The 56,807-nt window shown below is 25.6% G+C and overlaps 2 protein-coding genes across 3 annotated transcripts; one reads left to right on the plus strand and one right to left on the minus strand.

The window, feature by feature from the left end:
• The first annotated feature begins 1,546 nt into the window (after positions 1-1,546).
• On the plus strand, positions 1,547-53,859 carry LOC132927113 (CD151 antigen). Of its 2 annotated transcripts, XM_060991572.1 has the most exons (8): positions 1,547-1,676; positions 8,685-8,842; positions 45,231-45,317; positions 46,136-46,327; positions 49,188-49,358; positions 49,447-49,542; positions 51,436-51,570; positions 51,996-53,859. In XM_060991572.1, exons 2-8 carry the CDS (start codon positions 8,729-8,731, stop codon positions 52,041-52,043), a joined length of 843 nt encoding a protein of 280 aa, XP_060847555.1. In that variant the 5' UTR covers positions 1,547-1,676; positions 8,685-8,728; the 3' UTR covers positions 52,044-53,859. The 2 variants fall into 2 exon arrangements, with proteins under 2 accessions (XP_060847555.1, XP_060847556.1); XM_060991573.1 differs by lacking the exons at positions 1,547-1,676; positions 8,685-8,842 and adding an exon at positions 11,703-11,919.
• A 262-nt stretch (positions 53,860-54,121) lies between these two features.
• LOC132927469 (uncharacterized) lies at positions 54,122-54,765 on the minus strand. Its single transcript, XM_060992011.1, has 2 exons — positions 54,346-54,765; positions 54,122-54,264 (listed from the first exon to the last, which is right to left on the minus strand). Exons 1-2 carry the CDS (start codon positions 54,552-54,554, stop codon positions 54,144-54,146), a joined length of 330 nt encoding a protein of 109 aa, XP_060847994.1. The 5' UTR covers positions 54,555-54,765; the 3' UTR covers positions 54,122-54,143.
• Positions 54,766-56,807: the final 2,042 nt, after the last annotated feature.

Consider the following 56,807-nt stretch of genomic DNA (forward strand, 5'->3'; position numbering starts at 1 on the left):
TTCATTCCGAATAAAGTATAAAATTAACCAAACGATCTTAATTGCATAAGTCATAGTTAGGTAATAAAATATAAATAAATCACATGTGTCGTGTGTTACGCGATCCTCACAATAATTACAAAATAAATAAATTTTAATTCATAGATAAAAGATAAAAATCTGTGGTAACTTATAAGATTAAATGTTTGCACAGAAAATACGATAAAATATTTTGTTAGATACTTTGGAATATGATATTTGGTCAAATTTATTATTTCGGTATAGCTAAGAACTATTAGTGCCTATAGTGGTTATAAACTTATATAATACCTATATTATCTATGATTTTTAACGATTTCCTTTCATAAAATAAATTATCATAACCTTTTTAAAAAAAAAAAATAGACATTAGTTCTTAAATCTAAAAATCTGAAATACGAAAATAATTAATAATTTTTTAGAGTACTTATCCCTCCCCATTTCCGCCTATGATCTTAAGATAATGAATATTTTGCCAAATCAAAACATTGGTCAACGAGCTTCAATTATATTGAATTAGTGTTATTCAATGTTATTATATTCTACTATTCTAGTATAATATATTGTATAGCATTTTTAAGTTATAGCCTTATTGCCCCTATTATAATGTGACAAATTTTAGAGAGTTATGTGTTAGAATAACGTGTTTTGAAATGTCAACTTTTATAAAAATTGATTTTTTAACTATAATATACATTTATATAGTGTATACTTTTATATGCTATTATAATTAATTTAAAAAATCATAAATAAAATAAAAATTATAATATTAAAAAAACAGGTCTATTGTCCATTATAATTTTCAATACTTTTGTATTACTTTATTGTTAGCAATAGCTCTAATAAATTTGTCTAAATCATAATAAAAATTATCAATTATTATTTTTTTAGTACTCTATTTAAAATTAACAATTTGATGGAGGTAGGTAAATCTCTCTGAAAATAATAAAATTCTAATGTAAAAAAACTTATAAACAAAATAAAAATAAGTACATTTACCTGTATCTACAAAACTATAAAATTGATATTTTCTTCGCTTGATTCAAAAGAAAAAAAAAATACCGAAATTGGTTTAAGAAAATTATAAACCAAATGTAAAATTAAATATTATTCATTAATAAATAATTATGTTAAAATAAATATTGGTGTTCCAATAATGATTAGTATAAATTATAATATTAAATATATTATTATAGGTACGTCTTAATTATTTATTTAATCTCATATGCATGAATTTAATGCAAAAGAATGAAAATTAATTTTATTAAAGTGTTTCTTTTTTAGCAATCTATGTTTAATATTCATTCAAGCATATTCATCATAAAAAATTAACAGATAGTTGAGTGAAAATTAAAAAAATTAAACTAACACTTATGCGTGTGTTAAAAATAGCCGACTGTTTGGTGGAAAATAATAATTTATTTACTTTTAGCTTTTAACGAGGGCAAAGAACTTTTAACGAGTATGAATAGAGGTGGTCACGCTGTGGTTGGATTGATCGTCCGAGTCTAAGCGGACCGTTGTTGGGCTACCAAAAAACGTAAACACTAGATATTTAACTGCTAAAAACGTTATAAAGCCATTTACTTGTCAATGAATGTCAACATAGGACGTACTTTGAAGAGCTGCTGTATTTGTAAATAGTCATAATATTTTCGGTAAGTACCTACATGATGTAACTTTGGTGTAAAATAAACAAATCACATCGATATAGGTACCTTCATAATAGACTAATATACATTAATTCGATAAGCTTTATTGTAGGATACGCTCATATTTATTTTGTTTACTTATTGGATTTAAAATATTTTTAACTAATTTGAATCACTAAAATTGTTATTAATATTAGATTTTTTTAAACATTAAATTGTTTAATATAATATAATATATTATATTTATTAAACATTGTAGTTATAAATATTGTATTGTATACATACCTAAATATAAAATATATTTAATAATATAATATTTTTATTTAATTTATTTTTGTATAGGTTACTTAAAATCGTTCGAATTCTAAAATCTGTTCGTTAAGTTTTTATTGTAATCTATTATGTGTTAAAAAATTTACAAAAATAAATAATTATTATAAACAGGAAGACCTTGCTGAGGTTTGAGATTACTGTAATGGACGAGTTAAATAAATTTGAATTCAATAATGAATCTTTTCATACAAATAACAATTCTAAGCGGATGTGGCATTAGTCATTTAATTTTTATTAGTAATAGATACAATATATTTCTCAAAATAAATCGCATAGTATTTATTATTTATATATTTATTTATTTATTTATTATAGTAATTATTATCAGTGCTCGCGGAATGGAAAACTTTCTGAACCGGAACGCATTATTATTAAATATACGTAAAAAATGTATCTTTGGTACAGTTTCGGATTTAAGGGGAGGCAAGAGGCCCGTCCCCTTGATAGTTAAATTATATTTTTAAGTCGTAACATAAAATTATATATTTCATGTATAATAATATGAAAAATTTGAGTCCTCCCTCAAAAAAAAAATAAATAATATTGTTAGTTTTTATTAACTATTAAGTCAATGCCGATATATGTACTATAGAACAGTGTGAAAAACTTCATCGTATAAGTAGCTTAAAATTAATTTAACTGTATCGAAAATATCATAGTGTTTAATAAATAATAATATACGCAATGGTAAAAAGTTTAAAGTTCCTACGTATAATATTTTTAAATTGAAATAAAATTTGATATAAATATCTATAATTTTGTAAAAAAAACAATTGTGAATATGTATAGGTACGAATGTATTTTTTAAAGTTTTGAGTTCTGTAAAAATAAATAATGAGTCTGTATTAAATTTTAAAGTTTAAGTTATTCAAATCAAAAATTAAATTGAAAAAGCCCACCCAAGACCTCCCCCCCCTTAGTTGCGCCTATGGATATTAAATTAGTTATGAAAAGTTTAATATTTAATAAGTAATAAGTTACATTATAGTATATTGTTAATAAAATAATTATATGGCAATAATTTCAAATTCAAACTAACTTTATTTAATATATTTATGAATTGTATAAATATTTATTATTTATATATAATTTTTGACTATCTATAAGCAGTTATAATTTATGTATATTATTATTATTTAAATATATAAATAGATAGGTTTTTTCGTTTATAGGTAATATATATAAAGATGAGAATTTCAATGTTAGTTTTTAAAAAAAAAATATGTTACTGATGATAAATAAAAATGGTATAATCGAACAGAGCATAAAAAATGCATTAGTCACTGTCAACTGTTTTGAATTTTTGTAGTGACATTAATGTTGGCTGTAATTTTTTAACAATACTTCATAGAGAAAGGATATAGATTATTGTTTTCTAAGGTCTACATTCAAATTTAGTTTGTTCCAGCAAGAAATATTTGCTTCAAGGGTACCTGCTCACCATTCCAAGACTATTTCATTGTTAAATGGGGTACCAAATAAGATTTCAAAACTATAGTTACCTTGTGATTTGTACCTGCACGGCTGCACTTAACGATAAATACAAGGAGTTAAATAAATTATAAGTGTGACTGCTTATTAAAATAATAGTTAAATATGTAATATTAGTATTACCAAGATAATTATGTGGTACCTTAATCATTTGTACATAAATTTTAATTAATAAAAAAAAAATTTCGGAATTTTATGTTTGTAGAATAATAATTTGTAATTATAACCATTAATAAAATAATATGCCCAAATAATATTTTTAATGCTTAATTAATAATAATTATATTATAACTTGCTAATTTCCATTATTTTAGACTGAGCGGTGCTGAATGAAACGGTTTTACAAGGATGTGTGTGTGTGTGTGTGTGTATTTTTATTTTATATTTTTCATCACTATAAACACGAATAGATCAATTTTTTACTTGAAGTTCCCTATAATATTGACTAAACAAATTATAACCTACTTACTAACATTCAATATACTTATCAACTTTTTATCTATAAATCTATAATAGGTAAACACAACAACTGATAAACGTATATACATATTATATATAACATATTGGTATCTGTGGTAAAATAATATACAATTAAGTTGGTACATATTATTCTCTTACCACATTTTATACGGAAAAACCACAATTCTTATTGTCCGTGTTTTAAGAAATACTCGTCCACAAAAACAAAATCTTAAATTTAATCAATAATTTTTACCAATATTTCCATGATAAAATACTGCACACGAAAAACTATTCTGATCGATTTTGGTCTGCCCACCTATTCAACACATATTTTATTAAGTAATATACCCATTTATATATTTTTTTTGATATATTGTAGTAATTTATTTTGCTATCAGTAATAAAGTTAGGTTTTTGCTAAAAACATTATATTTTTTCTATAATTAAAATGTGATAAATCTGATTATCTAAACTATTCTTTGTTTAACATCCAAATGCATATAAAATAAAAAACAAAATTAGAACGTCCATATAAATATGTGAATTGCATGCAATCTCTTAGAGAGGTCTATTTGAATTCATTACATAATATAAAAAAAACGAAAAATAAATCAGTCAAAATTGTTTAAAAATATTTTATTTATTCATAAATAAAAACATAGTATAATTGGTCACAAATTCGTAAACTTTTAAATGACTTCTTAATTTACTAAATTAAAATTACATTTTTCTTCCTACTTTTGGAGACTCTATTAGTCTATTAGGACTGGCAGTAAAAACTTAATTGGTGTACTGGTGTGGTTAAAAATATTACATTTTTAAATTTCACATTAAATTTCTAAAAGTTTTTATTTTAAAATTATTAAACTTTTTTTATATTATTTTACTATTTTGGTTAAGGTATAATATCGTTGATATTGTCACCCCCAACGTCATAATATCTATTAATTGGTTGTACCTTTTGTTTTATTTATTTCGTTGTCAGCAACACTAAATATTTTTTTTTTTTATTTATATAAATAAAATACAATCTATACCCATGGGCATAATAAGAATATGTGCTTCAAGCAGTTATTTACATGAAAAAACTTGAAGGAAGAAGCTGACCAATTTCAACATTACCTTTTGTTTATATCTATATTTATTTTTTCTTTCATTATTTTTATCATAATTATTAATCAAAATAAAATCCAAATATTTCAAAAAAAATCCTATTCTCTATCAACAATGCCCCCTTATATTTCTAATTTATCTTTTCACTCCGACCTTACGCTTCCTAAATATGATAATCTTTTTCATACATTATTCTATTAATATTTTGAAATCGCGTCTTCAATGTAGCCACATGTAAATAGTAAATACTTATTTTTCTAATATTTTCCATAGTCTATTATAAAATTTAAATTACGCATTTTTACATATTTATATATATTATATATTTTATATATCATATTATTGTACTTACTTTAAGACATACCTGAAATATATTAGGAATTGAAGAGTAAAATATACAATTCAGTTTAGAATGGAATGATTCACAAACATTGGTTGTATGCATAGTATAATTAAAAGTTAGAAAATTCAAAAAAACACATAAGTGCATGATAAGTAGTATGATACACAGTATACAATTTGGACAAACTCGCTTAAATAATGGCATGCAATTATTTGAATTTTTTTATTCAGCATGCGACCTAACCTGGGATGCAGCCTTATTTAAATACCATTAAAAAATGTTTAGCATATTTTTTTATTTTTTTGTTTTTTGGTTTCAGTAAAAATTACCTATGGGGAACGTTATTTAATATTCAAGCCTTAGGTATAAACATTAAAAATGTTATAAATTTAAAACAACAAAATAATTTTTATTCAAATGACTAAGATTTTGTTAAAATTTGAACTTCAAATGCTTATAAAAAAAATCGCTTTTATGTATCTTTAATATTTTTAAATAGCTATGATTGTTTACAATTGTAAGGAAATTTATAGAAACATAAACTAAAAAAATCGAAAATATCAAATGTTTTTTTTTTTTTTATTTCAACTGACTTTTTGCTTCGTTGAGAATCTATAATAAGTACACCACTGAACCACGTCCCTATCTATTTACACAGTTTAACGTTATACTATTATTGACTATAGTTAATAATACCCAGTAGTATCATATTATGAGCGATGAGTATATGATTTAATATTCTAAACGTTATTCAGTTATTGTACAATATGTGGAACTTAATTAGGTAAAAATTAGTTCAACCTACCATCCACTAATAGAAATAGAAATTTCTAATATAATATAATATAGGCATATAACAATACAAAATATAAAATATTCTTAGAAATATAATAGTCTGGTTATATATCTCCGCTAACAGTCAATTTTTCTATACAATACTTTATCATTTAATTAAAATTTAACACATCCATTACATGACATACTCAATAACAAAGTATATTTTATAGTTGATACTAATTAAATAGTAGAGCGACATTATTGGTTTTTTAAAGTTTTATTTTCTATGTTACCCAATGGCTAGTACTAGCAAAAGTAGTGAAAAAACGAAAATATTAATCTACTCGTATTATTTGGTTTTTTTACTAATAATTCAAAAATATATATTGATAGAGACTGGAAATGTTATTACCTACCATCAAATATTTAAATTTGCCTTTTATTAACATGAAACAGTTTTAAAAATATTTTGGTTCTTTTTGTAATTGTTAAAAAATATTGCATTTTCAAATTTTATTATTTCTTTTTCTATTGACGTTTAAAAATGTTTATGCTTGGTCAAAAATCTTTATAATTTAATGAAAAATTCTCTACAATTTATTCTTAAAGCAATTTGAAAACACATTTATACAATTTCAATATATTATATAAATGTTTGAAGTTAAAATTTTAACAAAATTCGTCAAAACCACTAAGATTTGAAAATACTTTTATAGTTAAAAACCAATAGTATTATTAATATATTTACAAATTTAATAACTTAAGCTTAAAAATTTTTTACAGCAACCTAAAAATAGGGAAATTATAGTCTCTCATAAATTTAAATTTTTCTGTTATTTGTACACATATATATTATAGAAATAATATCTAAGCATTTTTGGGGTCTTAGAAACGGCATAATAAACACGATTTGAATTTAAAACAAAAAAAGTTGAATATATTAAATGTCTATAAATAGCATTTAAAAGCCAAAATATGTTGATAATTATAAAATGTATAGAAAATTTGTATATAAAATTATTAAAATTAATATTCATGAACGTTTAAAAAAACAACTAGGTACTAACAGGTATTTTTTTATAAATTAAAGTAAGTAAACAAAATTGACTTTGTCGATCGACAACTAGTGTTTTGTAAATACTCTGGTTATTCTATGGTTTTTTTTTTTTTATTAATTTTTCACTTTTTCATTAATTTAAAATAATACTGTGGTATTTTACTTTTGACTCATCAAAACAATAAATAGTTTCAATAATTTTCCAAAAATAAACTTTAAAGTTAAAAACTAACGTTTTTTTACTACTAAAATAGGTGATGGTAGAAATACAAAATATACACACAGTACACACACATATTTAGGGTGATTGTTTAATCGAACAACAAATAGAAATAAAACAACATATTTAATATTTTTTATCGTTATATGTTATATATTTTTATTTTTTTGAATGACAACATACATTTTTAATTTCATATTTTGAAGTAGAATATTCTTAGGACTTAGGAGTATTTCGATTTATAATAATCGGAATCCGGACAAGTAGCTTATGACTTATGAGTTATAAAAATTTAAAGTTTTGGTGAGCGGAGTAGAATGGTGACTGGTAGAGGAACACTCTGTAAAATATTAGTCTACTACTCCGCTCACCAACGTTTTAATACTAATAACTCTTAAACTTTTAGTCCGAAATTTGATTTTATGTATTAAAATACTCCAAAAAATATTCTGCATAATAATATGAAATTTAATATGTGTGTAAATTTATATAATTGTGGATACAAGAATATAAAATAATGATAAAAATTCTACAAACTGTACAAAATTACGGTATTGTTTGTTTAATATTTTTAAGGGGGCTTTAACTCAAATTATTTATTTTTTTTTTGGGGGGGGGGGGGATAATCCTCCGTAAGCCCCCCCGATCTCCGCCAATGGTGTTGTTCGATAAAAGAATCCCTCAATACATAATTTTATATTTGTAAAACTAATACATTACGTTGTAAAACAATAAAACAACATAACATGAACTAAGTCTAATATACGTAAATATATGTCTAATATACCAATAATGCAAATTAAATATAATATTTTGAGACTTCGATTTTTTTTTCAATAGGATATGATTAAATATAATTTTTATATAGTATATCATGCAATGTATATAACATTTTAAATTTCTATTATTAAGAAATATACCAATCGATGAACAAACTATTATATCGCTACAAACAAAACAAAATAAATATATAATTTATAGTTATGTGGTTTAATATCCATTAGAAATTATTTATGTGTAGGTCGGTACTAGCTGGTAGTAGGTAGGTACTAGTTATGTATCAAAATAATTAAAATAGATAAAATACTAATAAATAGGAAGTAACGTTTGCAATTACATAAATATTAAATAATTTAAAACGTATGATTATAATATAAAATATTAAAATATGATAAATGTTGTATAGATAATATATTTATTTGTATAATCTATAAACAGCGTACTTTTGGAGGAAGCTGGACTATTAGCTATTGGCTATTAGTATGAGTGCCAACGGAGAAAAAGAAAAAAACGCCGAAAACACTCAATTGGAGATCGAAGAGGAACCGGAGGAAAATAATAATAAAGTAGTGGTTTCCAGTGACGATGAAAATTGTGTAAGTACAATAAATAAACCCTTAAAATTTAAATATTTTTTTAGTTCGCTATGTGCTTATTCTTGTACCAATTGATACAAATTTATAAATACGCTATTCTATGTCAATTGTTTATTTATGTATTTTGGTATTTATACTATAAACTATATTTATAATTCTTATTACGCCCAAAATTATAGATTTTACTACTTATTCCGGTTATTCATATACCTAACTTGTATAAATATACATATTTGACTAAATTAATATTATTTTAAATATGTGGGTAACTTATATTTATATTTTTTAAATTAGGAAGATAATAATACATACTGGAAATGTTTATTTAATGTTATTTATATTATTAATAATAATAATTTGTTTTCCTCGTTACATGCAAACGTAAACAAAAAAAAATTATCACCTATAATAGACTATTATTGTTTTTATCGGACACGTAAAATAGTATTTCTTATTTTATAAACAGCATCACAATGGGGATCATGACCATTTCATTTATAAACTATAAGTATATATTTTCAATTTAATCGAACATGATAATATCATAACTACTATACTTATTCGTATATAGTTGAAACTTGTAAATTGTAAATTGTTACTTGGAGCTTAGTAGACTCACCTACAATAGTAATTAATGTACCTATAATATGTGAGTACCTATATAAGTGCCAAAGCGTGTTCTATCATGATATTATTAATGCATTAATAACGATCCTTAAGTGTCTCCAATGGGTGGCTTCTTATATCCTATCCCTCAAGCCATGTCACCTCCATCACATACGCTTATTGTAAAATAATAATTACAGATTGTGTATTAAAATTAAATAATAATTGTTATAAAATAAAATAAAATAACGATCACCCCTATGAATCCGCCTATGCATCTCTCCTAGGTACAGATTGTACAGTACTACAACTACAGTAACAGTAACTATACTATCCAGAATTTACTGTTACAATTTATTAGTGGTGAATAACAGTATCGGTAAACAAATTCATGGATATATTTATATAAATATATAATTATAATTTATGCCATTTTTTTAAACCGATTTCTCGAAATATATTGTTTTATCGCTACAATATGGAAAACTAGTAATATTATTTATATTATTAATTTTATAATTATTTGTATTATATCATCTTTTATTGTCTTAATTTTAACTACCTATGTCGCTAGTTGTGTAAAATCAGATTGGATAAAATATGCCAATTGCAAGTGGTGACCAAGTACGGCCAAATCTGGCCCGCCATCATTTATTAACTGGCCCGTCAAAGTAAATATTCTAAAAATGTAATGTTTGTAAAATATTTCTTGTGTCTTATTGTATTATCGTCAATTACATATATTTATATTTAATTTTATAACAAGAAATATATAATAAATAATTAAATTTATTAATATATCTTAATATACCTTATTAAGATGTGCTTAAAATAAAATATAACATCCAAAAAAAAGAAAAAGTTTTAATTCTTGACCCACCAATAAGAATTTTTTTTTTATGGCCCTCAGTAAAAAAAAGTTGGTCACTACTGCAATATGCATATAATCACAGTTATTTTAGTTGCCATCATTCTTTTCTAGTTATACACCTGTGAAAAAAATTATTAAGAACGAAGTTCATAATATAATAATATACATTATACATTGTACAAATTACAAATACACACTACATCTGTACTCTGTAGTTATACATCAAATCACATAAATATTTTGTACGCCTATAGTAAACATCTGAATTCGAGTAAATCAGTATAAATATCTGTCGTATATTCCACCGCCCCACTACTATCAATAATAAATTATACACATCCCTACACATATTTTTGTTTGAGTGAGGATAGTCAAACTTCACTTTAATTAAAATCATTAATCGCCCATCGGGACATATTATATAAGACAATTAGTTTAATTACATTTTGGTCTGGAACGCGGAAATACTATTTTCAATTAAATGATTCTCAGTTGATAAAGTTCGATGTTATATTATTTTAATAAACGCAATTTCCTAAATACTTATTGTTATTTTACTATAATATGTTACGTTTAATAATTTGAGGAATTTTGTCATCATTTAAAGTGCTTAAAAAATAAATTGTATGAATTTTGAATGTTTTTACATATCTGTAAGAATAACTTATGTGGGTCTAACATGAAATTTTTAAACATTTTTAATCAGTAAATTAATTTTTATCGCCATTTATATAAAAAAAAAAAAAATGGAAAACTTCAAACATCTTAAAGTAGGTAACTTAAAAAGAATCAAAATATTTTGAATATTATATCATTTATAGAAATTGATCATCTAAATTTCTAATGTTTTCTATAGTTACATTTATATAAAAAAAATAATAGATTTTATTGAAAATTGGATGTACGTAAAAATTCCCGTTTTTTCTTAATTTTTGCCTTTTCAAAGTACAAACTAAATCCAATTTGCTATCTGAAACGATCCTTAAAATTAAAAATCGATACATTTTTTCGACTACTTGTCGTATTTATAGACATAAAAAAAAATACAAACCATTGTAAAATCAATAAATTCATCTCTTCCGCACAGAATCTAAAAAGGGTTATATCTCATAAAGGTTATCCATATGGGCTATGTTTGGTTATTTGCAGAGCAGGACCGCTTTCTTATCGAAACATGGTATCGATTGTTAATATTAAAATGTAATAATTTCACTTAAAATTCGGACAAAATCTAAAAATCGGATAAATTTCAATTTTCGATTCGTGGTGGTCAGCTCGCGATTATCCTTGTCGGCAGTGGTGACAGCGGTGCGCAATGGAGTGAAGGGGAGAGCGTGTGCGGTGACGGTGGAGGCGGCGAATGCCAGGTGTTCGCCTTAACGGACAACGCGCCAGTCGTCCATCCGACATGACCGCATACGCGTTTTATTGTGCTCGTCAAAACTTCGTCGTCGTCGCCGTTCCGCTCACGTTCAGCCGCCGCTGCCAATAACTCGCCACCGGCACGTTTCGTGTTTTTGTTTTGTGCACACAATAATCTCCAAAAACTGTGGAGACTTTTTGCATGCTGTAACGTCATACTCCGTTTTTTCCACACGAGGTATATACACCATTCACACACACACATACCTGCATCATGTGTTATGCATATATATATATATATATCGTAATATATAAATACATTTGCGTTAAAGTTAACTTTATTATTTAATTAGTAGGCTCAATAGTTTTATATAAGTAATAACTTAGCTTTTCGCAGTAATAATACGTCAAATTTAATTGTTTACAACAATACAATATAATGTAAAGATATCTGTATAAACATCATGGTTAAAATTTACCACTAACTTATAACTTGAAGTTTTCGATGATTTTTATTTATTTTTTGTGGGGTGGTTCGTTCATGGTCGGAGAAGCTGGAATGACGGATAATTAACGAGATTGATATATATGGATTTTTAAAAAAAATTTTTAGTAGATATACAGTCGATCTTTTATGATTACGGCGATTATACGCATTAAGTATAATATATACTACCGAAATCGACGTCGACAATTATCATAAAAAATTAGCTTACTAACACATAATAATATACCAATGTTTAGGTTTAGCAGACCCATTTTTTTATTGATACCTTAAATAATAGAGAAATTGACATATTATCAAACTTAAAGGTAAGCATATTAACTGTGTTCTCTCGTTGGCTTTTTACAGTATTTTAACTTTTAAGCAAATAATGAGTATGAAAAATACGTAAACTATTAAAATTATAAGATGCATATAACTTACTTAAAAATTAAAATAATGTAAAAAGCAGCAAGATTAACACAGATAATGTTTTTACCAATAACATTAATAATAGTTCAATTGAATCTAATATTTAAGAAAACGACACAAAACTAGAATTTTTGAACCTAAATATTGATATTTTAAACGTAAATACATAAGACATGTGGGTATGACGTTATCTTAAAAGCCAACTGTGTTTACACTTTTCTCACCAATGTTTTCACTTTAATTTAATATATTACATAGGTATGTGTCTTGAAAATCTGTATCTACGGTTTACATGCAATAAAAAAGTTCTGATTGTGAGATGATTCTTAGTATTTACTATTTATTTTATTTACTCGTCTCTAAACTTTAATTTGATTTAAAGCATTCATCACATTATATTTAAATAATAATATAATAATAAAGTGCAATGGTTAATTAAATATTTTCTTTGATGTATACATTTTATACTATACAAAACAGAAAATAATTAGTTCTGCAATTATTTTTATATTTTCATACCTACTCGTGATATAATATATATATATTTATATGTGTGTATAAGTATATACTTATTTATACAAATTTTGTACCTAGGGTAGGTTTTTTTAATGTTGTACACTTTTTAGATATTGTACATCATATTAAATACTTATTAACTTAGTGACATATAGTTACCTGATTAGATAGCTATTTTATTGTTTTATAAAAAACTATGTAAGATATAATGTAAATTATGCTAGCGAAGAAAAATGATTTTATTTAAAAGTTTGAAAAATCTAATACAGAATTAGTTGGATAAATTAAGAAATTTAACTAAAGTAGGCTTTAACTAACTCTTTTTAAAATCGTTTATTATCATTATTTTCAAATAGAATAACAGAGCAAAATGTATATTAACCCATTGAACCAACACTTCTGTCAGATCTTTTTTTTTTTTAATAAAAAATAAGACTTATTTAATTTAACTAATGGCTAATGACTATATAATAAACATTTTAATTTTAAATAAAGCTTTTAAAGTGGACATAAGTATTAAATGTTAATGTATTTTTATTGTACAATCTACTTCGTATAATTCAATTACTTCTATCTAATATCATTAAATATTGTTTAACCTTCATGGTTATCACAACTTGTCAAAAAAATTTTTTAATGTTTTAATAATATATTATGTCCTATATAAATACATAATTATTATGAAGTACGATTTAATAACTAATGAATTCATAAAATAGGTAAGTATAATATGGTTTATTTACTACCGATTTGGAATCGTAATAATAATTTTTATTCAGGGCATTTAACTTGTTTGTTATCGAACAAGTGTTTTATTTTAAAAATTAAAGACATATTATAACACGTGTGCACGGATCGATGAATAGATTGTGTTAGATTATAAGTAGGTACCTACTTATTAATTTAAAATTATTACATTGAACATTAAAATTTGTCCATCTGTATCATAACATTTGTAATGAGTACTTACAGTTTATTTTAACGATCACTTTTACTTTTCATTACCATCTGATAACATAACATTGTAGGTAGGCCAGGTAGGGTAAAACTATAGGTGCACTTTATTACAATGCATGAGAGAATGAGACACACCTGCTGTGTTTAAATGTCATATATTGTTATAAAGTTTATAACATTCGCTGTTATTAATACATGTATAATACTTTTAATTTACTGCTAGATATAAAAAATATTTTTATGATTATGTCTTACTTTTATTATTTTGTCATGTTTGTTTTTACATGAAAGTTAAATTACAAATTGTATTTTAATACGTATAGTATATATGTATATATCATATAAAAACTTAGAACTTAATCAATTAAATAATTAAAATATTAGTTAATTTAATTAGCTTTTTATAAAATTAAATGTTTTAAAAATTAAATGTATTATATTATAATATCCCCATATACGTAATACATAACATAAAGTTAAATGATGTATATATGTGTAATATAACCATGAAGAATAGAATAATAAAATAATAATAATAGATCATAGATTGATCAATTTCAGTTTTTCATTTAAAAATTGTACACAATACAACATTAGACCAATTAATTTATTAATATTATACTAATATTGCAGAAATTAATATTAAAACTTGTTCGTGTTCTAGAATAATTAATACACATTACATATATTACATATTATATTTTAATAATAAGTTCATCAACGTTTAAAATACTATGTTCTGTAAAGATAATGAGTTTCAACAATGGTACAGACGTCTAATGTATTTTTATTAACGTTTATTATTTCTGCACACTTGCCAAATTAATAATAAATAATTAATAATTAACGGTTATAAAAAATTACTTAACATTTAATGAATCAATCGTGAACTAATGGTACTTTAAATAAGTTAAACATGATTTAGTGGCCGATTAAAATTTAGCGTCTAAGTAAATTAATTAATTTTTTAGCAGCTTGGAATAACTCAGCTCATAAAACAAGAGTCATCTATTTAATTATTTTTCGGGGTGGATGGGGAAAAGTGATACGTTATGACAATCGTTTTGAGAAGGCACATCTGTAAAAAGGTTTGGTTCTTCGTTAGAATATAGTAAAAATCTCTGTGTTTTACTCATTATGATTACATTATTAAAATTAGTTATTGTATAATAATTATAAAAAATAATATTATATGTGTATTGTCTATTTGTCTGAAGTTTTTTTTATTTTTATGAAAGTTATTTATTATTATTTTTATTAATTAAAAAAGTTATTAATATAACTCTTACAATTTAAAATATTAAAAATTTGGACAGAAAACAAAATTCTTATCCGATTTTAATTTATTAACAATAATTAAAATATTTTAAATACGTATGAATTATAAATTTATATTACATGTTGTGCATTTAAGTCTGTATAATATAGGAGAAATTAAAATTTAACCAATGAATAAATAATATTTAAAAGGTGTAAATGTTTGATCTGGATTGAAAAATATTTAATTACCTGTGTTATATTAAAAGTGAAATAATAAGTCTCGTAGGTAGTATAAAATATGACGTGTTGTAGTCAGTATGTAGTTCGTATGTCAGTTATTATTATATTATTATGATATTATAATAAATTATAATACATTCATGGAATTTTATTATTATTCGTAATTATATTGGATATGACTATATGAGTAAGCTATGTGTACCTATCTAGTAGGCAGTATCTGTGTAAGTATATGATAATATAAAGCTTGCCGAACGTTTGGATAATATTATATGGTTTACCTTGTCCTTTGAACCATGAAATATTTCCACTGTGTTATATATTAGTCATTAAAATATAAATCAGAATAGACCGCAGAAGCCAAAGACCTTCGTCCTGCGTGAAGTTTATACATTTTAGAATAGTTATAATAGATTAGTTAGCTATACATATATATATTATATATATACTATTTATATGCACATTGCACATAAGACATAACAACATGACACATAAACCACTTAAATGAATATCATGTCTAAATCTATATAAAAAAAAAGAACATGCAGGGATAAAAAAGAAATTGTATTCCGTCGTATAGTTTAGCGTTATGGGTAATTAAATACTTATATTGTAGTTATACGAGATCGTATATATATATATATATATTGAAAATTAATTTTACGTGCTGTTCGTCAAGGCTGGGAAAGTCAATCGATTATTCTAACACATTAAGTTGAGATAAAATTAAAACATTAAAAATTAAAAAAACAATAAATCAATTGAAACTTAACTGGATGAAAAATGAAATTAGGTAGGTTTTCAATGTCAATGTTAAGTGTAAACAAGTATAAAATAAATATTATCACATATTACGATTTACAAAAAATTATGAAGAAATGTTTACTGATATTTATTAATTGTTATCATAAATTTATATTTACTTTCTTATTATATTAATATTTGAAATGAAACGAAACGTATTGATATTAATAGTTAATACCTGGTTTTATTATTATTTACTTGTTTTTATATTAAATTATAGCTAAATAAACTCCTTCGTATGTAAATGCTAAAATGTATTGTTGTATTGTTGTATAATATTTAATAATTATTATAAAACAATTTTATATACTTCAAAAATAAAACCGTTATAAATGTACGAGTATTACTTGATTTTACTTACCTAAGTAAATTGTATTTTAGGATACAGCATTACAACCATAAAATGATACATTTATTAATATACGATATTTAAAATAGCAATGGGGTAGAAACTTTCAGAACTCCTTTTTTTTACCTAGGTTAGTAGATAATTAGTTCAGCTAATTACTTCACAGCTAAGAAACTGGTAATTCGCTTATGGTGAAAATGTTTATTATATTATTATAATAATACATATAAACTCGCAGTTATCATTATATTGTTCCCATATTTTTAAATAAAATGCATCTATATTAAAAATAAATAAGTACAACTGTGCAAGTGCATATAACTAATAGGCAACAATCAAATGATTCAATAATATGAAATAAATATGCGTTATAATATGCATTACTTCACATAATTTTTAATATAAGCAATACTCAAATTATATTTTTATAATTATTGTGATTATTTATTAATTATTAATTGTTACGTCTACTTGTATGTACAATAAATTATCTGATATCGAGGAAATAATAATTTTTATAACAATATATTACCTATATTTCTACTAACTATTTTTACGAAAGTATTATTTTGTAAATTGTAGATCTACTTGATGACATACGTATAATGATACATTTTTAAATTCTGAGCTGAGCGATGAATATATTGATTTTATAATGATATATGTGACGTGTTGTTTTTTTTTTTTTTTGTAAAAACGAATAGTGGTAGATACTTGACCTTTTCGCAAATACTTATATTATCATTTTTTATTTAATAACAAATTTTCAATATATTTCAACTATTTTTATATTTAAATATAAAATTTTGTAGTTAGAAATTCATAAAAACTTTTGTTTTTTTTCACTATATATTTGAAGTTCTAATACAATATATTCTTTATAAGCTTATTAACACTAATTTAAAAAAAAATCCAATGGAAGCCAAATAAATATTTATGAGTATTTCAAATTGTTACTACATTGAACATTCATCAGTAAAATAATAGTTTCTAAAACCATTATATATTGTATTTAAAAAAAGATAGCATTAGATATTTGAAATTTGAAATTTTCACAAGATGTTTTTATTATAATTTTTACTATGTAATACAATTTTCAAAATTGTTTAACTTTTTTGAATTATTCATAGGCATGAGTAACTTAAAAAAAAAATTTAACGAAATTACTCATTTAAATGATAAGTACCTAAGTAACCATGTCAATTATTTTGTTAGAGTTTAAAAATATTATTTGTGGCAATTTAAAACTTTTACGTAGGTATATTAATATTAATTTTATATTACTCAATGACATTTTTGATTTATTTTAAAATACTTTACATTATGAATCTATTTTTATTGTTTTACAAGTATATAAGATGATATATAAAGTACTAGTACATATCATGATAAAAATAATAATTATTAAAAGAATTAAATACTATTATAAATGAAATATTTTCGAAAAAAATTACATCAACCTACCACAATACTAAAATTAAAGTAAATGACTTTAATGGCTATTCAAAAAACATATCATAAAATATAGTTTATAATATAGGCTGACAGACCGTCTCCGATCAAATTCTATTTGGGGAATCGTAAGTTCCTACACGAGAGTAACAAGTACAAAATTACATACGTTAATTTCTACATATGTGATGTGTAAGTTCTTACACGGTAAAAAAAAGGTACCTAGGTACGTTAATTCCTACACGGCGGAAGACAGAGATACATATGTAAAAAGAATAAACTTTTTTTTTATATAATATAATAGTTATCAAACTGATGATGAAAAAAATATCATAATATACCTACACTTCATTTTCAAACATTTTAATCTAATATTTCAACAGTAGTTATTGAAATACTCAAATCATTTCAAGTAAAAAGATACATAAAAATAAAAACTGCAGATATCTAGTCACATAAAAACAAAAATCAGTCAAAAATATGTCAAAAAAGAAAATTGTATAAATGAAAAAATTGTTTGAATTTTTATAATTATTGAATAATTATATATAACAATGTATTTAGTGTATAAGCATACCTTTTTTTTTACCGTGAAGGAACTTGCATATGTATTTTTTACCTGCTAGGTCTCGTGTAGGAACTTACATTCACCCATCGATTTTCGTGTACAATATTTTATCATTGAATTCAAATTTAAAACATCCACTTTCCAACCTTTTAGGGAAGGTTTTATTGTAGTTCTATACATATTTATTTTTTATACTTCTACTATATAATAGATATCATTTAAAACATATTAATATTGTAAAAGGTAAAAATATTTTCGTTTTTCAATAAAATATATTGAGAAAAGTTTTCGTTGTCATATTTCAACAAGACGTTTAACTTCATTAACAATATTTGTATAAAATCTTTATGTCCTATATGATAATATAAAGTATAAACAATCTACTAACCGACATCAATCAACGAAAGTGCATGAATTTAATGTATTACTAACGTCCCGATGAAGTTAGCAGTGTATTGGTGAATAATGTCAAATCAATTTCTAATTTTTTTTTTGTTTTATTAATATATTAACATCACATTTATGTATATTAATTTATTATTATTTATTCACCATATAACCAAAACAATTTACAATCAATATTGTATACTATTCAGTAACTAAAAGTTTATGTTAACATTTTAACAACAAAATATTAAAGGAATAAGAAATGTAAATATTATTATTTATAATGTCGATTAAATTTTAATATTATAGTATATAGAATTCGTGCCGACCATTTAGTATTTTAACTTAGGCCTCGAGAACGAATTATTATTTATTAGTTACTTTAGAATTTCAAATAAATTGTCAACGACTGAATACGAAATACGAATGCATTCTCTGTATAAACGATGTAATTTACACAAATTCCTACGCGTAAAGGAGTAAAGGACAAATAATAATAATTAGCCTCTGCATTGTTAGAAGTACTATTCGATATTTTGTATATCTATATACGTAATACGTATGTGTCTTGTTATTGTTATAAACCAAACCTTATATTAAATTCGGTGATATTATACTAGCATTGTCCATTAATTGTCTGTATAATATTATTGTTTTCGAAATATTTTTGATACTTAAATGGAAAGTATAAATTATACTTAAAAAATGTGTTAAATATGTACCTATGTTAGTATGCATCCATCTATCAACTATGTCACATATTCACGTGTATTTAATATTATAATAATTTGTACGTCATTGTTTTGTACGACCTCATCCGACGAAGACACGAACTGTCCGCACAACACTGAACTACGTACAGATGAATCATTTCGTTTGTCCATTTTCAATAATAATTATTATGACTGTGATCCGTGACGTATATATTATAGTCGAGATATTTTTTATTTTTCCAAGAAATCTTTTGAAATTTTTTACCACGTACATGGTAATACATTTATAGGCATATCATTAGTTTATAATACTTAATACTTAGTATTGAGAATATTGAATTATATTATATTATTAATTATTATGCACCGTAGCAATAATATAATTTAGAACTTTTCTTTAACCCCTGCACATGATATCGAACTACTTCATCCTTCTCCCACCTCCTATTAAAGGCAGGTGTAGCGTTTATAGGGGGCATAGGGGCCATGTCCCCCCTAAAGTCTAGATATCATAAGTTATCGTCATAAGTATATAAAGAGTTGACTGAGTTGAGAGTAGATTTTTGGACCAAAATGATATCCCTCCCCCTAGAAAACAAATCAAATCCGCTATTGACCAAAGCTCTATGATAGTAGAGCATACGTTTATAGTGTTTATTTTTAGTTTAAAGTGCTTGTGTAAAAGTAATTTAACATATTGTTTACAAAAACAGTTTTATACATTGAGTACCTAAGATTTCTATGAAATACTGAACCAGTATAACTCCTAAAATGACAATTATTTTTCATATATCATAATATTTATACAATTATTTTTTTTAATTTCGAGTCTGTAATATAATTATTGTTTTTTTTTTTTTGTAAGTATTTGAACTTTTTAGTGCATTTTTAATCATTTATATTTTTAGTATATATAAATAGATAAATGAATAATAATACTTTTTTGAAATTTTATTTCAAAAATATAAGTTAGGAACAAAGTATTATTGACAGAATGAAAAATATTTAGCGTTTTCTATGTTGGAAAATAAAAGGCTCATTTTTTGAATTCGAAGACAGCGGCGCTGGCTGTGCCATTGTGGCCGACAACTTAGATTTCTGAATAATACTTAGGTATAATAGTTATAACTTAAGAGTTATATTATTAAGTGTTAGTAAAATAAAATTGTTGGTAGGTATCTATTTACCTGTGTAACTTATGAGCCGGATTTTGAATAGCCTATTTTTAAATCAATTAATGTTTATTTAATCGGGTGGTGTCAATCTATCAGCACCAATACGATTCGAAATATTATGTCCGGAAAAGGTTGTGTGATTTTCCTCTTGATTTTCTCTATTTTCTGAGTAATATATGTACATATTATATACGCTTCTTGTTGTTCATAAAACCGTGCGAGTAGGTAACACATGTCATGTGCACAATCGGTGCACGGGTGTCTGCTGTCATTCATCACTCGTTGTTGCTGTAGCAAAGAATTGTGATTTCGAAACACCAAAGTCATCGTTTCTTTATAATATGGAGACTTGGTAGTTAAGACGTTTACCATACAGTTGTCTAATCTTTCGTTTTTATCACGTTTTATTGGCGGCGGTCGCGCGCGGCTATACATAATATACAGCATATGGGAGGGGGAGAAATGAACGTTTAACATTGTCGTTCGGTCATCCGAAGGTCTCTAAGATGACGTTTATAAGATATATTTAATATATGTATATGTACGAGTATACTTACATATAGCCTGCCTATTATTTTTTTCGTTTTTATTAGTCGCCGTTGTCCACAGGCGGTTAAGTTTTTTCGATATTTGCAGCTGATTGGCATGGCCGATGCTACCTTGAGGAATATTTTATATTTGTACCTACCTGTACATATACAAATAAATGGGTAGGTATGTACTTTTACATTTTTCTTACAATTAGACCTAGTGGGTTATTTTTGCGACATGTTTAAGATTCGAGTACGATAATATCAATCATAATTTTATTATTACTAACACGATGAATAATATTATGGGTCGTCATTATGTATATAATATTATATCAGTGTGATGAATCCATCTATTCGAGTAATTAGTCGGGCCTATAATTAGATCTAAATTATGAAATACATATGTTGCTTCTAGCAGTCTTTTAAGCAAAAGTTTTGCACAAATTTTACTTATGACTTGAGCTTTAAACAAATGCATAAACGATACTTTTATTTGAGACTAGAAAAAGTATTAGGTTCCAATATACATGCTTAATAACTTAATTATAATAACTATATTTATTTATATTTATTGAACAACATTAAGATTAACAGAATAATATACAGGTAGATTACAGGTTAAAGGTCGACAATACTTTAAAAGTGTTTTTATAATAATTATTAATTATTATCATAAATATATATCCTTTATTTTTATCACGTCAGTTTATTTTTTAAATGTCAATCAACCAATCAATAATTATAAATCATAATACATAGACACACAGTACCTATTTTTTTTTATAAACACTACTTATCGTAATATAATACTTACTGATCTAATTATATTAGTATTATACCACTATATATTAAACATATTCAAAATTCAATCAACAATTAATAATATTTTAGTGAAATTATAATATAATAATATATTATACTAGAGTATAATGTATGTTTGAATTTTAAATTCGTGCTGTACCTACCTCATTTATCTTTATATGTAGAACAAAGTCATATACTCTTAACTATCGTTAGAAATATTTGAGTACTGAAAGTGCTCTCAGCGGGTGATGTTTCGTATTTGGAATAGACTGTCTAATGGATTGAAACTGTCCACTGCCATTCAGGAGCGGTTCTTGAGAAGCCACAAGGGGGGGGCGGCAAAAATATTTTGCATATACCTACATTATACTTACAATTTGCATTCATATCAAATTTTTTTTTCTATTGTTTGGTACATGAGATGTAATTATAAATTATATAAATTATAAACTTTATACTACAACGGCATAACATAAAGAAATAGGTATCAATAAAAAAATTAAAACAAAAATTATTTTTTATTCAAACTAAATTAACAGTCAAACTTCAAACATATTATACATATTAAATAAACTTATAACTAATATTAATATATTATTTATATTTTATATGAAGGTAATAATTATAAATTATGACTTTTGTGAACGTTGTGAACTCAAAAACTGTTATTAACCTAATCTAATAATGATTAATGATAAACGACAAAACCATATTCGTGTTTTCGCAAAGCCGCAAAGGTAACGAAAGCAAAGTTAACGAAAGCAAAGTTAACGGTCTGTTGACTGTTTACTGATAGTTGATACCTCCCTGATACGGCATATCACGGTACATGCGAGTAAGCCAATAAAGAACGAGCGCCCTCTATACTTCAATAGGAGTAAACATTTTTGTTAACAGTAAACATTTTGACAAAAATTAAAAAATAAAAATATCGCCAAAACGATTTTTAGTAAACTGTTTGCTCATTTATATTTTTAGTTTTTACTCAGCCCAAGGGGGGGGCGGTCCACCTATCGCCCCCCCCGTAAAACCGCCACTGCTGCCATTTACCCTGCAATTGCATAGTCAACGAGAGCCTTGGACCAGCTTCTGCGGCAGATATAGATCATAGGTACATACCTATCGACATTCTATATATATATATTATAAAGTATATAGTTGATGACCAGTGAAATCTATTGGTGGGAGGGAGATACGACGAGAGGGTCTCGAGGAGTATTCGCGGGGGCACAGGAGATCGACTTTCTCGCGCCGAATGTGATATAATATTGTAACACGGCACGCCGCGAAATGGAATTGCGGTCAAGGTCGCCATCGTCCGCCGTTGAATTTGGCCAGTGTGTGAGTTTCCCATACGTAATGTATAATATAATGTATATGCGACACACACCGGAGGAGCGTAATAATATAAATAATATTTAATACAATAATAATTAGTACATACATACCATTACTAACTACCCATAACCTATGACTACAATATTTATATTTTATGGCCAGCCATTCAGTGTCCATTGTCCATGAAATAAAAGATTTGGGCATCAAAGTACACATATTTTATATTGCGTATAAACACTATAAACTCAACTTATGATAAGTACATTAGAATTTACTAAGCGCAATATTGTTGGAAATGTTTAGATATTGTAAGTTTCAAAGTCCATCCGTTATTATAATTTGTATCTATGATTTGAAATAACAGTAAAGTAGGTTAATAAACAAAATTGAAAAAATTTCAAGTTTTTGTTGAACTGTTGAAATCCTATAAAGTTAAAAACATTAATTTTTACCATGACCCTGTATATAAGCATTATAGGTATTGAAGCGATCTTATAAAAATGTATATAATTATAATTTAATTACATTTTTATAATTATTTTAAATTCAGTAGTTTTATTATGCGGGGTGTTAATAAATAAATCCAAGCGTGCATTCACTTCTATACGACTATAAACAATACTACATAAAAATTGTGTTAAAATATTCGTGTTGTGATTCAGTGATAAGTTCAAGAGCCAAGTGAGAAAAATGTTTGGTCCGGATGGGGTGTCCCCCATTTAAATTTCAACGTTATAATATGTTTTCATACCATTAATGTGTAATCTAATTAAAAAATTATGTATATTAAACAATTCAATAACGAACATTTTAAAATACTCATAATTAACTTTAAATTAAAATATAAAAATGAATATTGTAGTATGTTATTATTATGTGTAATAACGGCAATAATACATGTTGGTTTTAATTAAATTGTTTTATTATATTATTTAACACATTAATAAAAATAAAAATTGTAAAACCTATCTAGATAGGCATTAAGTATAGGTATATTTATTATATACGATATATGTATCATCATTTATATACTTACTAGATATATTACATACTAAATAAGCTACCTTTTATTACGTATTCTATATTATATTATATGCTTTTCACTTATACTTAACTAAAATATATTATAATAACAAATAAGTAATTTGTTACTTTGTTAGTTATGACTTATGATATAGGGCTCGGAAGTTATAGGAGTTAAAATAGGCAAAATATGCATGACAAAATAATAAATATGCAAAAAAATTATTCAAAATTCCGAAAAATACATAATATTCAAAATAAATGGAAAAATAAATTTTTAGTTAATATTTAATAAATATATGATGGACAACTGGTTGGAATTTTAACATATTATTAAATTGAAAAATATTGTAAAAAATACTTTAAAATGGTCAATTGTATACATTTAAATGATTGTATAGATTAAATGCACATCGCACTGTTGTCGTCAAATTATTCGGCTGCGATGTAATGACAATAAATACTTACGTGAAATAATATTGAGTTTTGTATTCAATATTTTTTAAAATCATGTTAAGAAAAAAATGAAAATCATTCATTTAATTCCTAACTATTTTTTTTTATGTACCTATAACTGTAGAAGTTCTTATCTAAGTATTTAGACATAAGTGTATGTATTATTTGTTAATTAATACAATATGTAGGTATATGCGTACATTTATAGGTATACTTAATACTTATTTACTTTTTATTTTTTTGTTGTAATAAATGGGTTATTATTTTAAATATATAGTTGAAAAACTGAGCATTTTATTTTCCAGGTTTATCTAGAAAACAAATCACTATCACAAAATATTTTATTTGATTAATGTAGATACTTAATTATAATGATACAAATTACCAAATTGTGTATAAACCGATTTATAGTAGAAGCCAGTAGGTATAGACCGAATGTGTGTTGTTAACCGTTTATATTACTTATCGTGAACTTTCAGTGTATATTATATATACCTTTTCGTGTTAATTTCATAAGACACACAATTGTACGCATATACTTGTATCCCAATAATGACAGTCAATCAACAATGTGATGACAATTTAAAAAATAATTTTCCAAAAATAACAAATTGGAAACAAACATTTATAAACGTTGACATCAGCAATTACGATGCCCCGCAACCTGCACTACCGCAGTACTCCCAAGTCGAATTTTATTTCTATGGATATTTTTTTTTTCTTCATTTGACCAATATCTACCGTAACCGTAGAGATATTCGCGTGACCATCGCCAACATCGCGCGGTTACCGAAATCCGCATGGGCAATAACACACGTAATATCAACACATATATTTATATTATGTTCATGTTGGAATACGTCACGAGTCACGACCGACTATCTGTATATATTATATATGTTCATGTACACCGACACCGTATAATAATGTACTTATCGGTTTCGTCATCATATATCGTGTAATACGATGATTGCTTCGCCGCCGCGCTAATACAATAATATTATGTGTTGTGTTATATAGGTACGACTGCGACTGTCGCTGCACGTGTGTACATCTCGAAACGCGTCCTTGCAATCGAGACGAAAGTCCCGAAAAAAGTAATCGTATTCTATTATATATATATATATATATATACATTTATGATTTGGTTACGTCCGATAAAACGAAACACATCTCCAATTTTCACAAAAATAATGTTTTCATATTAAAAAGTACACAATCATCGTTGAAAATAAACATCATCACATCATCATAATTAAATCAATTGTGTTTGAATAATTTACTTTAAAAAAAAAATCAACCATATGTTAAGTTTGAATTAAATTAATTATAATTAATGACGTAATAATAATATAATCTCATAAAACTTACCTATCCTGGCTAAACGATCAGACGACTGTAGAATTATTATGCGATATTACTTAATAAGTACTTTATAGTTTATACTTATTAATTACTTAATATTATCATATTAATAAAGTTATATATGATAGCCATATAGGTAGTGTGTGACTGACGGAAAATATCGGCGAGACGAGGAGAAAACAAATGCTTGAACTTCGCAAGGCTTTGATTTTTTTTTTTTGTCTTTATTATACTGTTTTATTACGTTAAAAATTGAATTAATACAAATCCCACATTCATTTGGTACAAACATAATATTTTGGTAGGTTATATTATATTGACTGTGTATACCTATATTAAAAAAACAGCGTGTTAAAAGAAACAACCTTTAACAATGCACCTTTGTTTAAAAGCCGAGCTTTACGTGTCGTGTTTTTCTTGCGTATACCTTAGTCTTAATGCATAATATATTTTAATATTATTCATTATTGATCGTCCGCGACCGACGTGCAATGAACCCGACCCGAGACTTGCCGAAATCCAAAAGTTTTTAAATTAGGTACCTATGTATAGAATCGGTCAAACTACACAGTTTTATTTATTTATACGTGTTGTTCTTAAATTTTAATAATTCGTTGAGTACAATATGCAATACGATGTATTATATAATATTATGTATTGTTAAAATTCATATCATATAGGTAGGTACCTACCTACGTATACCTACATACGCAATTCGTATATCGAAAGCGCACTCGTTTAAAACGTAAACAAATTCTTACTGTGCAGCAAGTGTGTGAATCACAAACAATATGACATTACCTATATATCTTCACATAATATAGTATATTTAATATATATAATATATATTATGCATATCGTATTTATCATATAAAAGAAAGCCAACGGTAACATACCTGCATCATTATAAACAAATGTTTTTTTAACGAGCACTTCAACGTGTTTTTTTCTTCCCAGCGAATATGTCGACATCATCATAATTATTATTCGTGTTTCGTGTGCAGTTTGTTTTGCCCGAGTAGGTAGGTACTCGGACACATATGAAACTTAACGTAATTGTACGCACTTACGTATTATATCACGACGAACGGCCGGTGTACGCAGGTACCAGCGTAGACTTATAAGTAAATTAACTTTTATTATTTAACTGTTTTGTTAATAATTCCACGATACCACTATACAAAACACAAGCCCCACATCTAATCAGTGGATATCAGTCCCACTCTTTCATATTACGATAGTAACATTGTGCCGGACGGTGAATCGCTAACAATAATTGCTGTCAATCTCAGCGAGTGTATAATAATATATTAAGTCATCGAATGGCTGTGCGCCAAATGTGTCATCGTCGGAGATGGTAAAACGGTAAAAGAACGCGGTAACAGCATTATTATTATGACGATCATAATAATATATTATGTTATTATACAACGAAAACAAATAACAATCAATAATCAAAAAGAAAAGAAAAAAAATTATAAGCGAAGGGCAAAGAAGTTACGCGTGTGATAACAACGATTTGTATATAATAATAATAATTGTATACACAGCCGTATAATAATAATAAATATATAATGATGATAGCGCCGATATAATGTTGGTGCCCGTACAGATACATTCATTACATAATAACGAAATATAAATGATAATGTTGGAAATAAAAATCTCAATTATAATTTTCGACGCTGTGAAATTGCCAACACGCTCATTGTTAACGGCCGATGGGATAATCCTAATTCAACCACAACGCAATAATAATCATGTAAAATCACCGCCCTCTGACCCGAAGACCACGTGAACTGTATAGGTATATGCAGATATCTGCGTGACTGCGTATTAAAACGTTAAATATTATTAATTGTTATTATTAAAATAACGTGAACGAAAAGAAGCGACGATGGTCGATCGTCATTTGTGTGCGTTTGAAAAATGCAAAAAATCAGTATAACAAGACTATTATAATGAATAACATATATAAAACTGTATATTATGTATAAGTAACAAGTAGGTTTAATACTATAGTGTATAGCAGCGGTTCCCAATCTTTTAAGTTGTGCGGACCACCAATTTTGTAAAAAAAGCTTTGAGGCCTACCAATGACTAATAGAATACCTAAATACGTATTTATATAATATATAAAATATTATTAGATATATAATATAATATTATTTTAAATATATATACGTTAGTAATGTTAATATTATGTGGTCCACGTCCAAGTTTCACGCTGACCGCGGCCCATGAGTTGAGAATCGCTGGTCTATAGTATATAGATAGAATAAAAGCTTGCAGATGATTTTCAAATGGTTACCGTTAATTGTTTCGATTCCAAAGTATTAACGAGGTGGGTATCATTTACCACAAAAGGTTCTATAACTTGCGTTATAACTATTGTAATATATTATATAGGTGACTAAGAGAGAAAAAAATATTATACATATATAAGTACATATCGAATCGAAAAAATACATACTACGTAATAATAATCAAAATGACTAGATCATACATTTATATTTTATAAACATTATTTTTTCTGTTTTATCTATAATGAGTGATACTTTAGTGAGTATACCTAAATATGTTATTATTCGTTCCCACATAAGACGTTATTGTAATTAAAAATACGACAGTTGAGATACTTTGATATGATTATTGAGTTTTTAGGAACTTTTTGCGAATTTAATGTTATATTTAATTTGTTGGGTCGTTGGGTGCTATAAAATAAGTGTTTCATGTAACAAAATCTATCAATTTTATGGTATATTTGTTGACAAATGTATAATATAGCCAATAGGTATCTAAATTTAGTGTACGTGCCTAATAGTTACTACTCTAATTTATAATCTAAATCTGTCAAAAAAAAATAATTTTAAATGATAATACCCATCTAATCGTTATAATATATTTTTATTGTTTATAAAAAATTTGTTTAAATACAGCCACTTTAAATTTTTTCTGTTAATTTGTATTATTTCTTTTGAAATAAAAAATTAAGATAAATGTAGACATTTAAATATATTGATTTTGTTTGTTTAATATTATTATTTATGTTGTTTATAAAATATAGGTAACAAATTCTTCAATTCAAATGTTTAAAAGTAGAATAATATATTATATAGTTTATCATCTATGTTTAATTTATTTATAGTTGACTCATACACTGTAATAATATTGCTAAATATATAAGTATGTGACCTTCCGTACGAAGCGTGGTGAATTTACCAATATACAATAAAATAATATTATATGTAAGAACTTTAGAATTATGCTGTGTATAGGTACTGTATAGATACAGAGTAGAGAATTTTTTAAATTTCTAGGAATTAAGAAATATTCTCTGCTAGTATGGCTTTAAACGCAGTAAGAGTTTTACAAATTATGAATCCATGAAATTTCGTTCCTAGATCTTAGTCCTACAATCTGAAATCGAATATTAGCAAATCGATTATTTTTTAGCATCTATCAGTTGTTGAACGAAGAATTCGATGGGTACTGACGTATCAATAAATAATTGTATAATATATATTATCAGAGTATTTATGAATTATATTATACGTATATATACTGGTAATATTTGTAACGAATTAAAATTAAAATATGACTCGTTGTGGTTGTAATCGTATTCTATGTCACCGTCACGACAATAATATCACAATATTATATATTATATCGTACTGCGTATCATAATATACGTATACCATGTACCTATATTATATAATATATATATATACTACGTTGTACACCATCGCGTGGGCCTATCACACATAGCCGAGACCTTCGAATTCCTTAATTGCAGGACCATTGGTGCAGCTGCAATGGAATTTACGGTCTGTGCATTGAGGCTAAAGCCTATCCTACATTTATATTAAACTTATGGATACGAAATGTTTATGTTCACTAAATATACACTTTTAGGGCAGCACAACAAAGAGAGAAACGATAGTTCTCACTCGCACGGAAACTAACGTTTAAACGAAGAAAAAGAAATGTAACGTTGCGGTATCGTTAACAATGATTGAATATTATCTATTGTATTGGCTTACAGATTTGTATACACAATGCCGCATTCATAAGGCATACGTTTAATATCAATGTTATCGTCGTATAAATGTACGATAAATATTATGTATATATTTATATATTTGATTACATAACATTTTTGCATCTTAACTTATCATATAAGAAAACAAAATTTAAAAAGCGTATACTTATTAAAATAAAATAGTGCAATAGGTACTCAGAGCGGACTGGATAAAACACGAATCGGTTGAAAATATCCATCATGCTATCGATCACATTAATTTGATCATTCACAATTGATCTTGTATTAGATATCTTATTTAACTTTATGATGTACCAATAAAAGCAAAATTAAAATTGTATATTATATATGTAACTTTATGTAGACAATTAAACAAATATAATTTTTAACGTTTCTACAATATAATCTCACGCACTATAGCCTCAATATTATAATATAGATAATATTATATTTAATACAGTACATTATTATAAACATGTTCTATAACTTGTATATTACCTAACTTTGTAATTGCCGTCTAGCGTTAATAATTAAATAAAAATAAATAAAATATAATTTATTTCAATTTAATTAATCGAAGTTTATCGTAGTTATCGACCGATGATATAAAAAAATCCTCTACGGGCCCTTTGTCTATTACTATTACTAAACTTGAATAATTTTTGGATTACGCCAAATAAAAAAAATCATAAAGTACTCGTAAAAAAATGTGAGTCTCTATACAATGCACTCGTTTTGAATTGGATCAATTGGATTAACTGTCTGATTACCACTTATCAGATTACTACACTTGTGTGTCATGCCGATCGCCGCGGCCGTTCGATCTCTAAAAACTGGTTTGCTTATATGTTTCCATTGTGAACTTTTTTCAATTGCTACCTATTATCGATACCTATATATTATAAATTATATGAACTACTTTAATACGCAAAATATAGTTCATGTCATAAAACTGGTTCGCTAAAATGTCCACGTGAAATCAACCATTGAACTATATAGGTACATTATTTTTTAAAACAAGAATTTGGACAGCTATAGTTATTCTGACGTAATACATTTGTTACTTGATTCGGACTAAGGTAACATTCACCATATACTAGCTACACATATTGAATTTTTTTAATTAATAAAAAATATATGAATATTGTATATTTAAGTCTTGGGGATAATGCTCACCTTCGCTACGCAAACGTTTGTTTTTTATACGTGTTAGGCAAATATCAACGATAAAATAATATACAATTTCAGAAATGATAGGTTTTATTTAAAAACATAATGTGCTTATATTATGTACCTTATGGTTCTTATGCACAATTACATAATTATGAAAATATTAATTAATAAACCTATAATATTGCACTATATAAAAAAATAATTGCAGCTAGAAACTTTCACAATATATTTACGTAGTTGATTTATTTATTTCCATGACTATATGTTCAATGAAACAAATATAACAATAATGCGATAGAAAGATATTTGTATTTATTATAATTAATACTCGTTTATTCACAAACATAATTTAATACAAAATGTTAATTTAGAATTTTTATTAGGAATATTGTATAAAAGTAAGCAAGTGTAGTATTTTATCGCATGATTAAAATTGATGAACTGTCATGAGTTAATATATTTTTTTAATAATTTAACATTAGCTACCTGTAGTCATTTTTCGCAGATATATTGCTTAAATCAACAATTGAAACTCGTTATAATTGATAAAATTATATTTTAAAATATTTAAACATCCCTAAAAGTAAAATTATTTTAACATAGGTAATCTTAATTACAAGAAATTAAAATAAAACAAAATAGTCTTTTTTTTTAATTCGAAAAGGATATAATATGCTGTTGCAATATAACGTCCTGAACATTAATTTTACAAAAAAGGAATTAATGCCGATGAAATGTATGCATCACTGTCTTTCGACAAGTGTTTACAAATCCTACAACTTATAATAGTGAGTTTTAAAATACTGATATCGATGACATATACGTATGTTTGGTAAAATGCATCGCGTGATTGTGGAACGTACACAAGCATTAAGTATTCGCATTAACGATTTAATTATTTATTCGGATTTTCGCGTAAATTTATAGATAGAAGTTTTGTAAAAAATACTTTTCAAATGTATTCAGAATACGTATTCAAATACATAATTTTAAAATTATTAAACAATTAAACAAATACTTTTTCTTAGTTCAATAAATTTTATATTGAAATATTTATTTTTATAATTAATATAAAATTAACATTATTTTCAAATAGGTAGGTATTTAAACTTATTTATAAATGTTTGAGTTAATAAATATAGTACATTAATAGGTAGGTACAATATATTAGATAATTAGGTACTTAATACACAGTATTTGTCACAAAGCCGTAACTGAAAAAAATGCCGGAGTGGTCCAACATTTTTTAAATATTGATAATTGGAATTTGGAGTAAAACACTAGAATGAAAAATGTATTTAATATTCTAGAATAAAAATACTAATAAAAAGTATTAGCTGAATATTATTTGGAAAGTATTTAAAATACAAAAAAAGTATTCGAATACTCAACAAGACTGATACTTTAAGTACTTTAAAATCCGTGGTAATAAATAAATTACGCAAAACCATTAATACCCGATGTGTGAAAATGTAAATCTAACAATATGTAACACAAATTGCGAAACAATTAAAAATTAAAATGTAAACGTTGTAGTTACCAGGAGACCGTATATGACTGGTGGGCAGCGAAATATATTATATATTATATCTAAAATAAACCTGGTAGGCCAAAAAATAATTAATGATTTTGATTTAGGGGACCTTGACAGTTTTACATTAAATTTAGCGGGGCCTCATAACAAAAAAGTTTGAGAAGCACTATTGTAAACCATCATAATACATACATAAATTACGTGTGATAAACTAACAATAACGACGTGTGTTATTCAAAATTCAGATTAGAAGACAATTATTGTGCAAAAAAGAAGACGGAGTGACATAAATTTGCCATCGTAGGTAATCTAATCTACGAATAATAATTATTGTATGCTATTGATTCCGTTTTCGCGAGAGCGTGTTATATTCATCAGATCGCTTGAGCTTAAAGCACCCAACTGTTTTTTATAAATAGCATTAAAAAATTTAATTTTATTCTCGGGATTATTCATTTATATGACGCGAAGATTGAAAACTCAGACGTGTGCCTATTTTACACAAATTATAATCAGTGCCTATTGTACTCATACAGTCATACTGTTATGATATTATATAATAATTAGATAAATGTTATATAAGAAGATTCTTTTGGTAAACACTTATCAGCTTGAAAAGTACTAACATTTTCTTACATAATTTAAAATCACTACAAAATAATAGATATTCGTATTTGGAGACACTTTTTTTTAATCGGGAAAAACAAAAAGATACCTACTTGAAATATTCACCAAATGTTTATATTATCATTTTCATTATATGATAAGATTTTTAAAAATATTTCGACTATTTTTGGGCCATTAATTTTTTTAGTTTATTTTTTTTTTATACAATTATTTGCTAAATATTATTAAATTCTAAACGATTTAATACAAATACCTACATAAGTTATACTTATATCCGTTTAAAAATACTATAAAATACATAAGCGCAATCTTTTTTTTATGCACTAAAAACGTTTTACCTGCATGTGTCTGTGTCTTACTAACGTATATCATAGTAAATTTGCGTTCAGCAGAACACATTTCGTGATATTAGCTTTAATATTAGAGTAAATTTACCTATTATTAAATATAAAGGTACGAATATTATCTAGGAAATGACATATTATTTTTATTGATATTATCGTTTTAAAGTGAGTTATAGCTATGTAAAATATCATAACTTTAAAACGTTCATAATTGACTTTAAAATGATAATATCAATAAAACCATATTACATTTCTTAGATAATATTTATACATTTAAATTTTATAATAAGTACATTTATTTCAATATTAAAGCTAACATCACAAAATATGTTCTGCTGAACGCAAATTTGCTATGAATGCTATGATGTACGTTAGTATGATAGAGACAACACATGCGGGTATAACTTCCTCTAAAGAGTTTTGAAAAAATTCTTCAAAATCGTAAAATTATAGCCAACTAATTTGTAGTTTGTAAATCGTAAAAACTTTTCTTTTTATATTTAAATTTTAATGAAAATTTAATTTTTAATTATTTAATGGAATTTTTGGAATTTTTTATTCAATAGATCATTTTTGAATATTTTTAATAATATCTACTAGTCTTCAATTTTCGAAATTATTTTAATTTTCTTGATCTTCATCTTTTAAATATTTTACACGTTTTATATTTACTTGATAAATAATATTTTAAATTATACTTACAGAGTATAGTTTTTACTGTATTTTAACGCATTTATGAGGGTTTTAAAACATTTTTTTCGGATTTATAATGCATTTTTAGAGATTTTCTATTTTTAATGCATAAAAAATCCATTGTCTTAATTATTACTAAAAATCGTTCATAAAAAAAATGTGTACGCCTATGTTACGATGCTGATATTTTACAGGATATAAATTATCATTGAGATTTTGTATATTTAAATAATAGTAATAATAAGGTGTTTCGTATAAAACCGTCAACTGGACAAAGGCGGTATACGTCGGTATATACTATTTTTATAATATTAGTGTTGCTATAATTATTATAGGTAGGTTCTCTACTATTATTATTTGTATTAATCGTTTAGTAAATTATATGTTGAAAATATGTTTGGTTTTTTTAAATAATTTAAACAAAGCAGTGTTGGGCCATGGGAGGCATAGCTCCCCGCGGCTTTGCTTAAAACAATTTGTAGCCTCCTCTCCTAAACTTAAATCTAAATTCGTGCCTAATTGTGCTTAACACAATGGTATTTTCAAAATATTTAAATGAAATTTAAAAAATACGAAATAGACATGTACACATTTATACCGTACAAATTATACCACTGCACACTGTAGTTACTCAGTAGTCTCCTATATGTACTTATATAATAATACATTAATACCTATATATTAATATTATGTTTTCTTATAAATGCATCGTCATTGTCGACGAAGCAATTATAAATACACGGACACGCGTCGGAGAACGATTATAGTTTCATTAATGCGTGTAGTATGAACGTATTTATTGTGGGTACTTACTTTAAAAAGTTAAAAACCTCCTCCGGAAACGCAACGTAAAATACTTTAACTTGTATTCGCTTGCGTTAAAAATACAATACACATGACCCTGGTGGTGGCCTGCCGAATCGGTGAACCGAGATTTGATTGTTTCTGCCCGGCAGCAATATGAAATTTTATGACGTTTTTATATATATTTTTTTCGTCTGATTCGGTTTTTCGAGCCGCAGCGACGACAATAGTTATTACTTTTATAGAGACGGGCACCATATCCCAAGGACTCCCTCGTCTCGTGCGGTCGTTCGGCTTTTATATTACACATTTTTACGCCCATATAATACACTCATTATAGGTCACGATATTAAACTTGAAGTGTAGGCGAGTTAGAGCGAGTGATTCATATACAGTCAGTACACTTACACTACCTTCAGATTGTGAGCGATATCCGGCAAACCGCAAAACCCTATATTGACTATGGGTGTAATTCGCGTATACGTACTTTTACATAGGGATTGTATAGGGAATACTTAGAAAAGCTGCTTATAAACTAGTTCTAATCAAACGTCACCTGAGTATAAAATAAAAATTTAGAGCTATTAATAATTGCTTTTCGTTTACAGAAAAACGATTTGAACTTCTTCCCTTACCTATCACTGATCAGTGGTCAGGAATTGTTATTACTTGTATATTATATCAAAGGCACGAAGCGTAGTCAGTTATCAAGTGCAGTAATAATAATAGTAATATTACATAAATAAATTTACCATTTAATAAAAAAAAAAAACTGTGCCTATGTATTTTTAATATTTTTATATAGTACACTAATATAAAAATATCTTTTATGAGATCTTATATTAAATTTTCAAACATTTCTACGCAACAAATAATTTAAAATCGGCATTTATAAAAAAAAGAAAAGAAAAAATGAAAATTTCTCATGAATATAAATAAATCAAAATAATTAAAAAAAAATTGAAAATGTTATACCTAATGAAAATGATAATATAAACATTTAGTGAAAATGTTAAGTACTTATCTATTGTTATATTTTTATTTTTTAAATGCAATAAAATATTAAAAAGTGTGAAAAGAAATAATTATTTTATGGTTGAATATTGAATGTCGTAACTATTTGAATTTGAGATACTCATAAAAAATGTACTTGACATTTCGGTAGAATTTTTTTTCACTTATTTTAGATTGAAAAACGAACAAAAACGCCTTGTATTAAACTTTTAAATCTTAATTAAAAAAAAAAAAAAAAATGTTTATGAATTTCTAACTACAAAATAATTTACTAGCTTTTATGAATTTTGTCGAAATTATATTTTCTATATTTTTTAATTGAACAACTTATGAGGGGTCTTATAATTTTCTTATACCTATAAATAGCTCAAAAATATTCGAAATGTTTCCAAATCTGTCCAAACAAAATATAATTTAAATAGGTCATCACAACACATATATTGAGTATCTATGTAGTAACCTATATGTACGTCATATTGGGTTATTACTGGTGATACATCAACAAACTATACCTACATTATTATATACATTGTCAAAATTACGTCCATACAGACAATTTAAGACCTATGTAGCCGAACATATTGTGTACAAAATAGTGAAGCTATAGTATAATTATATAATATCCACCTCCTGAGCTTTTAAACTGATTACATGCGTATGAATATTGAATATGTTTGAAAATTCAACTTTTGAAATATATAGATAAACAGTTAATTTATACATGATTTGAATAACTTGGATAGGCCTTATAACAAAATAAAAACGTAAGCGACAATAATTTTAAAATTTATGTTTCAAGTTTCAAAAAAAAAATTGTAATAACCATGGCACTAACAGTAAATAAAAAAAACTTTTTTTAACATTATTGACCCCGTTTAATATTTATATAGGCATTATTGTAAACACTGCATGCGCGATGAACTAAAAAAAACATGCATTAGATAATATACTGCAACTTTTTCGGCGTTGTGGTTGAGGTGATGACATTTTTTAAGTATACACATAACTAGTAATTAGTAATTACCATTACCATGATCTGTATAAATTTTAAAAGTCGTCGTGTACTTGTAAATTCATACAAATTACATACTAAAATTTAGTATTTATTATTAGTATAAACAAATTTTAAAAATACAAATGGGGACGGGGTGACGTACGTGTGCGTTAAGAGCGTTGATCAGACAGAGGCAGACAGACTCATGTAATAATCTCAGACTATAAAATTAACCAATTAACGCAAATTTATTTCCAGAGATTTCAACTTTGTATATTGTTATAGTTGTACAGTGAATCGACCTATTATCAAACACAATGACGCAAGAATATTTACTATTTTTACATCGATTATATTTTTATTTTTTTAATAAGTAAAATATTTTAAAACAACACAATATGAGTATTTTTATATTAAACTTATTTCTCGTTTTTAAATTAAAACATCGAAAAAAATACATGATGCACTTGCTTTTAAGCTTGATTATATGTAAATACTCAATTCCCTCATATTAAAAACAACTGCAGTAACAACTATTGTTATATTCATATTTCGAAGTTCTATAATGCATAATAGACTTTTTAGATTTTTAATAATTAATTGCTGAATTTATTTTGAACAAAATTAGTAATTATAATCAAATTAATTTCGTCTGAATAATTTGATACCTATATTTTATAACTCTTTATTTAACTAAATAATATATCAGATAATCTAGTAAAAACTACGCAAAATAAAGCATTTTAATTAATAATTTATTATATATTTAACTGTGTGAACGAAATGTTATAAGTACGCTTGTCAATCTATTTAAGTTGGTAATATGCAATATATTGCAAACTGTTTTTTAGTAATAATAAGTAATAATAAATAACAAAATTTGTAATAACAAAAATATCATAATATATTATGCAGTAAAAATGTACATACCTATAAGTACTATTATTTTGTTTTGTGACATAAAAAATATTATCGTATTAAATTACGTGATGTGAATTTAAAATGTAAATTTTTTTTATTTTTAAATAATATAAGAATTAAAATATAAAAAAAGTTCAATATCACGAGAACTTTATTTATTATTAGTCTATAAAACATTTTTCATAATATACCTTATTTTTTCGTCAATATACCTATAGTTACCTAATATAATTACTGTTGCAATTTTCATGCATCGTCACAAACAAGTGTTTCGTTTTCGTCATTGATAATTCGGGCGTATACCAGTTGCCTTCATATGTAAATATATTCATAATTACAATATATAGCCCGTAAAATAGGGGAGGTAAATATACAAACAATAAATAAAATTATTTATAAAAATAATGTAAAATAGTATAAAATGATAGAATCAAATTTTGATATTTACAATTATATATAAATATGATGTTGTATTTTGTAATAAATAATAAATATAATTTAGTATACAAATAATATGGATAAAATGAAAATTGTATTAATAATCTTAGCCTACTACTTGGTGCAAAGCGAGGATTTTACCAAAACGCGTATAAATTTAGACGCGTTTAAGTGGATAGGTAGTCGATTTATCGCGTGGATAACGAGTAACGACAATTATTATTAGGCTTTATCGGAATACGCTAGTTATTGTCATTTATTATACCTATCTTTATTAGTATTTTTATGGTTTTTAGAAATTATTATATGATACGATGTATACCTACGTCTTATATAGGTACATTTTAGTAGACGGAAAACACTGACGTTGTTAACACGATGGAAAATATTACGCGAGTGTATATATAGTGATTGACTATTGTATTCATATTATTTTGTTAGGAATTATTACAAAATACAATATTAGGCAGAGGTATACATAATTCCAAGCATATGAATTTTTGTCTTTCATTTTATACTATTTTACATTATTTTTATAAATAATTTTATTTATTGTTTGTATATTTACCTCCCCTATTTTACGGGCTATATATTGTAATCGTGTATATATTAACACGTGAGGGCAACTGGTACATTCAGTTGGGGGCAACTGGTACATTTGGTCGAGGGCAACTGGTATATTTTTAAAATCCCGATAATTCGTCGAGTATAAAATTTGCTTGCCGAAAAAGTGCCTATGTGAAAATGTGAAAAAACTGAAAACAAAAAATTCAAGTTCATCGTGGACATTCTCAACTAATATCCACACCTAACTTAACCTTTGAAATACCACACAATTTTTATAATCGTTATATTTTCCATAATAAAGTAATATATGTAATGGGTATGTACTATGTATATTATAATATATAAATAATTAGTATAGTATACTATTAATATTAGGCGATCAACACAATATAATTTTATATACTTTATTAATGTGTTCGCCAAGCATCGTTGTTCAAGTATAAACAATACATCTACCCACAATGCAATAAAAGTGAACGTGGCAATGAAAATGCTGTACGACATAAACGAACGAGGATTTTTGCTAATTTCAAGGATTCGAAAGGCGATTGCAAACGCGCATGACTTTTATTAGCGTATTTTCGACAAGCGTAAACGAATTTAATTTAATTGATTTTACTTCAAATAATATACTTATTCAATTCTCCTCTTGAATACACATTATTTTATACATTTTTTTACCGACTGTTAAGTCCAATTACAATCATATCATACCATAATATAATATAAATATACAATAAATCATTTAACGATTTAACTGCTAACATATTACTTTTAAATTCATATAAGCTATTAACAAATGGATCTATGTTATACTTATTAGCTAATTTCAACACACGATTTATTATAATAAATTCGCTTGTTATTGTTGGATAATAACCGTCTTACTGTTGAATACGAATAAGGTATTTGTACGTAGTGTAATATATTAAAATGTATTTTAATATATAGCAAAAACGATATTTTTGTCTTTGTTAATGTTAAGATATGCGCCTTGCCTAAGAAAATTTAGAGTTATCGAATAGGGAGTGATGTGTTTATTTTGTACAATTAATAATATAATTATGGTTTATGATCCTCTGTATAATTTATTTTACTTTCGATATTTAAAGTGTAAAGGATGCATAAACTATAAAGCACGTGATTTATGCCTCAGTGGTGCATACATTGGTGGTTTTGAACTCGAAATTTAGTCAAGCTGATGATTTTAAACATACGGAAAAATGAAAAGTAGTGAGACGTTATAACGACTATTATATGTAGATTGTAGATATTGTATAAGTTGTAACTTTACTGGAAACGTCAAATTGCAAATCGGTTCATTGATAATATAGCGAGTGACAGAGTTTGTACGATTATTAATGTATTAGTGAAATAATACAATAATAATTATGTTTATATGCCATGCGAATAAATGTTAAATAATAATAATTAAAGTTAATTGCAACAATTTAAACGTACCTAAGTACTAATTACTATTTGCATACACAGTGTGCGCACGTGTAAAATAATTAGTATCGTATATTAATTACCATATATCTTCGTACCTACTCCTGAATTTGTGAATTGTTATTAATAATATTGTTTTACATAAATTATAAAAACACACACACATATATAGATATGTATGTATCATTTTGTTTTGTAAATGTTTACAAATAATGATTCACAATTATACATATTTGAATACAGAATAATACAATTCTTATATAATATATAAGTACACTATATTAGACAGACAGTAGACTTGAACTTGACTAAATGAATTGTAAAATAGAACCTATAATTAGTTTTTGGATTATTATCTATAATGTAAGCTGTTAAGTGTAAATTAATTGAGTTTTAGCCCAAATTTCGCGACATTAATGTTCTCAAAACGGCTCTTGATAAAATTTGGATATTTTCGTTATTCAAACTTTTTTTACACCCATTATTTCAAAATCCGCTTCAACATTTGAAATTAAAAATGTATGCTATCATTCAAAAAAATAAAAACTTAAACAATTAACGATGAAACATAAATTAAACAATATCATTTTTTTTTCGAATAACAATAACGTAAAAAACAAATATTTTCAAAAACGTTTATAGATTTTGAAATAATAGTGTTGTTCGATGAAAAAATCAACCTGTATGTAATACGTACTGTTCCTAAAGTTAATCTATCTTTATATAATTACATCATCTTATCTCAGTGGCGGATTTATGGGGAGGGGGGTCCTCGCAAATCTAGACCCCCAGAAGCTTATAATATATATTACATATAATTTTTCAGGACCCTCCAAAAAAAAAATGTTGAAAATCCATCACTGTCTTATCTTAATTTTGACTTACTAACTATTAGACAATCTTAATCTTATATAGTTTATGTAGGCAATATACCTAAATACACTCCATAATATATTAAATCTATATGTACCTAAATTATAAGAACAGTCATTTGTAAATACACGTACAAAATAAATATTTCATATATTTATAACATTCAAATTACAGAATATGGGGTTCTATTTACAAAAAATGTAAATGTACTCATATTTATAATATTATATTCGCTGACATGCTAACTAGAGTTAGTTTATTATAGAATTTAGTACACTATAATACTTATAGTTTGTAGTTGATATCAATTTTTTTTTAATCGCTGAAAAAGCATAATAAACGTATCTATAGTACGTAAAATTAAATTAATTTTTTTTCTTAATTTTACGAGACGACCCATAAAAAAAAACAATTAACTTGGTGGTACCTTTAAATAATTATGAACACATACCGCATGCGGATTTGTCTGTCATTGTTACCTAATAATCATACGGTACTAATAATAATATACCTAATAAGATTATTAGTACTTCATAAGATTGGATTCCTAGTGGCTATAATTTATTATACTATTTACAGAAGTGTGGATATAATTTTTAAAAGAGGGAAGATGGGAATATACACCTTAAAGTCATATTATTATATCAATATATTAATTAAATACTGGTAATTTTAAAAGTGATTAACTATACAAAATATAATACGCAGGAATATTATAGGTACAATTTAGAGGTTATAGTTAATAATATAATATTACATTTTATTTTAATATATTTTGATCGAACTTACTAATAAACGAAAAACTATTATCTTTGAAAGTTTGAACTTTGAAATATAGTATCTAAGGGGATACTTTAATCACTTGACCCCTTCTTCTATCCTCTATATACTCCCGATTCTATATATATACTAGTGATGGGTCGAACTCTGATTTTTTAAATCGAACCGAACTTGAACCGAACTTTAAATTATTTTTTCGAACTCGAACCGAACCGAACCTTCATATTTTCTACCGAACCGAACCGAAACGAACCTAGAATCATTTTAAGTCGAACTCGAACTCGAACTCAATATTTTTTATCATTATTATTATAAATGATACATAAGGTGCCTGTTACAGTTTATAACTTTCTATCGCCAATAGTCTAATTATTTCTAAAAAATGATTATCAATTTTTATTTTTTTTAAATAAATTTTGAAGAATTGTACAAATATTTGGTCTCTGAACTATCGTGGTCAGTAAGTCAGGTTCGACAAATATTTTCAAGTTCGATTTTCGAACAGTAAAAGATGTTTGATAGTTCGGTTCGAATTTTTTTCGTGCCGAGTTCGAATTTCGAACCGAACCGAACATCAAGGGTTCGGTTCGGTTCGGTTCGAGATTCGAACAGTTCGACCCATCACTAATATATACATACACTTGGAATGTTGTGCTATACTTCCGGCTTATAAATACGAACAGTAAATAGTGGACAGTTGACGTAAATATCGATGCAAAATTTTAGTGCACGATTGTATCTTGGTAAAAGTCTACAAAGCCTCTGTTTTATAGGCTAGCCCCATTAAAATATTAAAGCGCGACTGTCCACCAATTCAGAATGGTAGTAATATTATTACTTGTTATTTTGATAAATTTAAAGACCTCGAGGGGGCCATGAAAACGGTCTAGTTATTTTTTTCTCGTTAAAACGTGTGACGCGGAAGATTGTCGTCGTCGTCAATTCGTCATTGCAGTCGTCGATTCGCGGTGCGGCACGAACTGTATAATATTATAATTAATAGCTAACGCCGCTTTCTTGAGAATTGTCCCTGAACGTTATATTGTTGCCGAAGATCGTTTTTTTCATTTTTTCAAACTTTGTTCGCTGGAAAATAAAATAAACAACCAATCCGACTAACCTTGGAATTTCACAAATTATGTATTTAGTCGATTGCAGTCTGCAGGTACATGCGTAATTTATTAAATACATTATATTAATATTACTTAAAACAATGAATCATCAAAAAAGATTATTTTTATCGTTTTATAAGTATATAGATATTACAGATATACTCAAATTGCTTTAGGGTTAACCCTTAAATTTCCTTCTGCATTTTTTTTTTCAATAATTAACGTAATTCGAATTGTCTTTCGATTTCAAAACTATAATTTACTTAAATTTCCTCTCATATCAGATATTTGACCTTTTAACAAATTACCTCCGATAAATAATTAACCGATAGTTTGAGTATGATTTAACTTTAAACAATGATTTAATACATTAATATAATCAAACCTCGTTATTATATTTAGCATTAAACCTGCCTCTTTTTAAGATCATCATCAGTTGTATAATATTAAACATCGATATTTTTAAAAATAATTTAAATGTTAATGTTTTAAAAAGTATGAGAAATTAATAAATTTAAATTAATTAAGTTTAGTTTTAATTTGTAAATTATGGATATGAACCTAAACAGCGAAAAAAAATTTAACTAAAGATTTTTACCTTAGGTTGGCAAGGTAATTTACCTCCTAGCGTAAAATCGTTATTCGGGAACAGTTATGTAATTTTTACCAAATTATTAAAAATATTAATGATTTATATTTATAATGATGGCTTAAATATAGCAGGTTGTGTGATTAATTTATCACTGAACATAGACTTACCTATAGAATAGAATTAAGTTATTCAGGTTTTTTTTAGGGGTGATGGGTGGGGAGCAGTTTCGCATCCTCGGCTGGCTATGGTAATGCAAGTAGGTGTTGTAATTGCGGATATACATTATAACAACATACAGCAGACATTCTATGCAGAATATTGTTACAATTATAGTGACAAACTGACAACTATCATTAATTGTATTCTAACATTTTACATTATTCGATCGAAATTTATTAACTTTATCTTATTTAAAATTGAATTAAATGAGCTAATTAAAATTATAGATAAATTATTATTAATTATGATGAGTACACAATAAAACTTTTTATGTTGTATGAATCTAAGAATAAAAAAAAAATATTAAAACTATATACATAGATATTCGTTAATTTATTACACCTATTTATATGTACTTATTTTTACCTTAGTGATATATCATGTAAATATTTATACATATATATATATATATGTGTATGTATATTATATAGTGTATATAATATATAAGTTTATAGATTGCATCAATAACAATTATTAATAATTGCATAATAATTTTATGTTTATTGAAATTCAACAGGAATCCAAAATGGGGTTCGGTTCCAAAGATGAATGGTGTGGAACCATCGTCAAGTACAGCATGTTTTTATCAAATTTTGTCATATTCGTAAGTTATACATTATTCATTTTGCTTAAAAAATTAGAATAATTATTAAAAAAAAACTAAATTTGATATTTCCTGACATTTAGTAATATTTTAGGTACACTATACAATATAATATGTATATCCAAAATTAAATGTAACATGTTTTCGACAGAAATTTTAAATATCAAAAATAAGACAATGTTTGTAATTAGTAATTGTTACAAACTTTTAAGCAAAGATTTTAATTGTTAAAATTTCCGATTACCATGTTCAGATGTTCTTATGTTACTTGGACAATAATTTCCAATTGGACTAGAATAAGTTTAAGTTTAAAATTTGAGACCCACGATATTGTATTATGTTAGATTTGATAGTAACCTAATTACCGTGTAACTATATATTAATATACTATACATATACTATACCTACTCATTTTTTGTGCATAATTATTATTAAACAGTAAATTCTTGTGGAGTAGTTTATTCTATTTGACAAATAACAATATCTACACATTATACTTCAACAAATAAGCATACATTTTATCATTTTACCGCTATATTATGTTAACTAAACTATAACAGCGCTATTAAAAAAAAACAAATTAATTTAATTTAATTAAATTTTACTGAGAAATCAAATTACACCAAAACTGAATGAAAATAATTAATTCTATTCAAATCTGAAATGTTATGCTTATCAAAGGAATGAAATCGTTATTTATATATATAAATACCAAATACAATACATTTCCAACCTCGATAAATTAGAAAACCATTAAAATAAATTTATAAAATAAAAAATTTAGAGCACATTAAAATTAAAATTTAATTTGTTTGCAGATTGGTGGAATCGTATTGGTGGCCATATCAGTGTATACGCTGTACGATAAATCGTTCATCAAAGAGCTTTTGGGAACCAATTTGTTCACAGGAGCAGTATACATATTAATCGTAGCGGGTATTCTATTGTCACTTCTGTCATTCTTGGGATGTGCTGGTGCTGTCAAAGAAGTCAAGTGCATGCTACTAACGGTATGCAAAGCATTCACATATATCTAATTAAGACAAACACAACTTTTTGTTTCCAAAAAAATAAGTTATTGTACAAAATGTTATTAATTGTATTGGGTGGTCAGTTATAAAGCGGTATCATTAGTCATTACCCCGTAGCCCGTATCCCCCACCATAACTATATGACCATTGATTAGTTAAACAAATTAAAAACCTCGATTCAAAAAAATATTCCCGTTTAATGTGTACATAAGTGAATTGCTGGTATATCACATATCTACGCATATAACTACGATTTACATAGATATTAACACAGTATTAAATTATTAAGAGGACGTCATACCCGTATGTGTTGTCTCTGTCTTACAAACGTAAGACATAGCAAATTTGCGTTCAGCAGATTCAATTTTATGCTGTTAGCTTTAATATTAAAGTCAATTTACCTATTATCAAACTTTAAGGTAATAATATCATCTAGGGCATCGTATAGGCTTTTATTGATATTTTAATTTTTAAGCGAGTTACGAGCATTTTAAAGTTTTAATATTTTACATAACTATAACTCACTTAAAAATTAAGATATCAATATAAACCTGTTAGATGCCCTAGATAATATTATTACCTTTAAGTTTGATAATAGGTGAATTAGCTTTAATATTAAAGCTAACAGCATAAAATTGATTCTGCTGAACGCAAATTTGCAATGTTTTACGTTTTTAAGACGGAGACAACACATGCGGGTATGATATCCTCTTAATAATACTATGGATCTTATTTCCTACTTAATACCTAAAAATGTTTACTGGTTACGGTGTACCTATTTAAAGATTGTAATTTATAAATACCTACGTATTAGTAATATAAGTAATGGCTTTTGGGCGAAATTTAAGTGTCTGAAAGTCATATAATTTATTATTTTAATACATTTACCAATTTCGACCTTCAAATAAAAAAACAATATACCTACTTATGTTAAGATACATAAAAATAAAAATGATAATAACCATAAGTATGAGTTATGATCTATTGAGTCTTTAATAAGTCATTACTCATTAGTATCCAATAATAAGTAATTTATTTGTAAAATAATAATCGTAATAATATTTTGTTTTACATTTTTTAAATAATGTACGACTACGTGCGTTGCGACAACAGTTTCGATATAAATTTGAATAACTACGAACGAACGCAAAATAGTATTCAATTTATATTAAATATTAGTGTGGGCGTGTAAATAATATAATAATAATAATAATATAAGTTTTTTTAATAAGTAAAAGATAAATAATATTATAGCGTCATATAGTATATTATCGTTGTACTATATTTCATTTATTTGACGGTATGATAGTTAAAGTCGTTAAAGGTAGCCTTAGCCATTAGGTACCACAGAATAAATAAAATCATAATAAATACTTGAATATTAGGAAGTTTTTTACTAGGTATGAACAAAAACCAGTCATCATGTTTTTGGAGTTTAATTTGTTTCAATCATTGATTAGTTTAAAACAAGAAAATGATCGTATTTTACTTATTTAGCGATTAATACAATATACATTATATATGTATAGTATATACGTAAATAGATTTTGTGAAAAGTTTCAAGTCCCAATAAATAATATTTTATGAAATATTTTTTGTACTCTTATAACAACTAACAATTACTTAACAAATAACTAAAATTATAATTTTTCGTTAAATATTCAATATTTTAAAAATTTCAACTTGGAATGACCATAAAAAATTATTATTTTTTTTTTAATTAGATTTCTATAAGAAAAACTTATGAGGAATCTTGTATTAAATTTTCAAGCTTAAGTAATTATATACATTTTTAACAAGAATATAATTTACAAATGCAATTTATAAATTTGGACTTTCAATTTTATACTTATCTTATAAAAAAATTGTGCTTACATATATTTGATATTTTTTAATTTCTATAAGAACAACTTTTGGGGAATCTTGATTTAAATTTTCACACTTTTTAACTAAATATAAAATAAATATTATTGAAAAAACTAATACTTCCAAAATTGCATACGCCTCTAAATAACTCAAAATTATGTTTTGAAAATGTCATTGTGTAAAGACAATAATAAATTAAGCAATAGTGGAATGCAAATTAAGGATAAATTGTTAGAATTCGCAATATCATCAACATTTTACCTTAAACACTCATACAAATTAATGTTTACTTAATGGCTATTTAATTTAAAATCTAAGTAAAAAAAAATAATACAAGAATTTTATATTAATAATTTAGTAAAACAATGAAGTTTTAGGTGTTAAAATAACCAATATTATAAATTTGTATACACAAAATAATTTAAAATCTTTTGTTATTTTGGCGTACGTATTTTGTAAAAATTTGAACTAAAAACACTCTTACAAAAAAAAAATTGTAATTTTGTGTTATTGATATTTTTTACCAATAATAAAAATAACTTATAGCTATAAGGAACCTTGTATAAACATTTTAATTTTTTTACTTACTAACAAAAATATTTTTAAACATAAAAAATTGTTATTTGTAATTTGTTGCATAAATACTCTGATTTTCTGTTAGTTTTTGTTTTTCCTCATGAAGTATTTTAAAACATACTTTAATTTTTTTCTCTTACTCCCTCCCTCCACGAAAATCAACTATTTTTTCGAGGACTTGATATAAATTCTTGCAGAGAGCTAGAAACAGTATTAGAAAGTTAAGCTCTTCTCTATTTATAGAATACTACTATGGTCCCCAAGTGTGTGAATATCGTTTAATTAAATGTCAGTGCAAATGTGCAATTATAAATAAAAGTTGTATACCTATCATATTCTTTACAATTGCCTATATATTATATATTGCAATTACGATTTCCGTTGTATTTTCCTATAGTATTTCATAATTCTGTTCATTATATTCATTGTGATGCTCGTCGGAGGAATATTATGTTACATGTTCCGACAAAGAGTGCAGACGACTATGCAGCAAGAGATGCTCAGGACCATAAGGTTTTACGGCGATGACCGGGCCATAACTAGAGCGTGGGACGACCTCCAGGAAGGAGTAAGTCGAGACCGGAAAAATACCGGAAACGTTTTCATAAAAACTGTTTTTGTATAAAACGTCATTTATACACTTTTTCTCGTTTCAGCTACACTGTTGTGGCGTTACGGGCTACGATGACTGGAGACAGCACAGGATCGGCGGAATCATTCCAAGTAGCTGTTGTCAAGAGATCAACGGAAAGGTAAGCCTTACATATTATATAGTTTATAATACTGTATATCATGTAAATGTGTATACAATTACTATTTATTATATTACTATATTTAATATTTAAAAAAATAATGTAAGCAATATAATGTAAATAATATTGGTGTAGAGCTTTCAAAATTGCAGATAAATTTTAAAATGCTTTCAGTTCAATCTGAACGTGTTACGTAACCCTCTATTAAAATTTAAAATTCTACTTCGTATTTAAGATTGCTACAAAATTTTAAAACGCTACACACCCATCAGCCAAAGAATCACTATTTACCACTTATAAGAGAGATTCTAGTTAATCTTAAAAGCTATATAATTAAAAAAATCCTCACGATATACCTAAAATTTACTTCGATCCACAATTTGAAAAACGCTCACAGCTATATTAGACCCTATATAGTATACGTATAGGTATACGTAGCAATTGAATAGAAAATCTATGGAATTAGCCGTTAGCAGGGTTAGTTTCTATAAGAAGTTATACAATTCTGCGCTTATAAGCTAAAAAGTATATCTAATAATACTTATGTAAATCCAAAAATAATATAATAATGCTGCATTCAATGTGTGAATAATTACAGCAACTAAATCGAAAATTGTGTTTAAAAAACCATTTTTTAAAAATTGTTTACACCTTATGTGTTATGATGTGTACCTAAGTTTAATGTATACTCATTAGCAGCTTTTGGGACTTATAGCACTAAAAAACACTAAAATATGCGCTTATATATATGACTCAATAAACTTAAAAATATACACTAAAAATTAAAAAAGCATTTAAAAAGTAATTAACAGGATTTATTAGATAATATAAAAAAATAATTTGTTATTATTATTGGACATTTTATTATTATTATAAATTTATAAATCATAATATATGTTTCTTAAAAATTAATTTTTGAATGTTTTGAAAAAATATATATGTATATATTATAATATAGGTAAATATTAATTAAAAATTTGTTGTTGTTAACAAAATTTTTATCTTTGTGGTAGCATTGAACTATTAAATATTTTCGAACGTTTTCAAACAGGAAAGCTCTCTTATTAGGATTATCCAACTCAAAATACTATACATTGTTTTTGATCATTTCAAATTGCTTTTGTTAAGTATTTATAGATCACGTTAATGTTGCACAATAACGTGATAGATACATAAATAGAATTACTATGCTCAAAACAAATTTTTGTAATTAATCGTTCAACATTTTAATACATTTCGAACAATTTTATTGTTCATAAATTGTTAAAAACCGTAGAATATGCTTCAATAAAACAAAAAAATTAAAAATATGCCAAAATAAAATTTTATATTTGAATAACTAACCTTAAAACGTACTATAAAACGTATTTGTATATCAGTCTGCATCTTTTACTAGATCTACTCGTATGATGGATATGCAAATTCTATAAGTACCGAACCCTGCTCATTAGTCATTATTAATAATTAATAAACTTGATTTACACATGTGAAATTATGTAGGTATACCTATGGTATAGGTTAGGTTTAGTTTTGTATAATATATAAGCAAATTTTTGATGCAACTTTAATTACAATAATAAAAATATTAGTTATTAAAAAAAAATTTAGTATTAATTATCTCAGTGTTGCTGTTTGTTTATGGAAATTCCGTTACTAACTCATTATACATTGGAATTATACTAACTTATTTCTTAACAATTATTATATTATTCAATTATTTAATTATTGATGGTCAACTAAACTACTAAACGGTGGTTTATTTAAAAATTAAGTTTGTCCTTCAAGTGGTCGAGGGGACATTCAAAATGTACCCCATTTGGCGTTGGCTCAATATGACTTTTCCCGTCATAATTATACACCATTAGTGACATAATCATGATTTATTGTTAACAGAAACAACCATGCAATCTGAGTTTCCAAGCGAGCTTACAGATATACAATACTGGCTGCTTGAACGTGACCACTGCTTTCATGAAAGACCACGCGACCACTGTTGGAACCGTTGGTATAGCTGTGTCATTATTTCTAGTACGTACCTATTTAATATTTTAATATTTTACATCTATTAGGTACATAAATAATATAGTATAATATATATATACAAAGTAACTATGCAATATATACAATTTTTATTATTGCAATAAACACGCCATACGGGGGAATGTGTAGCAAACTAGACACCTTTTTGTTTGATATCTACTAATAAAATACATAATAATCACTTAAAAGTTTCAACAGATGAATCAATTGACAATTTATCATACATTTAATGTAGTTTCAATGTTTAAAATTAAATCATTAAAATTAGTTATGAACTACAATTTTTTTTCTTAAACTCAGAAAAAAATGCATATACTTAAAAATAATGATGATACTACTATACGAGTACTGTCTTCTATTCCTTTATAAGACACACGAGTAATTACTGCGACATATTTCTATTTTTGTTTCAGTTATTTGGATTAGCATTTTCGTGTGCGCTGTTCATGATGATCGTGTAGAGTTATAACTGACATTTACAGATAAACAAAGAGGTCATCGTCTTGGAAAACCATTTTGAAATAGTCATTTAAATAGGGGAAAAGGTCATATAAATTATTTTCACAACGTTTGCCATAAGAATCAAATCACCGTCGTCGACTATCAGTCAACAGTATAATATATAATATATATTATTATACACCATATACTTATAATACCATTGCATGTGCGTTGGTGACAAAATGAAAAGATTTCAACAACAATTTGATTTGTATAAAATATAGATAATTAGGTACATAATATTATATAGGTACTATTTAGTTAATTAATTTATATTAACAACTAAAAAAAAACAATGGGTAGATAACGCAAATGGTTTATATATATTTATTATATAATACACTTGCGTAGAACTTTTTTTTTGCGCCCTGGGCGTTTTTTAAGCGTTTAAAATTCTGATAAAAAAAAATATACACAAATGCTTAAAAAAACGTTTAATTAAGAAATAAACCTTTTTACTTCATAATAATTAATTATTAATAGTTAATAAAAATAATTTAAAAAAACCTTTTTAGGTACTTTATTTAATAAAAGTTAAAAGCTTAAGCCACACACTAATACACTATAATAATTATCGTAATGTAATATTGTGATTTAACTTCCTCGGTTATGACTTATGAATAACCGTGTGTTATGTTAAAATTAAATTATCATTGGAGAATGATAATACTATACCTAACATTTGACAGTGATAACTAAAAAGGAAAAACACGCCAAGCTATACTTGTAAGCTGTCTTAGAATAAAATATGCTTGTAAGACAAATTGTCAAGTACAAAAACAAATTACTTTCCTAGATTCACGTAAAACACATATAAGCGATATCAATCATGCATATCTACACTTACAACGTCTAAACCACACAATAGGAACATATGTTTTTGAAATTCTTATTTTTTATAAAATTACAAATTTTACTAATCAGTAGTCACTAAATTTTACTTCTTTTACGTATTTCAGTCATTATAGATAATTTCCTCATTCGCATAGACTTAGACATTTCATAAGGTTTTAACCTTATCAATTACAGTCATTAATTATTTTTCTTCTAAATTAACAATTTATATGATGTACCCTATGTACAGAAATAAATATTTTATATTTTTCAATTGCCACGCCTTGTCTGTTAACATTAAATCGTGGGTATCTATCAATTATAATCACGTTATATTAATTATTATTTTATTATAGGTTTATTTTCGTTTTAAGTAATATATTTCTGGAATTATTCTTTTGCAAAATATGTACTATGATATTCAATTTTAATAATATAACTTGCATTTGACGTATATACTCATAATATTTTTGAAAATGTTTTTATTAATTATATTATATACAAATACAATTTCGTACCTATTGTTTTTAATTTTAGTAATTGTTAATATACCTATAATAAATTATATAAATTATTATATTATAGACAGACGCTGAAAGATGTATATAGTCTTAAACTATATGCGTGTATTTGTAAATATAAATGCCCATTTGATGGTGTTTTATTCGGTCAATATTTTTGTGTAATTTAAATATTTTTAACAACCTTGTAGAACAAAACTCTATGTAATTTATCGGTAGGTAAATACTTAATATAATACACAACAGTTTGTAATCATCAATATAATATCAATTATCATTACACTATATTTAGTATTTCCGTATCTAAGTACGAAGGTACCTATCTAAAATAATGTTGTTATTCATTATTGTAATTTGTAAATTATTTATTAGTATTATAATTTATAACGTTAATTTGAAATAAATTATATATATATATTTATTTATTTATATATATAAAACATACAAAACACGTTTCATTTTTTAATTGTTATTCGTATTGACAGCAATGTTATATAATATGACCCTCTTGACAAAATCAAATAATTAGGAAATATTAATATTAACAGATATCTGACTACTGTAAAGTAATATTATATACTCGTATGTATATTTTTTGTTTTTATTTATGTAGTAGAAATAGATTTGGCTAAAGCTCAAATATCAAATATGAGATGGTTATTATATAATGGAAATTATTATTGTTCACAAATTTAAATTTAAAACTTACCAAACTTTTTTTTTTAATACTGGTACATTAGTAGAAGTAGATCGAGTTGAAGCACATATTTCTTTTCTGCATTTTATATTTACTTTTTTTTTCTTTGTACTATTATCAGATTGCCCACTACATTAAGATAAATATTAAAAAGTTGATAAATTATCTTATAATGTAAGTGATAGATAAAAACCTAGAAACATATATTACCTTTTTTTTGATTTTTTAGGACATTTATTTTCTTCCTCAGAAGAAGAAAAACTTCCACCATGAGCTGAACTCTTTTTCATACGAGGTTTTCTTTTAAGTTTAGGACTTTCTATAGCTGTATGAAACATCATAATTGCATTTTTTGTTTTCTCTAAATATTCTTGGCGTTTTTTTAAAATTTCATTATTTTTTCCTTCTTCGAATTGCATTTCATTTGCTTTGTCTTCATTTTGTTTGACTATGAGTAATTCCAGTTCTTTTTCTCGTTTTTGACGAATTTCACGTTCTTCGATGTCCTTCTAACGTGCTCGTTTCACATGATAATCAGCTTGATTCATTAAATCTTGACAACGATTAGCTTCAATACCAGCCAATTTTAAGTCATATTGCACATGATCACCATGAATAGATAAATATTGGAAATATCTGAAATACAATTAAATAGTAATGACAATTTATAATAAATATCCTTTCTACATTTTAAATTCAATTTTTTTTTTCTTTGTACTTTAATCAGTTACTACATTAAAGGTAAGGGTACTCGTCCAATATGCTATCTACCGTAAATATTTTATCTACCGTAATTTTATATATGATAGTTTAATATTATGATATCTACCGTAAATCTTATAGTATAATATACTTGGATATAATATTATATATACTAATATACTTTATCATTTTGCAATTAAGATTAAGCTATTATTGAAATCCAAAATTGTATTTATACCTCTTTATAATTCATCATAGGCTTCATACAGAAAAAAAATCAGTGTGTGTTTGTGAGCCGTGTCGATTATAATATATGGTTTTACTGTAATTTTTTTATTTATTAATTATTATTATGAGTCCGTCAACTATGAGTTATTTATATCGACACATAATTCAAAATTAAGAGATGTGCGCAATTTTTTTTAAAATACGTGGTTTATTACCAACTGACCTGACATGTACCAAAATTAAAAACCAAACAATTTATGGTGGCGAGCTGAAAGAAGTTCTGAAAAATAGTCAAAAACGTGATTCAGAAGGTAATATTTTGAAAACAATGTATAATCGATGTACAAAAAAAAGGGTGTCAAACATTTACGCATATATAATATATATACCTAATACAATATTTACGGCAAATAGCATACTAAACCATCAAACGTGCGGTAGATAGCATATTGGACGAGTACCAAGGTAAGTATTAAAAAGTTAATAAATTATCTTTATGTAAGTGATAGATAAAAACCTAGATACGTGAATTACCTTCTTTTTTTTTTTGAGACATTAATTTTCATTTTAATATTCTCAACAAACGATCCAGCTCTTGTGGATTGTATAAATTCTTTCATGACTTCATGTCTCGACTTTGTTTATTTGAAAGTAATAAAGGAATGGGAAATCTAGACCACTTTGTACGATTAAAATCTATTTATCTACCGACAAACATTCCATTGACCATTTTTAAAAATCATATTTCATCACTATATGAAAGTTTTCAAGAAAGATTCAGAAGATTTAAAGAAGACTGGGATTTAAATAACTTATTTATTAATCTATTTTGTCATTGTGATACACAATCTCCAAAAATATAACACTTAACTAAGATGCAATTGGAAATTATTGAACTTCAAAGGTCAACAATTTTAAAATGTAAATATAAAGAGTTGTCTGAGATTATAGAATTTTAGAAATGCTTACCCAAGGAAGATTTTCCAGAACTACATAGTCTACCTCATTACTCATAGTCTAAGTCAGCGGTTCCCAACCGGAGGAGGGAATATACTATATAGTGATGATTGAATTACAAAAATAATGATGTTATTTTTTACATAATGTAAAATTTAAATCACTATATTAGTTTTAGAAAAAGGTAAGAAAAAAACAGTCTCAAATTACTATTTATACTATATTATTTACTTATATTATTTATATTTCATACTAATATTTTTGTTTTTATATTGAATAACTTTTTAAAATTATGAAAATAGTAAAAGTAAATAGTTGTATATTTTTATAATACATATATAGTTATTTTGTATGATTTATTTCTACTACTCAAAAAAAAAATTCGCCTAAATTCTAATTTAAGGAGGGGGGAATGAGATTTTAGTAAATGTACAAGGGAGCGTAGAATGAAAAAGCTTGGGAACTACTGGTCTAAGTATTAAAAATTAATGTATGTTCTGTTAATAAAAATTTTGGTCACTAATGCAATTATGTTATTTTAATGATCATTGTCTTTTTTAAATACACAGGAAATATTAAACGCTCCTAAAATTATATTGCCCAGGGCCCATATTTCTTAAGTTGGGCTCTGACCATAGGTTATTGGATCATTGAACTCTATTATAATAATATTATATGGTTCAATGCATTGGATACACTGTCACCGATATTTAAAATGGATTTTGGCATTGTTCATTTATTATGATTTTATTATAATACAATAAACGCTAAGAATGTAAGCTCTA

The sequence above is a fragment of the Rhopalosiphum padi genome, chromosome 3, assembly GCF_020882245.1.
Source record: "Rhopalosiphum padi isolate XX-2018 chromosome 3, ASM2088224v1, whole genome shotgun sequence".
In the NCBI taxonomy this organism is placed as follows: Eukaryota; Metazoa; Arthropoda; class Insecta; order Hemiptera; family Aphididae; genus Rhopalosiphum; species Rhopalosiphum padi.

Excerpts from the sequence above, each read along its gene's own strand:
- LOC132927113 (XM_060991572.1), top strand. The coding sequence starts at position 8,729 with ATGAGTGCCAACGGAGAAAAAGAAAAAAACGCCGAAAACACTCAATTG. Across the intron at positions 49,543-51,435 it reads GTCAAGAGATCAACGGAAAG|AAACAACCATGCAATCTGAG; the intron begins GTAAGCCTTACA and ends TATTGTTAACAG. Across the intron at positions 51,571-51,995 it reads TAGCTGTGTCATTATTTCTA|TTATTTGGATTAGCATTTTC; the intron begins GTACGTACCTAT and ends TTTTTGTTTCAG.
- LOC132927469 (XM_060992011.1), bottom strand. The coding sequence starts at position 54,554 with ATGCAATTCGAAGAAGGAAAAAATAATGAAATTTTAAAAAAACGCCAA. Across the intron at positions 54,265-54,345 it reads CCTAAAAAATCAAAAAAAAG|TGGGCAATCTGATAATAGTA; the intron begins GTAATATATGTT and ends ATCTTAATGTAG.